General features: G+C 35.2%; 2 protein-coding genes across 2 annotated transcripts; both read left to right on the forward strand.

The window, feature by feature from the left end:
• Positions 1–12,212: 12,212 nt before the first annotated feature.
• On the forward strand, positions 12,213–13,418 carry LOC136041957 (craniofacial development protein 2-like). Its single transcript, XM_065726767.1, has one exon. It carries the CDS (start codon positions 12,213–12,215, stop codon positions 13,416–13,418), a length of 1,206 nt encoding a protein of 401 aa, XP_065582839.1.
• A 3,098-nt stretch (positions 13,419–16,516) lies between these two features.
• LOC136041968 (UDP-N-acetylglucosamine--peptide N-acetylglucosaminyltransferase 110 kDa subunit-like) lies at positions 16,517–39,756 on the forward strand. The gene is made up of 4 exons (XM_065726787.1): positions 16,517–17,453; positions 22,663–22,860; positions 24,919–25,146; positions 38,501–39,756. The coding sequence occupies exons 1-4, from the start codon at positions 17,412–17,414 to the stop codon at positions 38,627–38,629; spliced, it is 597 nt and encodes a 198-aa protein (XP_065582859.1). The 5' UTR covers positions 16,517–17,411; the 3' UTR covers positions 38,630–39,756.
• The last annotated feature ends 32,333 nt before the right edge of the window (positions 39,757–72,089 follow it).

Here is a 72,089-nt window from a genome sequence, read left to right on the forward strand (position 1 = left end):
ACCTTCTTCACACATAAATCAGCCGTATTTCCGGGCCCACATAAAAAAAAACTGAAGTTGGTCAAAAGGTCCATCTTGCCCACCCCATAGGATAAGACGGACCAGCCCTTTGGGCAAGACGGACCCAATTGCTCAAAAAGATTGATTGTCTCTAAACAATTTTATTTCGAATACTTAAAATACTAATAGTAAGTAAAAAAGTAAAAAGTTAGCAAATAACTATATTTAAACACTGTACGAGGCCAAATCTACGTGAAAAACGAACTGAGCCGACTGTCTCGTCGTTCCGCCCGAAGAGGTCGGTTTTGGCAGCTTCATGATGACCTCTTCTTTTCGCACGAAGCTCATCTCTTCAGTTGCCGTGAATTTGCTCGATGGAGCTAATCGCTTCCAAAACTGAACTTGGAAACCATCAGATTCACAATCACACACAACTCCAACATAATTTCTGAAGCTCTTCTTGGTTGGCACTTTCACAACCAAGAAATCCCCACTTTTTGGTTCGGTTCCATCAAGAAACTCCTCCTCCTCTGACCCATCCAAATGCAAGCTGTCATCACTTTCATCATCCAGCGCGATATGTTCATCGAAGCTGTCTTCTCCGTTCCCAGGCTGTTTGGAGAGGTTTCTCTTTTCAGGCCGTTTTCTTTGAGCTTTCTTTTCTGATTTTTTTCTTTTCAACTCAAATTCTTCTTCCAGTCTGTTTTTTTCAGGTGTGTTCGTCAGAATTTTGGACTTTGTTCTTTTCCTAGACGTTTTTCCGTCTCTTGCATAGAAACTCGCCTTAGGGTGAGGATGAACCGACTCTGGAGTCACTGGCATAGTCGCAGAAATCACTGAGCTACTGGTAGTTGGCAGCACGTCGTTATTCAAGCTCTCGTCGCCAGGGCTGGTTGATAGAACTGTAGACTGGCCTGTCATGGGAGACGTCTCTGGTGCTGGTCGGTCTGTCACAAAGGCGCTGAGAAAATCGTGATCTTGGAAAACGTTCCTATTGAAAGGGTATATTCCTGTTTTTTGGAACCCGTTTAGTACGTTTTCCATGACGAAAGCTCTTGGAAAAGCGATTCCAACGAATATTCCGATTTCATAAATGGTAATCCTCCTGTTTGGGTTCGAAATCATCCACAAGTTAGCTGCTTCATTGTAGTATCGCTTGAATGGCCCATAAACAGCAACATCAAGAGGCTGCAGCTTGTGACTGCAATGTGGTGGAAGCCTTAAGACGTCAATGCCGTTTTCTCTGCAAAGATTAACCACGCTCAATGAGACGTGCGAATCATGGTTATCCACAATCAGCAGAAGTCGATTTGTGGGCGAGCAACTGGTTTGGGAGATCAGATGGCGTATCATATCTGAGAAGATTTCGGCTGTCATCCATCCAGAGGGCTGGCATTTTCCTGTGCTTCCAGGGGGCGTGCCATTGAGAAAACTTTGAAGCCAGTTCACTCGTGGAAAGACAAAGAAAGGGGCTATCGACTGGCCAGCTGCGTTGATACACCCTACGACTGTTACCAGCGCCCCTCGCTCAGCCGAAGTAATGCGTCCAACTTGCTTTGATCCCTTTTCTGCAACCACCTTTGGTGTCTTGTGAACGGTGGTTACTCCAGTCTCGTCAAGATTATATATTCTATTCGGCGGATACTTGTGCTTTATAAGCAGCTCTTCTAAATTATTGGAGAATTCGCTGACATTCGTCCTGTTGAAGCTGGTGGCTCTGGCAAGGCTTGTCGCTTCGGAGGACCTTAGGGAAAGCCCAACACGACTCATAAAGCTATTCATCCAGTCTTTCCCTGCACACTTATTTTCAGTCCAGTTCTTCGGCATATTCTTCCCTTTGGCCTGGGCATATTCATATGCAAGCTGACCTGCTTCCTTTTTCGTAAGTCCATGATGCATGTGCTATGCCGTGATCATATAGTCCTTCAGAAGTATCTCTTCGTTTGCTGAAAACACACTTTTAAAGTTGAAGGTAGTTGCCAACTCCACTGATTGGGGATCTTCTGCTGCGTCGAGTTTTGCAACTGCTCTTCGAACTGTGCTTCGTGGCAAACCAACCTCTTTCGAAACTTTGCGAAGCGGCGAACCAGATTTAACTCGCATAGCAGCTGCTCTCAGTAAGTCCTGGTCGTGGAGACCGTGGGAGGTTTTTCTAGTATACTTTCCCATTCTTCAAAAGAGAGACAGCTTAATATATTTCTAATTGACATGCGGGAACAATAAATGCAACACAATATTCACAAAATACATAAAAAATAATAACTTCGAAAAAGATCCCAGATGATAGGGGGCAAGACGGACCGGTCCGTCTTACCCGCTGTCTCTGTGGTCCATCTTACCCTAAACCTACTTTTTCGGAATAGTTAAAAATTATAACATAAGATGGCGCTGCAATGAAAAAAATTAATGTCTCACACACTCTCCTAGACCTCCATATTTGTAAGAAAAATTACCACAGTATAAAACAGAACATTAGAAACACCAGAAAAGAAAAACATTTACCTCAATAGCCGGTTTCGAGAATGTGAAAACGAATAAAAATATTTTTCTCGAAGACAAGATTGGCTTCAACTCTCAGACTTCGCTCCGAAACTTGCCACTAGATGGCCGTTGTTTCTAGCTCTACAAGTGATAAAAAGGTGACGCTCAAGTCGAGCAATGACAAAAGGTCCGTCTTGCCCCCCGGTCCGTCTTACCCGACTCTCCCCTACTTGTATCGCACAAATATTATAAGGAAGATATCGAATTAAATAAACAAAAATGGAGATAGAAGATGGGAGTCAGCCTGAAAATGAAAACCATGATGACAGAGAAAAAAACTTGGTCCTCTTTGTGCTTTACCAGAGTCAATGAAAAATGAAGCTGTCAAAACTTTGAACTACCTGTCCAGTGACAATACCCTAAGGTTTTTGATTTTTAACAATCCATTCTAGGTATAGGCCAGAACTATCTGGAAAACATTTCCTTATTATTTTAAAAATAAATTGATGGTAAAGGTTACAAAAGGGACACCTTTGAAGAAAAACTTCAAAACTTCTTCAAACTGCCTTGAAATAGTTCTAACTGCACAGCAGGGTAATTGGACTAGGCTATAAATGATTCCATTGCTGACAGGGACAAAGTGAACAAACTACTCAGTTTTTTTATTCTCTTTGTGAATATGGTAATTGTTTCACTTACAAATACAAAAAGCCTAAATATTTACAAGATTTCATCCTAACTGTCATTAAGACAAGGTGAACACACCCTGATTACTTTTTCTAATGCACTTTTCAACTATGCTATCCAAATCACATGCATATGCAGCTTCCCTCCTGAAGGTTCTATATACAGCTTTAATTAAATATTTCTGGTAAAATTCTAGTTAATTGACTTCTTGCTATCTTAGAAAGTGTTTAGGTTAGGAAAATAAAACTTTCAGGGATGGGTCTACAGGCTGAAGTATGTCCCGGCAAGGTATTTTAAAGTACCCACCTCCACTCCTCCCTCTAGAGGGCCCTGAAATTTGCCTACATAACAGGTCTTTACCTATTGAAATTTTGACAAAACAACATTTTACCTTAATTTTCATTTACCAGTTGTGTTAAAATTCTAGTTAATTGACTTCTTGCTATCTCAGAAAGGGTTTAGGTTAGGAAAGCAAAATGTTCAAGGATGAATCTACAGACTAGGAAGGTATTTTGAAGCAACTACCTCCCCTCCTTCTACCTCTAGAGGGCCCCAACCTTTGATGACCTATAAAAATATGTGTGTTGTAAAATCAAAACATTGCAAAATAGATCATCTGCTTAATTAAAGTACAACAAAAGTGTTTTCAGCTTCATAACTTTGCTCAATTCCATTTTTCGAAAACTCTACTCAAATAACAACAATTGCATTTTCAGATCTAAGGGCAGAGAAAAAGCAACAGGGTTAAAATTCTAGTTTAGTGTCTTCTTGCCATCTTGGAAAGGGGTTAGGCTAGGAAAATGAAACTTTTGGGGATGGTTCTACAGGCTAAAGTATATCCTAGCAAGGTATTTTAAAGTACCCACCTCCATTCCTTCTCCCTTTAGAGGGCCCTGAAATTTGTCTACCTCACAGGTCTATTACCTATTGAAATTTTGACAAACCAACATTTTACCTAATTTTTCAGTTACCAGTTGCTTTTTCTCTGCCTTTAGTTCTGAAAATGCAATTCCTATTATTTGACTAGAATTCTGAGCCATATCAATGTTTTTTTTTTCAAAATTTAGGAAATGTAATTGCATATCTTTAAAACATTGTATATTGGGATTGAGCAAAGTTGTGAATCTGAAAACAATTTTTTGTATTTAATTAAAGTAGTATTTTTCCTTATCTCTTTTGTAAAATCTAGTATAAAATTAACCAAATGTGCCCTACACTCCTTATTGTTGCATATATAGCCCAACTATGTAGGTTTTTGTACAATGGCCTACTAAAGGAAAAAAAATTAACAACAAATTACTTACTTTATAACATCTGAAATACTTTAATTTGCACTTAAGAACAAAATAAGGTCCAATTTTGGATCTGTTTTGCTCTAGTGTTTAGATGTTAGATAAAGTTCACATTATGTTTTTATGAATCGCATTATCATTTTTGCTTTTCTTATTATTCTTACTCATAATTCATTTTTAATTAATAGGCTATTCAAAGTCCAGTAGATCTGAAATTCTTTTATTGTCAGATACAGTTCTAATTCTTTTACTACTATCACTAGCAACTCACTTCAACACCAAGCCGCTTGAGACCAAACCAACTATTCACACTTCGTTTCTTTTCAAAGCCTCCCTCTTTATAACTTGTCAAGAATTTTCAATTTTTGGTAAATATTGAGCAGTTCATATCATTAACCTGCACATAAAGTAGACATACAACATTTTTACTATTCAGTGGTAAACATACCACTTTTATACTATTTCTTATGTTCTATCTGAATATAATAATTGCTTTACTTGCAAATTCAATTTTAAGCCTTTTTTGACCCATGAAATTGATAGTTTCTTTGTATTTTTTTTTGGTAATATAACAAGGGTTAAAATATCAGTTTCAAACACAATATTTTGTTATAAGATCCATTTCGTCAAAGCTATATAATCTTTAAGCATTGATGTGTCACAAGTAAGATAAAAAAATCAACACAGTTCCTCTATTTTTTCATCTGCCATGTTTCTTTTGTGGGCTGATATTTTTCAATACATAGGTAAAACAGCAGCTTTTAAGAAGCCTAACAGAATAAAAAGAAAACAGGGTATTTTTTTATTGCTCATTCTTTTGATTTAGTTCAAAGCACCTTAATTACCTTAATTCGCACTTCAGGGTAAATTAGTGGCTAGAACTGTGATGCTCTATATTTGATCATGGCATTAGATCTTGTTGTTGTGTTAAAGGTCAAGCAACAAAACATCAGGACTGGAGAGTGCTGGAGAGATACAATTTAAGGCCACTCAGTAATGCTGATCACATGGTAGGTGTGGTTCAAGAACCATTCTCCAGCAATTTAGAGCTGGCACCACCACACAACAGCAACTTCAGATTGAGTGTGCAAGGTGGTTGGGAATGACAAGCCACATCATTCTCCAAGCTTTTTCTCTATTGTCTTCCAAGAGTGTTATGGTAGTGACGGCTTGGAGGGGTTTTCCCATGGAAATCTCCATATTTTGGCCTCCCATTCCTTGTCAAGCCTTTTTTATTTTCTCAGGTGAGGTTGCAGATATTGTCTCTTGGCTTAGTTGGCTCTAATTGTTTACCAGTCATTGGCTGAATAAATTTAGTTGGACCTTTTGGTATTAATGGTGGATCTGAACAGCTTTTTTGAAAGTCCTCATGTTTGTCTTTTGTGGGGAGAGAAGTTGAACAGCTTCTGGTTGGCTTGCTAGAGGTACCTGTAGATGAGTATCATTTAATAAGGCTTTAGCTAAAAGACAAGTATTTTACATATATTAATACTTATGGTGGCTCTCTTTTGGACACTGTCAATGAGCTGGATGTTGCTCTTGTAGAAAGGACCAGCAAGAAATGTTCCAAAATCTAGGATTGGCCTGACCAGAGCTTTATATAGTTTCAGAAAAATTGTGGAGGATTAAATGCTCATGGTTCTTTTCAGGAGTCCTAGATTTGCGTTTGCTTTCAAAACCACTTGGTCAGTGCGTTCATGGGATTTTAAACTGTCATCCAACTGGACTCCTAGGTCTCTGCCACTGCTAAAAGTAGGAAGCAAGACTATCAATGATGTTTTGCTGTCATATTTAGTGTACTGGTAATGCAGATTTCTATGACCAAAATGAAGTGTTATGCACTTTGAGATGTCAAATGACAGAAGCCATTTATCTGCCCATGATTGATTTTGGATAAGATTGGCTTGTAGGCTACTGTTGTCTGCAGTACCAAATAGCTTGGAGTTGTCAGCATAAAGAGTCAAGGGTTTTTTGTTTCAGCTACCAGGTCATTGATGTAGATGAGGAATAAGGTTGGTCCAAGGACAGCTCCTTGAGGGACATCACTCAGAACTTGGCAAGGTGTTGAATAGACCTTCTCTGTCTGTAGTAAAGAGACAAACCTTTGCATTCTGTCACCAAGGAAATCCATTAGCCAGTCAGCTAGCTCTTTGTTGATGCCCACAGCTGCAAGTTTTGAGTGCAAACAACTGTGAGGGACTTTGTTGAAGCCTTTAGCAATGTTAAGCAGAATTAGGTTGACAGGAAATCCTCTGCCAAGAACCTGAGTAATTAGCTTATAATTTTTTAGTAGGTTGGTTTCAAATGACTTCCTAGGAAGAAAACCATGGTGTTTCTCTACACCAACAATGTTGTTGGAAACAAGATGCTTCAGAAGTGCATTGTTGATAACTCTCTTTAACACCTTAGCAACAGCAATGTCAGGTTTATAGGTCTGTAGTTTTCTGCTTTAGATTTGTTCCCCTTTCTGAGTATGGGTGTAATACAAACAGTCTTCCATTGTGAGGGAACAACTCTGCTGTTGAGAGAAAACTGAAACAGATGGCACAAAGCAGGGAAACCTTGGAGGCTGTTTCCTTGAGCAATCTTGGGTGGATTCCATTGGGACTAGCTGGTTTGCTTGTATCAAGGTTTTTTAGCCTCTTTTCCACCATAGGTACTTTAATAACACCCATGCTCATGGGAGAAGGTATTTTGTATTTAGGAAGGGGTAGAGGCTCACTATCTGTTTCTACTGTGAAGATGGAAGTAAAGCGGTTGTTTAGTAAGGTTGTTAATTTCTGGCTGTCAGTCAATCACTTCTCTTCCATCATTAATAGTGAGGCGTTTAACACAGCGCCTTGCATGGTCTTTGCTGGACAATCAATTTCAAAACTTATTTGGGTTACTTTTGCACTCATTGGCAAGCCCAAGGTCGAAATTTTGGTACTGTTGTTTTGTTAAATTTTGTAGTCTGTTCTAATATTGGACATACCTTTCATAGTGACCAGGCTTGTCCCTTTTCTTCCAGTGGTGCAGTTTCTGATTTCTTTGTCTTTTAAGACAGCAATGTCTTTGGTATGGGAACCAGTATTTCTGTTTTTACTCTGAATCTTGGTGATAGCTGCCGGGAATTTCTGCACTGGTCATTGACATTGTCCTGACGTAGCTCATCCCAGTTGATGAGTCTTAGCTCCCTTTTAATTGTCTTGTTCTTTGTATAAACCTGTCTTTTGCATTTACTTTTCACTTGGCATCTATAGGTGGTTATTTCTATGGGAAGATGGTTGCTTTTTCTGACTGGTGGGAGATAGTTTACCTTGTGAATTGTATCATTTTGTTTACAAACATCAGATCAAATACTGTGGATTGTTGGGATGGGCAAAACCAAGTGGGTTGGTCAATTAGTTGGTAGGCACGAAGGTTGTGTAAAATCTCAATGAATGGTCTGGCCTTAATGGGGCTATTGGTTGTCGAGTAGTAAGGGTACCCATCCTCTCAGATCAGTTCAGACAAATTAAAGTCACCTTCAATAATAAAATCGTCTGTAAAGTTTTCAATAGCTGGATGGAACATTAATGAAAGTGTTCTCAGTCTCAATTGCTGAGAGTGAAAACAGGCTTCAATAGGCACAACCAACTCTGAGAGAGCAGTGGTGCTGGTCTTTACAGTAAAGTCAAACCATATAGATTCAGCAGGGGCTGAATTTGTCTCACTGCTCAGCCCATATACTGCATGTGTATTTTTGATCAGAGCCAAAACACTGCTTTTGCATCCTGTACAAGAAAGGTTAGGAAACACTTGGTAACCAGGCATATTAATATGATAATCTTCTAGCCTTGTTCTTGGATTCATAGGACACACTTCTGTTAATAAAACTAGGTCATAGTCCTTTTGGTACGACAGGCTCATAAGTTCCTGTAATTTGATTTTTAGTTGGTCACCATTAGATAGGAAAATAGAAAAGTCTTGACTTAAATATTGACTCCTCTTTGTACCTGGTACCAGCTGATCCTCTTCGATCAGATCAAAGGGGGTTGAATCAAACTGAGATTTTTTAGATATGTTACTAGGACTGGTGTTAGTGAAGGTCAAGGATGTATCCATTGCAGTTGGGGATAACTCGTCATCACTTGAGATCACACAAGAACTTTGCAGTGGTCTTGGACACTTTCACTTAGTCCTATACTATGCTCAGTGTAAGCAGACACTTTATTTTTAACACTATATACATGTCCCCCATTATGCAGGTTTAGTGCTGCAAGGGCACCAACTGGGATTGGGGTGCTTCCCTATGGCTTGGTTCTTTTTTGTCACAATATGAAAGCCATGAATGGCTAGATTCATCTCCCCTGCATCAGTTCTTGCTTTAAGCTCTTCTTCAAGTGTTTTCTGGCTGGCACAGTCTTCCCTTGATGCATTGTTTCTAAATTGTATTTCACCTTTCTTCTCAAAAGATTTCTGCAGAATTTGCTTTTTCAATGCAAAGGAACTAACTGTGAATATGACTGGTGGTGGGCGGCTACCTGATGGCTGCACCATGGATCCCTCTGTGGTGTGAGGCAGGAGTCTTTGTATATTGGTTATTGAGTCACATTTTATACCAAAATCTCTAATTTTTGTCTTTAGTTCAGCTGCAGAGAAGAAACTTTAATTTGCACAAATTGTTAAGCGTCATCAGTGCTACACCTACTTACAAGAGATGATTCAACCACATTAACTTTTTCATGGATGGTTGTTTGCTCAGTTCTCAGACTTTCCTATGAAATGGACTGGTTTATACTTTGTACTAGCGTGATTAGTACATTGTGCATATTAGGTTTGATTTCAGCAGCTGAAGCACCATGATGTGAAGCACTCTGGGGACTTGCTTTGCAAACTGGACACACCCACCTGAGACAGATTTTCTCCACTATTTTATTCACTAGGTCATATTCAGAGTCAGTTAGTTCTGGGCAAGCTGGACAAACCCAATTTGCACAGTCATCACAGTTTAGTGTTGATGAACTGTCAGCTAAGTTTGGACTGCACGTTACATAAGGCTTTGCTGTGGATGTTTCTGTTTTGGTGGCATTGTCTTTTCTATTCACACTAGAAGTATGTTTCCATTCACTGTTACTTATTCTATGGTCCAATTTAGACACTTTCAAATTCAGTGGGTAGTGCGACAAAAAGCACTGTCACTTAGTCTGTGATCCAGTTTAGAGATTTTCTAATTCAGTGGGTAGCACCACAAGCAGAAAAGAGCAACACAGGCCAGACTAGGCTGACAACTATACTGCGACTATTCCTATAAAAAAAGAGGCCAATGCTGGTTAACAATACTTTCAGGGAAAAATCTGATTTTTTTCCCTTTACTGTGACTATATGGGAATGTTATATTTGGTCACTCAGTCCTTGGAAATTATTAATTTATGCCTATAACTCATAAAAGTATGCATTAACATCCTCAACTGATGTCTATCAATAGTCTATCAGCAACAATAAAATCCAGAATTGTAGCATTAGTAATAATAACAATGGTGGTAACATGCACATAATGCCTTTTAATTAGTTCAATTTTTCTGCTCAGATGCCCTCAAAGTTTCAACTTAACACTACAAGCTGTTTCTAAGATTTTGCTTCTATTCCATTTTGAGGACCTTCATGCATATAGTGTTTTAATTTAGTTGAAGCTCCCCAAAACATTTTCCAAAGGTTTCACTGTAACATAATTAGTGTCATTAGTTGCTATTATTGTGGTAGTAAACACAGTGCTTTTTGTTTAGTACAGTTTTAACATATAGGCCGGCACCCCCCCCCCCCTCTATAAAATTCATACCCCCTTAGAAATTCTTAAATTCAGGATTAAATTTCTCATTTCATACCCCTATGGTAAATTTCAAATTAGAAAAAGATTTAAAGTTAAGTCTTATAGAATCTGGAATTTAGCAGTTATTCAATACTTTATGGGCTACTTGCCTTTAAACACAAGTCAAACAAAGAGTAGAAATGTTTCTCTTTGAATCAACCAATCAAAATCAAGTGTACTAATGATTCATATGAACCTTTAAACTCAAAGAGAAAATACTTCTTTTTTTGTCTCATGGGAGTGGAAACTGGTTGCTTCACAATTCGGAATATCAGTCGTATTGCGACATCTGCAGTAGAGGTCAACTACAAAGGTCGTCCCCCAAGTTCTTGTTTAGAAATCAAGTCTCGACTTATATTAGCGCGACACAGGCAGCTAGGAGTTCAGTTTTATATGAGTCATGTTCCAGTGTTCATGTGCACCCTTTCATGCTATAAATTATTAGAGTTGTTTTATCCAAGATTTTATGCTGTAAGTAAATAAAACTTATTATCTTTAATCATCTTTTGTCTATGTACTAGGGCATCAGGTACAGTTCCTCTAGTCTTCAGGTACGGTCCCAAGGGAATCTATACTATTTAGGGGACCTTGAACATCACTGAGATGATTCTGTCTCCCAGGTTTTCTCCGGATTATCTACAGAGCCTTTTTATTCTGTTAGCAATTAAGCTCCCAAGTACCACTAGCAACAATTCCCCCATAAGCAGACTTCCCAAAAAACTCATTAATTTAACCAACCCCCCCCCCGTAACATTTTGCGCGGTCAGAAAACGAAGACAGTAAAAGGAACTGGAAATACCTAACACAATGAATGCCTACTAACATAGACAATTGTGATTATTTACAAATTATTTTTTTGATGTTTAAGTGCATTGCAATATTATTTCCATTTTTGCATTTTTTTTTTTTATTTATAGGTATACCCTATACAAAAACAGTCAAAATCTTTAAGAATCAAAATGAAACTGTAATAAAATTAAAAACCATTAGATATTATTATATACCGCATACTTATAAAAAAGACTACAATATATATAGCCCAGGAACAAGATGAAATATTAAAAGTGCAACATAATTATTGCAACTTCGGTAGAAATTGCAAAATCTTTACCAGAATATGAAGGAGATACGGACGTTGATGAATTTAACATTCATTTGGGACAATTCGTAGAAATGACAAAAATTTACTTAAAAGTATTAAAAAGCATGCTACTCTTAAGACTAAAAGGACAGGCGCTAACGTTTTTAAAACAAATTGAAAATACGATAGGCACAGAAGTAACCTCAACAATTAACTGAACAGAATTATTGCAACAGGCCTTCCAGAAAAGATTTATCGACACAAGCTCATTGAATAAAGTGAAACATAGCCTAGTTACATTCGAACAGTCCCAAAACCTTTGAGAGTACTTACATAAAATTAGAATCGCAACTGTAGCGCGATACGGTCCAAGAGAAGGGAAATTACATGAAAAATAATACTTAATGCATTTAAACAGGGGCTAAACTTAAAATGCCCTTCCTAAAGCCCCTGCTGATTCTAGGTGGGAGTCAAAGGTCAAGCTAAGCCAGTATATCTCCATGGCGGTGATGGTAGTTACAGGCAATGAGGCTCGATCTTCCGTCCCTGGGCAGCAGAGGAAATCCGGCAGCGCACCTCAAAGCGGTGGAAGGGTGTAAACACCACTGAGCTCCACGCCGAGCGATTTGGTGGCCAACGCGCTCCGGGTGACCCGCAAGACTGAAGACCTTGCGGTCAACTCTATTCCCAAGAAACATTGATGGATCTGAGACCTAGAAGAAAAGTTGTAACAACTACGGCGTCCCCGGCAAGCGACGCGGCCCCCGTATTGGCGCTGGTGTCGAGAAGTAAACTAGCCAACCATACTACGGCGTTCCCGGCAGGCGACGCGACTTTGAATATGGCGGCGAAGTCGAAAAATCTTTTCAACGCCATAAATCTAGGAAAACCTACCACAGTCATTAAACAGGCAAAATCCAGGATAAATGTTGGATGCTGGAATGTAAGATCCGCTAAACAAGAAGCCACACAAGCTTTTCTTGTCCATGAGATGGAGAAGTACAACATAGACATACTCTGCATATCCGAGACCAGAATCTCCGGTTCTGGCTCTATAGTTATAACGGCTCCAGAAACACTACATCAGTTCCACTTTTTCTATTCCGGAATAGAAGATAATTCAGGACTCCATGGAGTTGGTTTCATCATGAACCAAAGAACCAGAAACGCTCTCCTAGAATGGGAACCAGTCTCCTGTAGACTTGCTAGAATCAGACTAAAAGGAAACCCTGCAAATGTGTCCATAATTTCTACCTATGCCCCCACCCGTGACGCTACTGAAACGACCAAGGATGATTTCTACGGTGAACTGCAGCAGTTGTCTTCTTCTATAGCCGCACGTGATTACTTGATTGTTGCTGGAGACTTCAACGCAAGAGTTGGTCCATCTGACCAGACCACAAGACAAATCCTGGGAAAATTTGGACAGGGTCACAGATGCGAGAATGGGCAGAGGTTGGTAAACTATGCCTTGATCAACCACCTTGTTATCACCAATACCATATTTCAACACAAACCTAGCCACCTCTTAACTTGGCATTCAAATGACGGTGTCACTAAGGCCCAAATTGACTTCATTCTCGTACGCCAGCGCTGGAGAAGCTCCGTGCAGGACTCTCGCTCTTACAATGGCGCGGACACAGGCTCACAGTCTGGATCTGACCACAGTCTCGTCGCAGCAAAAATTTTGCTACGTCTTGCAATTCGAAGAAAAAACAAGTCAAAGGTCGGCTTCGATATCGGTAAACTTCAAGACAAAGAAGTGCGGCAGGCCCTCAATTTGGAACTAACTAACCGGTTTGACGCCCTCAGCTCTGATGGAAACCTAACTCCCGATAAGAGATGGGAGACCTTTAAAACCGTGATGACAGAGACTGCCGATGAGATCCTAGGCCGAGCAAAAATCAAACGACAACACTGGATAACTGCTAGAACCCTGTCAATATTCGGTGAACGAAGACAAAAGATGGGAGGCCTTAAAGAAGAAACGAAGGAGTTACGCAGACAGGTAAAACGCTCTGTTCGGCAGGACCGCCGCCAAATGTAGGAAGATGCTGCCGAGTCATTAGAGAAAGCAGCACGCTTACATGATACCCGCAAGCTTTACCAGATCCTGAAGGAATCCGTTGGTAAGAAAGCTGCTGTCTCAGAAATAATCAAAAACAGATCAGGAAAAATCATTAGTTGTCAGAAGGAACGTTCAGCAAGATGGAAGGATCAGTTTCAGCTCCTCCTGAACCCATCCCCTTCATCTACTCATGATGCCTTCCCACCTTCCGTCTCTAAAGAGCCTTATGATATCGAGCTGGATACACCGACCAGAGCCGAAATACTAAAAGCGATCAAAACCCTAAAAAACCACAAAGCCCCAGGTGAAGACGGCCTCCCCCCGGAACTATACAAACAATGCCCTGAGGTCACTGCTGAACAGCTCCATGGCATTCTCGACGAAGTGTGGAGGACCAACACTTTTCCAAAAGACTGGAAGACATCAGTCATCCTCCCTTTCTATATGAAAGGAGACAAAACCGAATGCAAAAATTACCGCGGAATAAGTCTCATAGACATTGCCGTCAAAATATTCGGGATCATACTCTTGAACCGCTTTAAAGGGGCAAGGGAGGAAAGAACTCGAGGAAATCAAGCCGGCTTTCGACGAGGTAGAGGGTGTACTGATAATATCTTCGCCTTTCGCCTCATTATCCAGCAGTTTGAAAGATACAACCTACCCCTGATCTTGATGTTCCTGGACTTCATTGCTGCCTTCGAGTCTGTCACTCGCCAGAAACTTTGGAAGATCCTGGAGAATGACGGAATGCCGATGAAGTTTGTTGAACTGATGAAGGCATACTATGACGCTTCAGTGAGCCGAGTTAGAATCTATGGCGAAGAAACTGAAGAATTTCTGGTTGAGTTCGGAGTAAAACAAGGATGTGTCCTCTATCCGACTCTGTTCAATTATTGCATCGATTGGGTGCTTGAAAATGCTCTATCGTCTTATCCAGGAGCGCAGGTTGGACATAATCTCTCGCTGACTGACCTCGATTATGCGGATGATGTTGGCCTCCTGTCAGACCCTGTAGAAGCCAAAAACATGCTTGACAGCGTTGTGGCCTGGGCAGATCTGATCGGCTTGAAAGTCAGCACAGAGAAAACGAAATTCATGGCTATTAACCACGACACAGGACCATTCCCACTAACTATCAACCAAGTTCAGCTGGAAAAAGTCAACCGTTTCACATACCTAGGCTCCCAGCTTTGTACTGACGGATCTTCCGACGCTGATATCCAACAGAGAATACAGAAAGCGCAGACAGTCTTTGCCTCTCTTCGGAAACCCTTATGGAATCGCCGTGAAATCAGTGTCCAAACGAAAGTTCGAATTTACATGGCACAAGTCCGCACCGTTCTCCTTTACGGGTGCGAAACATGGTCGGCAAAACTACAACAAGAGAATACACTTAAGGTGTTTGAGCATACTTGTCTACGAAGAATTCTCAGAGTACAGCTACGTGACCGTATCTCCAACGTGAATATACGTCGAATGTGCAATATTCAGAGAGATGTTGTGCTCACTATTAAAGAACGCCATTTGAAATGGTTGAGCCATGTATTGCGGAAACCGCCAGAGTACCTGCCTCGCCAAATACTTCTAGTTGAGCCTATTAGCTACTGGAAGAAACGCCAAGGAGGACAGAGGAAGAACTGGTGGAACCTGGCCAAGTCAGACCTTGAACCAATAGGGGGTTTCAGAAAATTTGGTCACAGATGGTCAACACAGTGGCTCGCCTTTGCAGAGCAGCTGGCACAAGATCGATCAACATGTTCCAAGAAGGTCTCTAAGATCATCGATGCCGGGCGAGGTGGAAACGCCTGATTCCCGCCACAAGTACAAGTAAGTAAGTAAGTAAACTTAAAATTATATCGCCTACTAATAGCCAAAAATATTGATAACCTAGAACTAGCAGTTCAGGAAAAAGAAAGAGCCGTAGAAATTGATTCAATTGTCCTACAGCATCGAAAACTATCAATAAACGCCGTAGAAAAAAAGACCCCTATAAAATCAAGATATTCCTCTCCGGGATTTTTCATCAAGTAAAAATAGCAGGGGAGGATGTTTACAAAACTGCGTTTTCTACAACAGAAAGTGGCTCTTCTGAATATTTAAAAGTACGGTTTCGACTAAAAACTAGTTCAAGTGCATTGTGTAGACCCCTGCTTCATTTATTAAGAGGTCTAAATAACATAATTCATTTTGTTGACGACGTCATAGCAATGGACAAAGACACAGAAGACCATTTAGTAACCCTAGCAAAAGTATTTGAGAAATTCAGAGAAGGTAATTTAAAATGTAGACCAGAAAAAGTAAATCCTTTTCAAATAAAACTAAAGTTTTTAGGAGTAGTTTTAACACAAGTACAAATTTCGCCAGACCCTGAAAAGATAAAATCCGTTAAAAAATATACCCCCCCCAAACTATTAAACAATGACGAGGAATCTTAGATTTAATGAGTTATTTTCGAAAATTTATATGGAATGACGCACAGGTAGTGAAACCTCTAACGGACCTCACTAGAGGGAACCCACAAAAAATTACTTGGTCTAAAATAGCTCAGAATTCATTAGATCATTTAAAAAAGGCTTTAACCTCTTAACCTATTCTATCACTACCCGATTTCTAAACAGGACAATTCGTTGTTACAACGGATGCCTCAACCAAGGGAATTGGGGCGATTCTATCCCAAATAATAAATGGGGAAGAAAGAGTAATAGCGTACGCTTCTCGTACCCTCACACCCGGAGAAAGTAATTATTCTGCTACACAGCTTGAATTATTATCGATTATCCACCATTTGGACAAATTCAGACACTATTTGGTTGGCAGAAAACTTAAACTGCGTTCGGATCACAAAAGTCTGCAATGTTTGCAAACTTTCAAAAAGCCGACGGGAGTACTCGAAAGGTGGATACTAAAAATCCAGGATTTGGATTATGAATTTGAACATCTTAAGGGAAAACATAACGCCCCATGTGATTATCTTATTAGGTTTCCAGATATTACTCCCGCTGAAGATGAAAGCGAAGAAGTAAACACAATAAAAGCAAAATATGCTCCAAAGAATAAAAGTTTAAGAATAAAAACCAATAATTCGGTCGAGGAAGAATATAAAGACAGCCCGCTTTCCTCAAATAATATAAAAACATATCAAAAGAAAGACAATACTTCCGCTGCTCTAATAGAATATTTCTTATATAATAAAGAGCTACCTGACAAAATGAAATCTTTCAAAAAAGAAATTGATAATTATTATTATGATTTGGATGAAAGAATATTCTGTATAATAATGACCGATAATAATAACATAAATCAAACTTCCATTGTACCAGTTTAACCCCAAATTTTAGAAAAACCCGCTTTTGAATTTTTTTATTCTGATGTGTGAGGTCACTTGGGATTAGATTAGACTTTCCATGGATTAAAACAATACTTTTTCGTCACTTCTGCCTTAACAAAGTTGAAGAATTATGTCAATACTTGTGAAACATGTAATTTAAGAAAGAATCCCCAAATCTACCCTAATCCAACAATCGGAAGGACTCTTACAGCCAGGTTTCCATTTGATATAGTTTCTTTTGATTTATATGGTACTAGCGGAGGATTACCCACGTCTAACAAAGGACACACCTGCGTACTTTCAGTAATCGATCATTTTTCTGGTTTCACTTTGGCTAAACCTTTGAAAAACCAAAGTGCTTATACTACCTCAAAAGCCCTTGCTAAAATATTCCTTAATTTCGGTATTCCTAATACATTATTAAGTTACAATGGTCCTAATTTTGTATCAAAAGTGACCAAGGATTTAATGCCTTTTCTTCAAATAAATAAATTGGTAACGACACCCTATCACCCCCAGGCCAATGGAAAAATTGAGAACAGACACAAGCTATTCTCTAATATTTTAAGCATTTATACAATGGAAAATGGGAGGGATTGGCACGAAACCGTACCTTATTTAACAAATGTGGTGATCACAAGCAAATGTTTCCTCACATGAAAGAGCGCGTTGTTATTCAAGATCGGGTAAGTTTTTTCCTGATAATTCTTTCAGTTACCTAGTACACTTCACTGGACCCGTTCCAGTGCCAAGACAAGGGGAGTTTCCTGTCAATCATTTTAATCACCGAGCTTAAACACTATACTTGGCTCAATGTCACTTATGATCAGATAAGTTTCCCTTAATCCTTTAGGGCCATTTGGGTTTACTCGCCTGACCGGGTCCAATGATATTCGAGATCAGACTTTTTCCGTTAATTCTTTTTGTTGCTGGTTTCACTGCATTGGACTCGGTCCGATTTTGCGCATGATAGGGTAAAATTTTCCCCAGTAGTTCTTACGGTCACCAAGTTGTCAACACTGGACGGCAAACTTTTTTTCTTCCTAGATACTTTTCGCTATGTGAAATAAACCACCCATGTTGTCTATGATTCTCTTTTTATGGCACTTGGTATTAATCAAGTGACATATTGCGATCGCAAATTCTATCGCTCTGTCTGTCCCGGTTTTGCTAGTTTAGGTACTTCCAGATAAGCTAGGACGATGAAATTAAGCAGGCGTATTAGGGACCAGACCTAATTAAATTGGAAATATTCATTTCCCCAGTTCGACCATCTGGAGGGGAGTGGGGGACGGTTAATTTGAAAAAAATTAGAAAAAATGAGGTATTTTTAACTTGCGAATAGGTGATCGGTATCTTAATGATATTTGATATCTGGAAGGATATCGTGTCTCAGAGCTTTCGTTTTAATTTCCGACCAGATCTGGTGACATTGGGGGAGTTGGAGGGGGAAACCCAAAATCTTGGAAAACGCCTAGAGTGGAGGGATCGGGATGAAACTTGGTGAGAAAAATAAGCACAAGTCCTAGATACGTGATTGACATAATTGGAACGGATCCGCTCTCGCTTTGGTGGAGTTGGGGTGGGGTGGGGGGCTTTATTTAATTCGCAAAAATTACAAAAAATGAGGTATTTTTAACTTAAAAACGGGTGACCGGATCTTAATGAAACTTGATATTTAGAAGGAACTCATTTCTCAGAGCTCTTATTTAGGGGAGCTAGGGAGGGGGTCCAGTGCTTTGGCGAGTTTGGTGCTTCTGGACGTGCTAGGACGATGAAAATTTGCAAGCGTGTCAAGGACCTGCACAAATTGACTTGTTAAAGTCGTTTTCCCCGATTTGACCATCTGGGGGGCTGAAGGGAGAGTAAAAATGAGGTATTTTTAACTTACGAGTGGGTGATCGGATCTTAATGAATTTTGATATTTAGAAGGACCTCGTGTCTCAGAGCTCTTATTTTAAATCCTGACCGGCATTAAGCCTCTGATTTTCCTTTTAAATCAATCTGTTGATTCTTAGAATTTTGCTAAAGCTCGTGCCATATGAGCTCTTGGCTCTTCTGGCCTCGTCACAAGTGCCATATGAGCTCTTAATTCTTGTTTAAAGTGCAAAACTGCAGCGCTTCCCCCGGGGACTGTGGGGATTAAGTCGTTCTCAAAGACATAATTGATAGATATTTCGACAATGCTGAACAAAATAGTTATCTCAAAATTTTGATCTGAAAAAAATTAGCGTGGGAGGGGGCCTAGATGCCCTCCAGTTCTTTTTATCACTTAAAAAGAACACTATAGCTTTTAATTTCCTTTCGAATGAGCCCTCTCTCGAAATTCTAGGACCATTGGGTCGATACGAACACCCCTGAAAGAAAAAACCAAATGAACACGCATTCATGATCTTTCTTCTGGAAAAAAAATTACAAATTTCCACATTTGTGCAGGTAGGAGCTTGAAACCTCTACAGTAGGGTTTTCTGAACCGCTGAATCTGATAATGTGATATTCATTAAGATTCTATGACTTATGGGGAGTGTTTCCCTATTTTTTCGAAAATAAGACAAATTTTCTCAGACTTGTAACTTTTAATTGGTAGGACTAAACTTGATAAAACTTATATATTTAAATCAGCGTAAAATTCCGATCCTTTTTATGCATCTATTAGTATCAAAATACCGCTTTTTAGAGCTTCGATTACTATTGAGCCGGGCTGCATCTTACTTACAATTCGTTATCACGAACTGTTTGACAGATCCCTTGGGAAAGAATCGGTAAATAAGTTGAGGAAGTATCTATTCATAAGAAGGATAATCCATGGACCGACTTCCGCCAACCCAGGTTACGCTAAACAAGCACGTTCGGCACGCTTACATTCAAGCCCAGGTATGGTTCATTTCTCATCTTGTCATTAGTCCCGAAAAGAACCGCCACGATAACGAATAGGAAAAGACTAGCAATGAGATTTGGGTTCCCCGATGATCAATCCTGCCCCAAGCTGCTGTCGCCTGTCGTTAGCTTATACGATGCAGTTGCAAAAAGCAATACTCTTGACGCTGCAACTGCAAGTGGAGCTCACTTGAGTGCACCGAGTTATGTTCTTTCCAAGGGTCCTGCCAAGTGTAATGAATTTTTATTTATTATGTATTTTGATGTCACTTTTAAGGCTTAAGTCTAACTTAGAACTTCGGTTGTTCAGTATGTGAAATAATATCTCAGCGAAGTACCATATTATTTGATAATTATTGCCTTATTTTTTGTTCCATTTTCCAATAACAATGACAATCAAGACAAGTTAGCTAAAGTAGCAAACGGAAATGGCTTTTTTGGTTGTGCGTATCCAAAAAAGTGCCATGTAGGTCTCTATGTGTGTTCGAAATCCTTCATTCTCTTCGTGTCATTAAGCGTCGTGGGCACTACTGGACGCTTTAAATTTTGGGTTCGTATTGCATGTTCGATTTCATTTCGAATTATCGCTTGTTTTAAGAAACTAATGTTTTGTAAATTTTTCTATTTTGGCACAGCGGGCATCAAGAAATGCCAGGAATGGATCCTGGCTAACAGATTCAATTTCTTTTCAACACCACTCAACTCTTGGTATTTCAAACCGTGTATCTACCAAACCTGAACTTTCTGTAACAAGCAGATGAGGTTTGCGCTGTTAGCGCATTTTTCAGCGATTGCAAAAGTTCTACCTGAGCTATTGGGCTACCCTTACTTTGTACTGTATTACCACTTTTGCGGTTTTGAGCGTGCAAATTTCTTCTTTTAATGCGCAGACTTGCCGCTGCTGCTTATCATCTTCGGACTTCTAGTACTCTAAACTATGTTTTTGCCTGTTTTGGTATTACATGGGACATTTGCTCCTTTTTTGTGCCTTTTTTAGTGCTCTATCTTGCGCTTCAGAGCGATCCTTTATTTTTATCTGTCCACCATTGGAATCGCCTTATTTTAAAATGTGTATTCAGAGGTTTTGATGCTTAAGATTTCGCACGCTCGTAAAGGTGCTTTAGAACACCCGCCACCATTAGATTCCCCGTGCTTTATTCTGTGTTCCCACCAATTTTGGTGCTTTTTCCCAGAAGTGCACGATTCTTTTGCTTAACGGCTCCACTTTGTGAATAGGTATCTGGGAAATGTGTGTTATTGTCTGGAACGAAGTAGTGTTAGGGGCAGAATCAAGATAATAACTACAGCATTTGATTGACAAGACTAATAAGTATGTAAGCAGTGGCATTATTTGCAGAGGGTGTAGAGTGAGGTTGTTTTATGCCATTAGATGTTGAAGGGAGGTTGGTATTTCAATTTGAATACCCTTTTTGTATTTTCATTGAAGGAAACGTCAAATTGACCTTGCTGGCCCTTGGTTTTAATTAAACATAGTATGCCCTCCTAAATTTTCGTGAATTGACGCCGCTTTGTCTAAGAAAAAAAAAGTCTGAGCATGAAGAAATCAGTGTCAGCACTGTTCAGGAAAAGGGGAAGACTGATGACAGGAGATAGGGTTAGATTTTAGGTTATATGTCTGGAAGTGAAAGAAAATTTTACATATTAGGGCTTCACCTTGGCAGTAACGATAAGTGTAGTAAACAAATAGAGATAAACTCGGGAAAAGGAAAGCGAGACTTTTTGTTGTGACCCGCTTTGCGTGTGGAATTTGGGGCATAAAAATGCTTAAAGTTGGAAAGTGCTGAGGTGCAATATTTTAAAAGAATTGACTGGGTTTTTCAGTAATTTGATAAATCATGGGGACTTGGGACTAAAGCCGATAATTTTCGTCTTGTTATGGCAAATTCTTATTCTCTCACGAATAAGTGCAAATTATTCTTTCACGGCACAATTTTACTCGGAAAACTAGTACAGTTTACTTCAAATCGATGGTAACGCTGGTGCAATAACCAATTTTTGCAAAAGTGTCAATTACAAACTAAAGCTGTAACAGTGGTGATATATAAAACAGAAAAATGAAAGACGGATAAGACACCATGCAATGGTGTGCCATTGCATTGGTGATTTCTTCTTTCATTATTTATCATATTGGCTAGTTTTAAAATCACTATTCATACTAACTGGATATTATTAATGGTATCCGAATTGATGAATTTGTTCAAAGGCTTAGTCTCAATGCTTTCAAAGCCTAGCGCCCTAGACTCTGGGGCTTCAAAGGTAGTGTCATCCGTAGAGGCATATTTATTTGACCTTTTGTCTATTTTGTGGAAAACGGCTGTCTTTAAGTTATGATCCGTTCGATTCTGAGGAAATTTGGCACTGCGGGGAGTTAGTTGGTTGTCCCTCAACGACTTTGATCTTTATGAAGGGCACTAGAACTTTTTTAATTTTCTAATCGAATCAGTTCCCTCTCTATTTTTCACGACCACCTCTAGCATACGAAATGGCTGAGGAAAACGATACAAAATGAAGTGCATACATGGCAGGCACTTCGTGCTTTCCCAAGTCACCGCTAGCCTATTGACTTTGGTACAGAGGGCATATTTATTTGACCTATTGTCTATTCTGTAGAAAATGGCTGTTTTTAAGTTATGATCCGTTGCTGAGGGAAAATTCAGATTCTGAGGAAATTTGGCACTGGGGGGAGCTTGTTGGTTTTCCCTCAACGACTTTGATCTTTAAGAAGGGCACTAGAACTTTTTTAAGTTTTCAATCGAATTAGTTCCCTCTCTATTTTTCATAACCACCTCTAGCATACGAAATGGCTGAGAAAAACGATACAAAATGAAGTGCATACATGGCAGGCACTTCGTGCTTTCCCAAGTCACCGCTAGTCCATTGACTCTGGTATAGAGGTCACGAAAGGAACTTTTTTTTGCTATTATACGAATTTACTGAGATTTTCTCCGTAGAAGTTTAAAAACTCTTCCAAAAATTTTTCTCATCCATTAAATATAGGAGAAATTATCGTCAAATTTGCCAGCCATAGCTGATAATGTTGCTGTTATCAATGGCACAGATCTCTCACCGCTATATGAAAGGACTGACGTTCGTCGGGTGACTGAAACAATTAGTTCATCTACAACCACCACATTTGAAGCTCCGGTGGTTGGTTCCTTGACTGTTGCTCAGCTTCCAACAATGCAACCCATTGAGGTAAGTTTATCTGTGAATTGAGAGAGGAAGACCTTTATATTTCTTAATTTTTAATATTGTGAATTTGTCACATAAGAGGAGTGTCTGAAGTGTCTAAGGTTGTCTGAAGTGGCTGCTCTGAAATATTGAGGAAAACACATTAATAGTGATAAACATTTCTTCATGTTGCGGGGTGCTCAATAGAATTTTCCCCAGTTCACCTCTAAATTGGGTTTTCAAGTCATTATTTAAATCCTAACCCTTTTCTTTCTTTCTTTAAATGTGCCACTAAATATATATACTTGAATGTAATTTCATTCAGCATCACCCTCCAAAAAAGCCCTGCCTTATCCGTCTTTCCCTGAGGTTCTGGGCTATTTCCCCCTGTGGCTTTGTTTAAAACAATGAGTTTGACTGGTAGTATTTTGTATTATGAGTTATCATGTAAATCAACGCCAAAAATTTACAGTAGATATTACTTCTTTTTACTATTCTTATTCTAGTTATGTCCTATAGTTATTATTATAATTCTATCAGTATTTACCTTTAGTATTTTGTAGTTAGTATCTTTGGAACCCGCATTTTGTATTTTCACTGGTATTTATCACGATCTAAATAAGGCCGTGAGGATTCTCAATTGGCAGCGTCGCTTCAGACAATTCCGTTACTTAACTTCCGACTGTATTATGCAAAACCATCCAGTCTTTAGGAATTTTAACGTTTCAAAACTTGGTTCTAAATTTCTGTCTGCAGAAGATAAAAATCAATTTTCACTATGAACGTTCTATTCATCCAATTTGTTAGAAACAGTTTAAACTGTTGTGTAAAGGATGATGTGTGAAGTTAAATCTCAAGCGAATTCCATTTTGGTAGAAACAGTTTAAACTGTTGTATAGAGGATGATGTGTGAAGCTCAATCTCAAGCGAATTCCGATTGCTCTTTTCTTAGAAAAACGGAAAGTATTGAAGATATAGAACCTAAGAATAAAGTTAGTGTTAAACAGAGTTATGTGACCGAAAACAAAACGCAAGAACATCCAGAAAACAACAAAGCAGACAAAGACAAAAGACTAAGTCCCGTATGCAATTACAATCCCTTGCCACATACAGATATGTATGCAGAAAGTTATTCTGAAACGGGCTCAATTTCGACAAGAACCCATAAAGAGGCAAATCAAATGCAAGACAGAAGACACGCAAATACCCCCGACGTAAATACCCCCGACGTGTGAAGTATGATGTGTGAAGTTGAATCTCAAACGAATTCCGGTTGTTCTTTTTTTTTTATAGAAAAAAGGAGAACGGAAAAGCATTGAAGATAGATACCCTAAAAATCGTCAGATTGGTCCCTAGTGAGGTCCCTTTTTTTGACTAAAGAGATCGCTAAGTCCCTATTTTTTACCACTTGAACCTGCAGCAGTCCTGCAGAATGTAGCCCTAAACGAGGATTGTCTTAATTGGGGATGAAAAAAGAAGAAATGCAGACATCCCAAAAAGTAAAAGAGAATAAATCGACATAGAAAAGAAACAGTAAAAAACAAACACGAGTGCATAAGATTAAACAAACTATTGCTTTCGGATTCATCATCAGTTGATTTAACTGTAAAAATATACAATTAGGGCTATTTTAGATATGGCTTATATTACGTCAACCAGGATTTTTTTTGGGGGGATGGGGTTTACAAAAGGATATATTTGTGTGTGTGTGTGTGTGGGGGGGGGGTACAAAAACCTAAAAACGCATCAAAAATTTGTTTATATTCATTTTTGTTACGTTTTTACGAGTCGGACAAACATTTCGGGTGGGATTCGAACCCCCAGCCCCCTTTGATGTGGCCTTTGGTTTATCGGCATATATGCAAACAGGACTGGATGTGTGACTACATGCAAATAGGACTGAAATTTCATTGTATCCAAAATAAAGTTAATTTTCCATTTTGTTCTTTAGACTTATCCCTCATTATTTTGCATCCTTTGCTACTCCTCCCATAAATAGGAATGATCCCTAGACAAGAGTTTAGTGCTTTTAAATTTTTGTTCATTCTGCTATTTTATACATTTTCTTTGTTTAATTTTAAGACGATGATTGTTGCCGGTCAGATTCAGACTTCGGTGAACGGTGTGGTTGTTCAAAATGGATTAGCAACACCGCAAGCACATACTCGTGCTGCAACAGGGGAAGAAGTACCACAAAATATAGTTGTTACAACGAGGCAACAGTATGGATTACCAGATGCTTCTGTGGTGTATTGTAATTTCAACCAACTTTACAAAATTGACCCAGCTACTCTCAAGATGTGGGTTAATGTAAGTGCTGTCGCTCATACCTGACTTCTAAATTTTAATTCAATATACTTTTTCGCAAATCCAATGAAACTAGTTGAAATCCAATTTAAAGTATTCTCCCCAATTTTTCTTAGGTCGATATATATATCTGAAGACCCCTATTCTTTGTGATTTTATCTTTTGATTATTACGAAACTGTAAAATGTTTAGGGTATTTCCAAATTCGTCAACGTTGCCTTTTTCCAAACATGAAAACAAATGATCAAACCTAGTTAGTTCAATTTGACAACGCTCTCCGTAAAAATTTAGGTATTATAAAGACTTAACATGGTTAAAGTGAGGTATGTAAACCCTAAGAAATTACATTTTCTTTTTTTTTATATCCTACATTTTTTTTTTTTATGTTTATTATGTATAAAGACAATACGTGTAACTTGGGATATTTCTAAAGTGCAATAACGATTTTTTTTGTGCTTATGTAATGATTTTTTTTGAGGGTAAAGAAGAATTCAAATTCTAAAAAAGTTATCTGTCATCTAGCGTTACTTTTGAGTTTTAAAGTTTTCTTATGGCAAACCATGTATTATACTTTGGTCAGGACAGAAGTCTTGACCAAAGAGTGAAAGAAACTGTCGAAGGAGGGAGCGTTTGTACTTTTATATGGCTTTGAATCAGAGACTAGTTGCACCGCTGACAATGCAGCACTACGCGGCAAAACTAGGAAACTTTCGTACAACTTCATTTTAATCCAACTGAAATAATGTGCTCCTTAATAAAAATAAAGGCATACTTCGTTCGGGAATGATTTAAAATCGCTATGAAACAAAACGCAACTTTAACAGATGTGATGGACGTCTTCAATCAAATAAACCAACTTTACAAAAGTTGGGTCCCGTAATATCGAGCTAAGGTCAAATCCACTGTGCCAACACAGGTCTCGTCAAGTTTATTTGTTTAGTTTAGTTACATCCATTTTTATAGTTTGGTTACATCAATTTGTATAGTTTGTCATATCAATAATTTGTATAGTTTTATCAAAGTCTTATCATATCCATTTGTTTAGTCACATCCATTCATTATTCATTTCCATTTATATAGTTTTTTCACATCCGTTTGTATATTCTTATCATAGCCATTTTTAGAGTCTAGTCACATCCATTTGCAGCGTCGTCACATCCATTTGAATAGTTTTGTCACATGAATTTGTATAGTGTTGTCATAGTCTTATCATATCCATTTGTTCAACTGATTTGTATAGTTTTGTCAAATCCATTTGTATAGTTTTGTTACTTCCATTTGTATAGTTTTATCACATCCCTTTGTATATTCTTATCATAACCATTTTTAGAGTCTAGTTACATCCATTTGTAGCGTCGTCATATCCATATATATAGTTTTGTCAAATCCATTTGTATAATTCGCCCACATCCATTTATATAGTATTTTGCATCCATTTTAATACTTCAACTGATTTGTATAGTTTTGTCAAATTCATTTGTATAGTCTTATCAGAGTTTTCTCACATCCATTTGTATAGTTTTGTTACATCCATTTGTATTGTTTTTTCACGTCTATTTCTATAGCTTTGTGGCATCCATTTGTATAGTTTTGTCACATCCCGTTGTTTATTCTTATCATTACCATTGTTAGAGTCTAGTCACATCCATTTGTAGCGTTGTCACATCCATATATATGGTTTTGTCAAATCCATTTGTATAATTCGGTCACATCCATTTATATAGTATTTTGCATCCATTTTTATACTTCAACTGATTTGTATAGTTTTGTCAAATCCATTTGTATAGTCTTATCAGAGTTTTCTCATATCCATTTGTACAGTTTTGTCATAGCTATTTGTATAGCTTTGTCATATCCATTTGTATAGTTTTGTCACTTCCATTTGTATAGTTTTGTCACATCCCTTTGTATATTCTTATCATAACCATTTTTAGAGTCTAGTTACATCCATTTGTAGCGTCGTCCCATCCATTCGTATAGTTTTGTCAAATCCATTTGTATAATTTGGTCACATCCATTTATATAGTATTTTTCAATCCATTTTTATAGTTTTGTTGCCTCCATTTGTATAGGTTTGTCACATCCATTTGTATAGTTTTATCATAGTATTATCATATCCATTTGTATAGTTGCATCCATTTATAGTTTTTGGCACATTAATTTTTAGAATTTAGTCACATCCATTTTTAGTCTTGTCAAGTCCATTTGTATAGTTTTGCCAGCCATTTGGATGATGTGTCGTTTAGTTTTGTCACATCCATTTGTATAGTTTTGTCACATCCATTGGTATAGCTTTTTCATTCCATTAATAGCCTTGTCATATCCATTAGAATAGTTTTATCACTACCATTTGTACAGTTTTATCACGTCCATTTGTATGGTTTTGTCATTTGTACTTTTATAATTTAGTCACATCCATCTGTATAGTTTTGTAAAATCCATTTTTATAGTTGTGTCCCATCAATTTTTATGGTTTTTTTCACATCCATTTGTATAGCCTAGTCAAATCTATTTGGATAGTCTTGTCACATCCATTTGTACAGTTATGCTACATTTATTTGTTTGGCACATACAGTTGTATAGTTTTGTCACATTCATTTGTATGTTCTTTATAGTCTAATCTCATCCATTTGTTTAGTTTTACCACATCCATTTGTATGGTTTTGTCACATTAATTTGTGTAGTTTTGTCGCATCCATTTGTATGGTCACATCCATTTGTATAGTTTGGTTACGTCCATTTGTATAGTTTTGACACATCGATTTGTACAGTTTTGTCACATCAATTTGTATAGTTTAACCATATCAATGTCTTATCAAATACATTTGTTTAGTCTCGTCCATTTTTAGTCTTTTCACATCCATTTGTATAGTTTTTTCGTATCCATTTTTATAGTTTTATCCCATCCATTTGTATTGACTTGTCACATCCGTTTGTATAGTCTCGTCAAATCTATCTGGATAGTCTTATAACATTCATTTGATAGTTTTCTCACATCCATTTATACAGTTTTGTCACATCCAATAGTAAATTTTGTCATATTCATTTGTATGGTTTTGTCAAATCCATTTGAATAGTGTTGTCACATCCATTTGTTTAGCTTTGTCGCATCCATTTGTATAGATTTTTCACATCCATTTGTGATGACTTGTCACATCCATTTGTATAATCTTGTAATATGCATTTGTATAGTCTCGTCAAATCCATTTCCATAGTTTTGTCACATCCATTTGTATTGCTTTATCATATCCATTAATAGCCTTGTCACATCCATTTGAATAGCTTTGTCACATCCATTTGTATAGTTTTGTCACATCCATCTGTACAGTTTTATCACAACCATTTGTATGGTTTTGTCATATCAATTTTATAGTTTAATCACATGTATTTGTATAGTTTTGTCGAATCCATTTTTATAGTTGTGTCACATTTATTTGTGTTGTTTTATCACATCCGTTTGTAAAGTCTTATCATATCCATTTGTATAGTTTTGTCACATCAATTTGTACAGTTTTTTCACATTCTTTTGTATAGTTTTATCTCATCAATTTATATAGGTTTTTCAAATTCATTTGTATAGTCTTGTCACATCCATTAATATAGTTTTGCCACATCCATTTGTATGGTTTTGTCACATCCGTTTGTATTCGATTCATCCTTTTTGTCTGCAATTTAAGTTTTTTCTTTCTCTTCTTTTCTGTATTTTCTTCTCTCAAAATGTTTTTTATTTGTTCAATGGCTTTTGCTTTTACTTGAGAAAGTAGTACTTCCTATTTTTCCTCTCCCGATTCAAAATGATATGGATAAAAGTTGAATTTGTTGGCAAGTTCAAAATGGTATTTGTTGACGATGAATACTATAGAATAGTCTTTGAATTTATACTTTTTACTATCGAAAACAAATTTACGTTCCTTAAAAGCCGAAGCGCAGGTGTAATTTGATAAAATATTTTGTAGTAAATGGAAAGAATTTTGCAGACCGAATTCGAGCTATAATAGTTTTTGAATAGAATCTTTCTAATCCTGGTATATTACTCCTTAAATGGTAGTGACCTACTACTCCACCCGTTATATGAAAACAATCGTGCCTATCTTTATGGTTATTTTTCTTGAAACATTGAGCTTTGCAAAGAGGACAGTAATAAGAACAACAGTAATTCAACATTGTGTTTCTTGATGCTGATTGATTTTCAAATTCATTCAGTATATTTTTCATTATAGTCTCTTGATTTACAAGAGGCTCTTTAAAATTAGTACCTAAAAAATCATTTTCGAATTCTTTTAGCTGTAGTCGTGTAAAAGAAATTTTTATTTCTTCAGCTGAACAAGTCATTTCAGAATTATAAGGTATTTCTTTCGAATTGAAACTTTCCTTTAGGTGAGAAAGAGTCATAGCAAAAAAGCTTTTTCTCTTGGTGGAAACTTTTGAGAAAACACTGTAAAATGTACATTTTTAAATCGTGCATTTGTATAGTCTAATCACAACCATTTTTAGAGTTTACTCAAAGCCATTATCACATCCATTTGTATAAATTTGTTACATTCATTTGTATTGGCTTGTCATATCCATTTGCGTAGTTTTGTAACTTGGATTTGTAAAGTCTTGTCAAATTCATTTGTATTGTTTGGTCAGTTTAATTTTTTTAGTTTTGTCAAATCCATTTGTACAGTTTTGTCGCGTCCATTTGTATAATGTTGCCCCATCCATTTGTATAGTTTTGTCACATGAATTTATATAGTGTTGTTATAGTCTTATCATATCCATGTGTTCAATTGATTTGTATAGTTTTGTCAAATCAATTTGTAAAGTTTTATCAGAGTTTTCTCACATCCATTTGTATAGTTTTGTCACATCTATTTGTATAGCTTTTTATATCCATTTGTATAGTTTTGTCACATCCATTTGTAGAGTTTTGTCACATGAATTTGTGCAGTGTTTTCACAGTCTTATCATATCCATTTGTTAAACTGATTCTTATAGTTTGTCAGATCAATTTGTAGAGTTTCATCATAGTCTTCTCATATCCATTTGTATAGTTTTGTCATATCCATTTGTATATAGTATAGTCACTAAAAAAATCATAGTCTTATCATATCCATTTGTTTAGTCACATTCATTTGTATAGTCTTATCAGAACCATTTTCAGAATATTGTCAAAGCCATTATTTATTATTATCTAAGGATTAACGAGGCTTTTTCACTATTTGGTCCCTGTGTCGGTAGTCGGCCCTGCATAGGCCCTACAGTGCTTTCCTTCTGCGCGATTCGATCTCTGGGTCCCATATTACCAAGCTAATGTCAAATCCACTGCGCCAACACAGGTCTTGTCAAGTCAAATTTAATAGTTTTGTCATTTCCATTTGTGTAGTTTTGTCACATCCATTTGTATATTTGCATCGATTTCTATAGTTTGGTTACATCTATTTGTATAGTTTTGTCATATCCATTTGTATAGTTTTGTCACATCAATTTGTATAGCTTAATCATAGTCTTATCATATCCATTTATTTAGTCAAATCCATTTTTATTCTTTTCACATCCATTTGTGTAGTTGTTTCGTATCCATTTGTATAGTTATGTCAAATCCCTTTGTACAGTCTTGTCACATCCATTTGTGTAGTCTTGTCAAATCCATTTGTATAGTCTCGTCAAATCTATTTGGATAGTCTTATCAAATTAATTGATATGGTTTAGTCAAATTCATTTGTATAGTTTTGTCACATCTAAGTGCACAGTTTTGTCATATTCATTTGTATGGTTTTGTCAAATCCATTTGAATAGTTTTGTCCTATCCAATTGTATCTTTTTGTCATTTTAGTTTGTTGAGTTTTGTCAAATCCATTTTTATAGTTTTGTCGCATCCATTTGTATAGTTTTGTCACATGAATTTGTATAGTGAATTCATAGTCTTATCATATCCATTTGTTCAACTGATTTGTATAGTTTTGTCAAATCAATTTGTATAGTTTTATCAGAGTTTTCTCACATCCATTTGCTTAGTTTTGTCACATCTATTTGGGTAGCTTTGTCATATCCATTTGTATATTTTTGTCACTTCCATTTGCATAGTTTTGTCACATCCCTTTGGGAAAAGAAATTTTTATTTCTTTATTTGATCAAGCCAGTTCAGAATCATAAGGTATTTCATTCGCATTGAACGGTGAGAAAGATAGGAGTCATAGCAAAAAAGCTTTTTCTCTCGGTGGAAACTTTTGAGAAACCACTGTAAAATGTCCATTTTGAAATCCTGCATTTGTATAGTCTTATAACAACCATTTTTAGAGTTTAGTCAACGCCATTATTTATTATTATTTAAGAATTAACAACGCTTCTTCACTATTCGGTCCCTGCGTCGGCAGTTGGCCCTGCATAGGCCGTGCAGTGCATTCCTGCTGCGTGATTCGATCTCTGGGTCCCGTATTATCAAGCTAAGGTCCAATCCACTGCACCATCACAGGTCTTGTCAAGTCCATTTGAATAGTTTAGTCATTTCCATTCATGTAGTTTTGTCACATCCCTTTGTATAGTTACATCCATTCATCTAGTTTGGTTACATCCATTTGTCTACTTTGGTTACATCCATTTTTATAGTTTTGTCATATCCATTTATATAGTTTTGTCACATCAATTTGTATCGTTTATTCATATTCTTATTATATCCATTTTTTTAGTCAAATCTATTTTTAGTCATTTCACATCCATTTGTATAGATGTTATATTCATTTGTATTGGCTTGTCATATCCATTTGTATAGTGTTGTAACATGCTTTTGTAAAGTCTTGTCAAATCCATTTGTATAGTTTCATCAGTTTTCTCACATCTATTTGTATAGTTTTGTCACATCTATTTGTATAGCTTTGTCATATCCATTTGTATAGTTTTGTTACTTCCATTTGTATAGCTTTGTCACATCCCTTTGTATATTCTTATCATAACCATTTTTAGAGTCTAGTCACACCCATTTGTAGCGTCGTCATATCCATTTGTATAGTTTTGTCTTATAAATTGGTATAGTGTTATCACAGTCTTATCATAGCCATTTGTTAAACTGATTTGTATAGTTTTGTCAGATCAATCTGTAGAGTTTTATCATAGTCTTCTCACATCCATTTGTATAGTTTTGTCATATCTATTTGTGTAGCTTTGTCATATCCATTTGTATATAGTATTGTCACTATACAAATTATAGTCTTATCATATCCATTTGTTTAGTCACATTCATTTGTATAGTCTTATCACAACCATTTTTAGAGTTTAGTCAAAGCCATTATTTATTATTATTTATGAATTAACGAAGCTTCTTCACTATTTGATCCCTGCGTCAGGAGTCGGCCCTGCATAGGCCCTGCAGTGCATTCCAGAGGCGTGATTCAATCTCTGGGTCCCGTATTGCCAAGCTAAGGTCAAATTGGGTGCGCCAACACAGGTCTTTTCAAGTCCATTTTAATAATTTTGTCGTTTACATTTGTGTAGTTTTGTCAAATCCATTTGTATATTTACATGCATTTGTATAGTTTGGTTACATCCTTTTGTATAGTTTTGTCGTATCCATTTGAATAGTTTTGTCACATCAATTTGTATAGTTTAATCATAGTCTTATTATATCCATTTGTTTAGTCAAATACATGTTTAGTCTTTTCACATCCATTTGTATAGATATTTCGTATCCGTTTGTATAGTTTTGTCAAATCCATTTGTACAGTCTTGTCAAATCCATTTGTGTATTTTTGTCACATCCATTTATATAGTCTCGTCAAATCTATTTGAACAGTCTAATCAAATTAATTGATATGGTTTAGTCAAATTCATTTGTATAGTTTTGTCACATCCAAGTGCATAGTTTTGTCATATAAATTTGTATGGTTTTGTCAAATCCATTTGAATAGTTTTGTCAGATTCATTTGTATAAATTTGTTACATTCATTTGTATTTGCTTGTCTTATCCATTTGTATAGTGTTGTAACATGCATTTATAAAGTCTTGTCAATCTATTTGTATAGTTTTGTCACATCCATTTGTATTGTTTTGTCATTGCAATTTGTTTAGTTTTGTCAAATCCATTTGTATAATTTTGTCACATCCATTTGTATAGTTTTGTCACAAGAATTTGTATAGTGTTGTCATAGTCTAATCATATCCATTTTTTCAACTGATTTGTATAGTTTTGTCAAATCAATTTGCATAGTTTTATCAGAGTTTTCTCACATCCATTTGTATAGTTTTGTCACATCCCTTTGTATATTCTTATCATAACCATTTTTAGAGTCTAGTCACACCCATTTGTAGCGTCGTCATATTCATTTGTATAGTTTTGTCTTATGAATTGGTATAGCGTTATCACAGTCTTATCATAGCCATTTGTTAAACTGATTTGTATAGTTTTGTCAGATCAATCTGTAGAGTTTTATCATAGTCTTCTCACATCCATTTGTATAGTTTTGTCATATCTATTTGTGTAGCTTTGTCATATCCATTTGTATATAGTATTGTCACTATACAAATTTTAGTCTTATCATATCCATTTGTTTAGTCACATTCATTTGTATAGTCTTATCACAACCATTTTTAGAGTTTAGTCAAAGCCATTATTTATTATTATTTATGAATTAACGAAGCTTCTTCACTATTTGGTCCCTGCGTCAGGAGTCGGCCCTGCATAGGCCCTGCAGTGCATTCCAGAGGCGTGATTCAATCTCTGGGTCCCGTATTGCCAACCTAAGGTCAAATTGGGTGCCCCAACACAGGTCTTTTCAAGTCCATTTTAATAATTTTGTCATTTCCATTTGTGTAGTTTTGTCAAATCCATTTGTATATTTACATGTATTTGTATAGTTTGGTTACATCCCTTTGTATAGTTTTGTCATATCCATTTGAATAGTTTTGTCACATCAATTTTTATAGTTTAATCATAGTCTTATTATTTCCATTTGTTTAGTCAAATACATGTTTAGTCTTTTCACATCCATTTGTATAAATATTTCGTATCCGTTTGTATAGTTTTGCCAAATCCATTTGTACAGTCTTGTCAAATCCATTTTTTGTATTTTTGTCACATCCATTTGTAAAGTCTCGTCAAATCTATTTGGACAGTCTAATCAAATTAATTGATATGGTTTAGTCAAATTCATTTGTATAGTTTTGTCACATCCAAGTGCATAGTTTTGTCATATAAATTTGTATGGTTTTGTCAAATCCATTTGAATAGTTTTGTGAGATTCATTTGTATAAATTTGTTACATTCATTTGTATTTGCTTGTCTTATCCATTTGTATAGTGTTGTAAGATGCATTTATAAAGTCTTGTCAATCCATTTGTATAGTTTTGTCACATCCATTGGTATTGTTTTGTCATTGCAATTTGTTTAGTTTTGTCAAATCCATTTGTATAATTTTGTCACATCCATTTGTATAGTTTTGTCACATGAATTTGTATAGCGTTGTCATACTCTAATCATATCCATTTGTTCAACTGATTTGTGTAGTTTTTTCAAATCAATTTGCATAGTTTTATCGGAGTTCTCTCACATCCATTTGTATAGTTTTGTCACATCTATTTTTGTATAGCTTTGTCATATCTATTTGTATAGTTTTGTCACTACCATTGCATAGTTTTGTCAAATCGCTTTGTATATTCTTATCATAACCATTTTTAAAGTCTAGTCATATCCATTTGTAGCGTCGTCACATCCGTTCTATAGTTTAGTCACATGAATTCGTATAGTGTATTCATAGTCTTATCATATCCATTTGTTCATCTGATTTGTATAGTTGTGTCAAATCCATTTGTATAGCTTTGTCACTTCCATTTTTATAGTTTTATCACCCCTTTGTATATTCTTATCATAACCATTTTTAGAGTCTAGTTACACCCATTTGTAGCGTATTCACATCCATTTGTATAGTTTTGTCAAATCCATTTGTAAAATTTGGTCACATCCATTTATATAATTTTTTTTGCATCCATTTGTATAGTTTTTTTTTACCTCCATTTGTAAAGGTTGGTCACATCCATTTGTATAGTTTTATCATAGTCTTATCATATCCATTTGTATAGTTGCAACCATTCATAGTTTTTGGCACATTCATTTGTATAGTTTAGTCACATCCATTTTTAGTCTTGTCAAGTCCATTTGTATAGTTTTGCCAGCCATTTGGATGACGTGTCGTTTAATTTTGTCACATCCATTTGAATAGTTTTGTCAAATCCATTGGTATAGATTTTTCATATCCATTAATAGCCTTGTCACATCCATTTGAATAGTTTTATCACTTCTATTCGTACAGTTTTCCCACATCCAATTGTATGTTTTTTTCATATCTATTTTTATAGTTTAGTCACATCCATTTGTATAGCTTTGTAAAATCCATTTTTATAGTTATGTAAAATCAATTTGTATAGTTTTTTCACATCCATTTTTATAGCCATATCAAATCTATTTGGATAGTCTTGTCACATCCATTTGTACAGTTATGCCACATCCATTTGTTTAGTTTTGTCACATCCAGCTGTATAGTTTTGTCACATCCATTAGTATGTTTTGTATAGTCTTATCTCATCCATTTGTTTAGTTTTGCCACATCCATTTGTGCGGTTTAGTCTCATCCTTTTTTGTGGTTTTGTCACATTCATTTGTATGGTCACATCCATTTGTATAGTTTGGTTACGTCCATTTGTATAGTTTTGTCACATCCATTTGTACAGTTTGTCACATCAATTTGTATATTTCAATCATATAGTCTTCCATTTGTATAGTTTTTTCCCATCCATTTGTATAGACTTGTCACATCCGTTTGTATAGTCTCGTCAAATCTATCCGGATAGTCTTATCGCAATCATTTGTATGGTTTAGTCAAATCCATTTGTATAGTTTTCTCACATCTATTTGTAAAGTTATGTCACATCCAATAGTAAATTTTGTCATATTCATTTGTATGGTTTTGTTAATTCATTTGAATACTTTTTTCACATCCATTTGTTTAGCCTTGTCGCTTCCATTTGTATAGATTTCTCATATCCATTTGTGATGGCTTGTCAAAACCATTTGTATAGTCTTGTATAATGCATTTGTAAAGTCTCGTCAAATCTATTTGCATAGTTTTGTCACATCTATTTGTATTGCTTTGTCATTTCCATTTGTATAGTTTTCGTCAAATCCATTTGTATAGTTTTGTCACTTCTATTTGTATAGTTGCATCAAATCCATTTGTAAAATTTGTCATGTCCATTTGTATAGTTTTGCCACCCATTTGGATGATATGCCGTTTAGTTTTGTCACATCAATTTGTATAGTTTTGTCACATCCATTTGTATTGCTTTGTCATATCCATTAATAGCCATGTCACTTCCATTTGAATAGCTTTGTCACATCCATTTGTATATTTTTTTTCTCATCCATCTGTACAGTTTTGACTCATCCATTTGTAAAAGTTTGTAATATCTATTTTTTAGTTTAGTCACATGTATTTTTATAGTTTCGTCGAATCAATTTTTATAGTTTTGTCACATTTATTTGTGTTGTTTTATCACATCCGTGTGTAAAGTCTTATAACCATTTGCATAGTTTTATGACATCAATTTGTATATTTTTTTCACATTCTTTTGTATAGTCCTGTCACATCTATTTGGATAGTCTTATCATATTCGTTTGTAAAGTTTTGTCATATCCATTTGAATAGTTTTGCCACATCCATTTGAATGGTTTTGTCTCATCCGTTTTTCTTCAATTCATCCTTTTGTCTGCAATTTAAGTTTTTTCTTTCTCTTCTTAGCTCTCAAAATATTGTTTATTTGTTTAAAGGCTTTTGTTGTCATATGAGAAAGTACTATTTCTTATTTTTCTTCTCCTGGTTCAAAACGGTACGGATGAAGGTTGAATTTGTTGGCAAGTTCAAAATGGTATTTGTTGACCTGATATTTGTAATAACCAGATCTGCTTTTAGAAGGAGTGGCCCAGTTTTTGAATACTATAGAAAAGTCTTTGAATTTATACTTTTTACTATCGAAAACAAATTTACTTTCCTTAGGAGCCGAAGCGCAGGTGTAATTTGATAAAATTTTGGTAGTAAATGGAAGGAATTTCGCAGACCGAATTCGAGTTATAATAGTTTTTGAATGGAATCTTTTTAATCCTGGAATATTACTCCTTAAATAGTAGTGACCTACTACTCCACCCGTTATATGAAAACAATTGTGTCTATCTTTATGGTTATTTCTCTTAAAACATTGAGCTTTGCAAAGAGGATAGTAATAAGAGCAATAGTAATTCAAAATTATTCTTCTAGAAACTGATGGATTTTCAAATTCATTCAGTATATTTTTCATTATAGTCTCTAGATTTACGAGAGGTTCTTTAAAATAAGTACCTAAAAAATCATTTTTGAATTCTTTTAGCTGTAGGCGTGTAAAAGAAATATTCATTTCACCAGCTAAACAAGTCACTTCAGAATCATAAAGTATTTTTTTCGCATTGAAACTTTGGTTTAGGTGAGAAAGATAAGAGTCATAGCAAAAAAGCTTTTTCTCTTGGTGGAAACTTTTGAGAAAACACTGTAAAATGTCCATTTTGAAATCGTGAAATATGTATTTGTCTTTCTCTACAGCCTTTTTGATAAGACTGTTTATACAACTTTTATGTATTTTGATATTGCATCCAATGACATCCAATACTGCTTGAATGCCCCTTTCTTCTTCAATTTCCGCAAGGTGGATGTCATGGAGACTATTTTTGTATTCGGGTTTCTTTGATGCCTTTTTCCATGATTTTTTTTTATTCTAGCCAGTGATCTGGCAAGCACTTCTTTTTCGTACCAATAAACTAAGTTTTCTTTGATGCAATTTAGCAGACTTCTTCTTTTAGTTTTTTCTTTGATAATGTTGTTTCTTTCATTTTCTTTCTCTGCAAAATTTTTCTTCTCAGATTTATTTTCTTTTTTACAACATTTTCGTTGTCTGGAGTATTTTCTTTTTCTGGGTTGTTCTCCTTTTCTGTGTGCTTTTTCTGTATTTTCCCTTCCTTTTCTGAAACATATTCTTTCTCTGTACTGTTTTCTTTTTCTTTAGTATTATCTATTTTGTTTTTCTTTCCATCAGTCTTTGTAACCGTCTTTTCAATTTTCGGCCAGTCAAGTATTTTCTTTTTGATTTTAAGTTCTTGTTCCATGTTTCTTGTAGTTTTTTTTTTATAGAAGATCCAAAGATTGTTATAATCTTATAGAAGATTGAAAAGATTGTAAAATCTGCCTTATTCGCTTCTTTTGGATGACTCATCTTCTTTGAGTAAGAGTTGTCATGCTTATCATCTTCTTCTCTTAACCATTTACCCATTTCCGATTCTCTATACTTTTTAATGAGTTTCCAGGTTGCAATGCCAGTGCAGGAGACAGGAAACCCAATTGCTAGAGACTTTGGAAGTCCAAGTGGCCAGACTGCAACTCCAGCACAGGAAACTGGAATCCCAATGACTAAACATTTAATAACATTTTTATAAGTTTCTTTTGTGAACATTATAATTTGTTCTTGTAATATTTTGCAAATGATCCATTTGTCATTTGTTTTGAAACTTTTAATAAAATTTGCAGGTATTTTTCTGGTTATCCTTAAAATATTATAATTGCATATGAAAAGTTAGAAACATTTTGCAGTTTTTATAGTAGCTTCAGGCATCCTAAATATTTTAGCACTTTTCTGTTAGCAATTCAGATTTAAATTTACTGAAAATTTCTACATTTTCACGTCTTAAAAAGACTTTTTTTATGCTTACTTATCAGAGAAGAAATTTGGTAAGCTAAAAACATTTGATTTTCTTTATTAGCTTTTTTGAATTGTTATGATCCGTCGTTAAAATACATACAAATACTTTTGAAAATACCAGTCTTTTGTTGTTTATGGAATTAATATATTTTTACACTGTGGTCAACACGATACCACTACAGACGCCTATCCTACGAGAAGATAATATAAGAAAAATATCCTTTAAAATTGAATGAAACTAAGAGTTAAAAAATTATTTTAATATTTCCTCTTGAGATGCTCACAAGCTAAAATCCAAAAAATAAAATTTTTAACTATGGCTATCTAAAAATTTTGATAGTAGTATTTTCTGAAGAAAAAAGTGGGTAAATTGGTCTATTTGCCCTCTCGTTTATCTGGTCACTGAAGAATATCCATATTACGTCAACGAAGGCGTGTCGAGGAATCACCAAAGAAACGCGAAACCTGACTTGTGGATCAATAAGAAATTATCAATAGACGGTTGTATCCCAAGAGCAGCGCGTGTATTATCGCCCGGCCTTCCGGTACTGTCCATCTGATGATTATAGCTTGAGTTAAGATGCTTATATCGAGACTATGTCTGGTGCAAATGGACTATACAAATGGTTGAGAAAAAAAGTTGAAATGGATGTGACGAAACTATACAAATGGATACAAAAAACTATAAAAATGGATGTGAAAAGACCATAAATGGATGTTACTATACAAATAGATATGATAAAACTATACAAATGGATATGATAGGGCTATGATAAAACTATACAAATGGATGTGACAAAACTACACAAATGGATTTGACAGATCTAGTCTTGTCACAACCATTTGTATGGTTTTGTCAAATCCATTTGTATGCTTTTATCATAGTCTTATTATATCCATTTGTATAATTTTGTTATATCCATTTGAATAATCACATCTATTTATAGTCTTTTCACATCCATTTGTATACTATTTTCAAATCCGTTTCTATAGTTTTGTTACATCCATTTGGATTGTCTTGTCATATTCATTAGGATAGTCTTGTCACTTTCATTTGTATAGTAGGATCACATCCTTTTTATAGTTTTGTCATATTCATTTGAATAGTTTTTTTTTAATTGCCATTTGTTTAGTGCTGTTAAATTTATTTGTAAAGTTTTGTCACATTCATTTGTAGTTTTGTCACATCCATTTGTATAGTTTGTCATATCCCTTTGTATTGTTTTGTCAAATCCATTTGTATAGTTTTGTCACATCCAATTGTATAGTTTTGTCATATCCAATGGTATAGTTTTGTCAAATCCATTATTATAGTTTTGTCACATCCATTTAAATAGTTTTGTAATATCCATTTGGATAGTCTATACATATCAATTTGGATAGTCTTCTCACATCCATTTGTATAGTTTTATCACATCCATTTTGTATGGCTTTGACATCATTTTTTTAAGTTATTTTTTCTTTTGTCCTGGAGTTTTATTTATGGAGTATCCAAGATTTCTTCTTCAGATATTTTCGTCTTATTCGCTTGTTTTGGATGACTCATCTTCTTAGCACAAGAGTTGTCACGCTTATCATCTTCTTTTCTTAACCTTTTATCCATTTCCAATTCTCTATATTTTATAATCAGTTTGCAGCTTGCAATACCTGCACTGGAAACAGGAATCCCAATGGCTAAGAACTTTGGAATTCCAAGGTGCCAGGTTGCAATTCCAGCACAGGAAAATGGAATCCCAATGACTAAACATTTAATAACATTTTTATAAGTTTTCTGTGTGAATATTATAATTTATTTCTTGTGTTTGTTCTTTGCCCTTGTTGATTTGTTCTTGTAAATTAATTTTTTCTTGTAATATTTTGCAAACAAAATATGATATTATATATGATATTATATCTATATATATATATATATATATATATATATATATATATATATATAAATATATATATATATATATATATATATATATATATATATATATATATATATATATATATATATATATGTATATATATATATATATATATATATATATATATATATATATATATAAATATATATATATATATATATATATATATATATATATATATTATATATATATATATATATATATATATATATATATATATATATATATATATATATATATATGCACGTATATTACGCACGTAACGACTTACGTGTGTAAGTCGTTACACGCCATTGTAGTTGTGTCCCTGTGTCCCACCTGTGAATAGAGATATATATAAAAATATATGTTTTTAACTACGTAAAAAATGCGAATATACAACATTCTTCGCAGTTCCATTGTCTGTGCATATAAATAGATTGCCAGGTTTACTGACTCTTGAACAAGCAACATATAATTGTCCACGGGAAAAACAATCCGTATTCAGATCTATACCTCATTATTCTAATAATGTGTCCCTGTGTCCTGGTGGTCATTTATATTCCCTGTGTCCCGGTGGTCATTTGTGTCCCGGTGCCCCAGTTTGTAATTTCTCTTTGAGTTTCCCGGTCTTTATTTATGTTCCCTGTGTCCCGATGTTCCGGTCGTCATTTGTGTCCCGGTCTGTAATTTCTATTCGAACAATCCCAGTGTCCCGGTCGTCATTTATATATCCCTCCTGTGCCCCCGGCGTCCCCGTTTTAGTTGTGTCCCTGTCTCCCGGTTGTCATTTATATTCCCTGTGTCCCGGTCGTGATTTATGTCAGGGTGTCCCAGTCTGTAATTTCTCTTTGAGGTTCCCGGTCATCATTTATATTCCCTCTGTCTCGGTCGTCATTTGTGTCCCGGTCTGTAATTTCTCTTTGAGTGTTTTTTCTTTTTGGATTTTTTTTTTAGTTTTTCATCTTTTTTCTTTTTTCAGTTTTCTTTTTCTTCTTTATTTTTCAGCGTCACAATGAAGTACATATCGCCAAACCTTTGTTTTTTCACTTAAATCTGGTAGGCATATATGACCTTATCCAAGTCAAAATCCCAAACCCAATCTTCATCGCTTTTTCTTTTTCTTTCCAATTCTTTCTTTTTCGCTTTCTTTTCTTACTTTCTCTTTCAGTCGCAAGCCTGTTTTCTTGCTGTTCATGTGATTCCTCGGTACGCTATGCGAATATACAACATTCTTTGCTGTCCCATTGTCTGTGCATATAAATAGATTGTCAGGTGGCTCTTGAACATGCAACATATAATTGTGCATGGGAAAAACAATCCGTATTCAGATCTATACCTCATTATTCTAATGATTTGTCCCTGTGTCCCGGTCATCACTTATATTCCCTGTGTCCCGGTGTCCCAGTTTGTAATTTCTCTTTGAGTGTCCCGGTCGTCATTTATATTCCCTGTGTCCCGGCCGTCATTTGTGTCCCGGTCTATAAGTTCTATTCAAACAACCCCTGTGTCCCGGTCGTCATTTATATATCCCGCCAGTGCCCCCGTCGTCCCTGTTGTAGTTGTGTCCCTGTGTCCCGGTCGTCATTTATATTCCCGGTCGTGATTTGTGTCCGGGTGTCCCAGTCTGTAATTTTTCTTTGAGGTTCCCGGTCGTCATTTATATTCCCTCTGTTTATATTCCCAACACCTGGTTGGTGGGGCGCTTCGCGCCCTCCAAGCCCCCCCGCGCGTGTAAGTCATTACGCGCCATATTAGTTACGCGCCATTGTAGCTGTGTCCCTGTGTCCCACCTGTGAATATATATAAATATAAATTTTTAACTACGTAAAACACGTGAATATACAACATGCTTAGCTGTCCCATTGTCTGTGCATATAAATAGCATTTATATTCCCTGTGTCCCGGTCGTCATTTGTGTCCTGGTTTCCCAGTTTGTAATTTCTCTTTGAGTGCCCCGGTCGTCATTTATATTCCCTGTGTCCCAGTGTCCCGGTCGTCATTTGTGTCCGGTATCCCGGTCTGTAATTTCTATTCAAACAATCCCTGTGTCTCAGTCATCAATTATATATCCCGCCTGTACCCCCGGCGTCCCCGTTGTAGTTTTGTCCGTGCGTCCTTTGTCGTCATTTATATTCCCGGTCGTGATTTGTGTCCGGGTGTCTTTATCTTTGAGTGTTTTTTCTTTTTAGTTTTTTACATTTTTTTCAGTTTTTTTTCTTCTTTATTTTTCAGCGTCTCTGTGAAGTACATATCGCCGAACCTTTGTTTTTTAACTTAAATCTGGTAGTCATTGATGACCTTATTCAAGTCAAAATCCCAAACCCAATCATCATCGCTATCATTTTCAGTTTTGATATGCTGTGACTCTCGCTTTCCAGGTGGATTTTCATCTAACTGTGCGGTTTTGTGTTCTTTAGCCGCAAGCCTGTTTTCTTGCTGTTCTTGTGATTCCTCGGCACGCTTTATTTTCTTACTTACTCTATCAGCAGCAAGTTTTTTGGCATAGATTCTTTGAGCAGCTTCCTCGGCTGTTGCCATTGTAGGTTCTTCAGTCATTTTACAATTAAACATTTTTCCGTGAACGCATGTCTTAAATACCATTAATGACGTCACCGGCATAGCGAAATGACGACAGCTAACTTCATGACGTCAGTCGACACAGAAACATGACGTCACCTTACAGACAGACAACTTGTTATATATATATATATATATATATATATATATATATATATATATATATATATATATATATATATAAATAAGTTGTCTGTCTGTCAGGTGACGTCATGTTTCTGTGTCAACTGACGTCATGAAGTTAGTTGTCGTCATTTTTGCTATGACGGTGACGTCATTAATGGTATTTAAGACATGCGTTCACGGAAAAATGTTTAATTGTAAAATGACTGAAGAACCTACAATGGCAAAAGCCGAGGAAGCTGCTATATATATATATATATATATATATATATATATATAAGTTGTCTGTGGATGTGTCAGTCAGGTGACGTCATGTTTGTGTGTTGACTGACGTCATGAAGTTAGTTTTCGTCATTTTTGTTATGGCTGTGACGTCATTAAAGATATTTAAGACTCATGTTCGTAGTTCATTTAGTTCACTCGAGTTCATGTAGAAATCTATTAATATTTAACTTTAAAATGACTGATGAACTTACAATGGCAACAGCCGAGGAAGATGCTCAAAGAGTCTATGCCAAAAAAATTGCTGCTGATAGATAAAGTCAGAAAAGAAAGCGTGCCGAGGAATCAAAAGAACAGCAAGGAAACAGGCTTGAGGCTGAAAGAGAAAGAAAGAACAGAAAGCATGCCGAGGAACTACCAGAGCAACGCGAAAGCAGACTTGCTGCTAAAATAGAAAGTGAAAAAAGAAGCCTTGCCGAGGAACTACCAGAGCACCATGAAACCAGACTTGCTGCTAAAAGAGAAAGTGAAAAAAGAATGCGTGCCGAGGAATCAGAGCAACCTGAAAGTTATCGCCTGGCATTCAGGTACAGCCCAGTCGATGATTATAGCTTGAGTAGATGTGTTTAAATCGGGATTATATCTAAAATTTGTCCCTAATGCAAGGCCTTGAAATTCAATGGTGAAACGATGGGATTGTGTCGCGCCTCAGGAAAAGTTAAACTTCCTCTATTGGCTGCACCACCAGAGCCATTGAAGACTTTCCACTTTGAAAGAAAAGGGCAAATTTGTCATAGAGCAGGGTCCCTTCTACCATTCTCAGGCGAGAATCATAAATTTTTACAATTGTACTTCATCAGTGATAGAAATTCTGAATTGAATGCACGTTGCGAAATTTCTCCTAACGTTGAAAGGACAATCGTTTCCCAATTGCAACATCTTTTCCACGAAAATGATAATTTAGTGCGTCTGTTCAAAACAGCCATCGAAACGATGACTCTGGTCAAACATTTTCAGATTAATTGCTGGCAATTGGAAACGGAAAGCTCCCAGTAGACTCAATTTCAGGACGTATTCAACTACCTGCTGATTTCTGTAAATTAGTGACGTCAAAAAATGAATTGATTGAAAAAGTATTTCCGAATATTCTAGAAAATTATAAAAATAATAAATGGCTAAGTGGAAGAGCGATTCTTGCACCCAAAAATATAGACGTCCACGAAATCAACAATATTGTTTTGACCAGGATTCGAGACCAGGTAGTCCTTTACAAGTCATTCGACACTGTTTTGGAACCAAATGAAGCGGTTAATTATCCATCTGAATTTTTCAATTCCGTGGATCTTTCAGGATTTCCACCACACGTGCTACAACTAAAAATAGGAGTACCAATAATACTTTTAAGAAATATCAACCAACCAAAGCTTTGCAATGGCACGCGACTTGCCGTAAAAAAAAAAAAAACAATGGAAAACCTAATAGAGGCCACAATCTTGACAGGGTCTTTTGAGGATGAGGCTGTTCTTATTTCTCGCATTCCAATGATTCCAACGGATCTGCCTTTTCAATTTAAAAGATTGCAATTCCCAAATCGATTAGCATTTGCCTTCACCATTAACAAAGCTCAAGGTTAATCATTAGAAAAATGTGGTATAGATCTTAATACTGATTGTTTTCCCCATGGACAATTGTACGTTGCATGTTTGAGGGTCGGTAAACCTGGCAATCTATTTATATGCAGCGACAATTGGACAGCGAAGAATGTTGTATGTTCGCAAGTTTTACGCAGTTTATTTGTTTAAAACGAGTTCTCGTTTTAAAACGTTTAAAGCGTTTTATTTGTTTAAAACGTTTTAAACGAGTTTCTCGTTATTAAAACGAGTTGTGTGTATGCATGTTTTTTTGTTTGTAAAAAGAGCGTTTGCATATGACGTCATTATTAGTACATACGGCTTTGTATATGCACAGACAATGGGAAAGCCAAGAATGTTGTATATTCGCAATTTTTACGTTGTTTGAAACACATATATAAATCTATCTATATTCACAGGTGGGACACAGGGACACAACTACAATGGCGCGTAACGGTTTACACGCGCGGGGGGGGGGCTTGGGAAAGAAATTTTTTTTCAAAAAGCAAAAAAAGGTAAAAAACTAAAAAGAAAAAAAAGAAAAATAGCTGCAAAGCTGAAAAAAAGAAAAACTAAAAAAGAAACTTTATCTATCTATATATATAAAAATAAGTTGTCTGTGGCTTTGCATATGAAGTCATTATAAGTATATAAGGCTTTGTATATGACGTCATTATGAGATGACACTACAGACCGAGACACCGGGACACAAATGACAATCGGGACACAGGGAATATACAACTTCAACGGGGACGCCGGAGGACAAAAGAGGATATATACATGGCGACGGGGACACATCTATCTATATCCACAGGTTGGACACAGTTATTCTGATCTAAGCTTATCAAAAATTTCAAATTTTTTCGTGTCTTAAAAAGACATAATTTATGCAATTTAGTAACTATATTTTTCAAACAAAAGTTTCTACTAAGCTTCAAACTTTTAATTTGCTTCTCATATTTTTATCGGTCGATTTTAATGAAAAAATAGGTGGTGTTGGAGGCCTAGTTGTCCTCAGATTTTTGGTTAAATAAAAATGCAACTACATATTTTTTCTGGCTGTCCATCGAAACCAGAAAGCTCCGAGTTGACTCAATTTCAGGACGTATACAACTGCCTCCTGAATCATTCGAAAAATGATTTGGTTGAAAAGGTATATCTCAATATTCTAACCAATTATGAAAATCATAAACAGTGTTGATGTAGCGCACAGCGCCACAGCTACATGTGGCAAATGTCAGCTAGTAGAAAATAATGCTGAGATATGAAAATTTGCAGAAAAGGAAAATGTCGCAGAATATGGCAATGCTGCAGAAAAATAAAATACTGATGAAAAAGAAAAGGCTACAACAATCGAAAATAGAAATTTTAGATATCCATGTTCGTCATAGTTGAAAGTTTTTTATTGATTATAGCTTGTAAGTATCTCAAGAGGAAATTTTAATAAAAATTTTATTTAAATTCTAAGTTTCATCCAATTTTAAAGAATATTTTTCCTTTTTTATCTTCTCGTAGGTTAGGCGTGTGCTGTATGTATTATTGTGTTTACCGCAGTGTAGAGATATATTAAATTGAATGGACAGAAAAAACTGGTATTTACAAAAAATTTTGTATGTGTTTTAACGAGGGGTTAGAACTTTTATAAGCAAGGATAAATAATGCCTTTTTTAACGGAACTAGAAATTTTCAATAAGTTTAGATCAGAAACACTAATTTTATCACGCAAACTGCAAAAAACTTTACGATGCCTGAAGCTACTATAAAAACTGCAAAATTTTTTTTAACATATCATCAACAATTTAATTTTTAAAGGGAAACCAGAAAATTACATGGATATTCTTTAGTGACCAGATAAACGAGAGGGCAAATAGACCAATTTACCCACTTTTTTCTTCTGAAAATACTACCATCTAAATTTTAAGATAGCCATACTTAGAAGTTCTATTTTGTGAATTTTAGCTTTTGAGCATCTCAAGAGGAAATATTAAAATAATTTTTTTTTAACTCTTAGTTTCATTCAATTTTAAAGGGTATTTTTCTTATATTATCTTCTCGTAGGATAGGCGTCTGTAGTGGTATCGTGTTGACCACAGTGTAAAAATATATTAAATTCCATAAACAACAAAAAAACTGGTATTTGCAGAAGTATTTGTATGTATTTTAACGAGGGATCATAACAATTCAAAAAAGCTAAAAAAGAAAATCAAATGTTTGTAGCTTACCAAATTTCTTCTCTGATAAGTAAGCATAAAAAATGTCTTTTTAAGACGTGAAAATGTAGAAATTTTCAGTAAATTTAAATCACAATTGCTAACAGAAAAGTGCAAAAATATTTAGGATGCCTGAAGCTACTATAAAAACTGCAAAATATTTCTAACTTTTCATATGCAATTTTAATATTTTAAGAATAACCAGAAAAATACCTGCAAATTTTAATAGAAGTTTCAAAACAAATGACAAATGGATCATTTGCAAAATATTACAAGAACAAATTATAATGTTCACAAAAGAAACTTTTAAAAATGTTATTAAATGTTTAGTCATTGGGATTCCAGTTTCCTGTGCTGGAATTGCAGTCTGGCAATTTGGACTTCCAAAGTCTCTAGCAATTTGGTTTCCAGTCTCCTCTGCTGGCATTGCAACCTGGAAACTCATTAAAAAGTATAGAGAATCGGAAATGGGTAAATGGTTAAGAGAAGAAGATGATAAGCATGACAACTCTTACTCAAAGAAGATGAGTCATCCAAAAGAAGCGACTAAGGCAGATTTTACAATCTTTTCAATCTTCTACAAGATTCTAACAATCTTTGTATCTTCTATAAATAAAACTACAAGACACATGGAACAAGAACTTAAAATCAAAAAGAAAATACTTGACTGGCCGAAAATTGAAAAGACGGTTACAAAGACTGATGGAAAGAAAAACAAAAGAGATAATATTAAAAAAAAAGAAAACATTACAGAGAAAGAATATGTTTCAGAAAAGGAAGGGAAAATACAGAAAAATCACAGAGAAAAGGATAACAACCCAGAAAAGGAAGATACTCCACACAACGAAAATGTTGTGAAAAAAGAAAATAAATCTGAGAAGAAAAATTTTGCAGAAAAAGAAAATGAAAGAAACAACATTATCCAAGAAGAAATTAAAAGAAGAAGTCTGCTAAATTGCATCAAAGAAAACTTAGTTCATTGATACGAAAAAGAAGTGCTTGCCAGATCACTGGCTAGAATAAAAAAAAAATCATGGACAAAGGCATCAAAGAAACCCGAATACAAAAATTATGCAACCAAGTCTTTCTAAGAGATCAACACCCATAGCCCCATGGACTACAGCTGGAATACTAAAGTCAATAAAGAGAAAACAGAACCTTTGGAAAGAGTATAGGAACAGACCAAGTGATGCTAAATTAGAGACTTTTAAACAATACCGGAAGATGCTTAAAACTGATTCGAAAAGCTAAAATTACATATTTTTCCCGAAGGTTTGCGGATTGCGGCAAAAATATTCAGAAAACTTGGGATGTAATTAAGGAAGTTATGCAACCATCGGCAAGACCTAGAAAGCTCCCTAAATCACTTAGTGTTCAGAATCAGGTTTTCTTGGATGAAGACCAAGTACGACATCAGATGACTAAATTTTTTGCTGAGGTTGGGAAAACAACGGCGTTAGGTGTGGTTCCTTCTTCAAGTTCTAGAACTTGGAAGCAGTTCCTCGGTCCTTCCTGTGTAAAGTCAATGGTTCTTGAGTCAGTTACGGAGCAGGAACTGATAACAATAATTTCGTCATTGAAAAATTCTTCATCTGGATTCGACCAAATTCCGGCCAAATTAATCAAACAGATTCTTCCTTCAATTATTACACCACTGTGCCACTTGGTTAACCAGTCATTCAAGCTCGGAATATTCCCTCAGCGTCTCAAGTTGGCACGAGTGATAGCACTATTTAAAGGAGGTGACTGGGAGGACCCGGAGAACTATTGGCCTATATCTCTTCTGTCTGTCTTTTCTAAAATATTTGAAAAGGCTATGCTAAAGCGTTTGCTGAGTTTCCTAGACGCGAAGAAGTTTTTTCATCGACACCAATTTGGTTTTCGGGAGAAGTGTTCAACAGAACACGCATGTAATATGCTTCTTCATTTTGTACGACAGTCTTTAGACTTTGGCCTTATCCCTGCGGCAATATTCCTTGATGTGAAGAAAGCTTTTGACAGCCTCACACACGAGATACTTATTGGTAAGTTGTCGCATCAAGGTGTTCGTGGAGAAGCTCTGTCCTGGTTTTCTTCATTCCTAACTGGCCGATCCATTGCAGTCGAATCTTCTGATGAGCATATTCCAGTCGAATATGGAGTGCCACAAGGCTCAGTTCTTGGGTCATCCCTTTTTCTCATATATGTCAACGACCTCTATCGACTATTTAGCAACCCACGATCTGATTTCTGTTGTCATTTGTGCCAGAAAGGAGATGCTGTGGTTGAAGCCTTGGATACGCCTGGTCAACATGAAGAACTCTTTGCATTCGCCGACGACACCACCCTGGGGGCTGCAGCACCTGATGAATCATCTCTTATCCTCAAGCTACAATTGATGGCAGAAAATATATATCGTTGGTTTGATGCAAATTTGTTAGCTTTGAATGTAAAAAAATCGTTTCTTCTTATATTCTCCCGCATAGGTAAAAGCTGCCCTACAGTGACAGAGCTTAAAACATCTAAGGGATCCATATCCCGCCCAGCTGACCGGTTTATTCGATTCCTTGGGATACTTCTGGATGAAAATCTATCTTTCAAACGGCATACTGAGTCAATGAGATTAAAGGTTTCTTGAGGCCTTGGAATTATTCGAAAGCTGAAGCGAGTCTTTCCTTTCTCCATCCTTCGTCTATTATATTTCTCTTTTATTTACCCTTATTTATGCTACTGCTCGTCAGTGTGGATGTCAACATTTCCATCTGTACTTACACCTTTACATAATCTCCAACTGAAAGCAGCAAAAGTTCTTCAGTCTACTACCCATATTTCTATTGAACTTCCGAAGATTAAAGATATTCATACATTACACCTCTCTTTCATTGCGTTTCAGTATTTCCGTGGGAACCTTCAATCAAGTTTTTCTGGGCTTTTTGAAATTGTTCGAAATGTCAGTCCTTATGAAACTAGAAACAAGGATGATGTGCTAGTGCCATCCACCCCCTGCAGTGCGCTCGGACTTTGGTCTGATAGTTGCTGTCGGACGTGCCTGGAATTCCATTCCTGTTGGGATTCGACGGTCCTGTACCATAGGATCCTTCAAGAAACGGTTGAAGAATTTTTTAATAAAAAAAAAATAAATTAAATTATAATATTGATCAGTTATTTATATTGTTTAGTTATCAAGATTTAATTTATTTATTTAATTATTTAGATTGAATTTATTTATTTAGATTTGGGTGGTGTGAGTGTTGGATCCTCCATGTATATATATTTTTTTATTTTTTGTAAGTAAGTGGTGCGGAGGCCGGTTGTACTCGGGTGAGGATCGGTGAGTAGACTCTAAATATATTTTAAGTGTGAATGTAATTAATAGTTATTTATGTATTTAAAAACTTGCAAATATACAACATTCTTTGCTGTCCCATCGTCTGTGCATATAAATAGATTGTCAGGTTTACCGACTCTTGAACATGCAACGCATAATGGTCCATGGGAAAACAATCCGTATTCAGATCTATACCTCATGATTCTATTGATTGCCCTTGAGCTTTGTTGATGGTGATTGCTAATCGACCATTTCCTTTGTTGCCGTCGTCATTTATATATCCCCCTGTGCCCCCCGGCGTCCCCGTTGTAGTTGTGTCCCTGTGTCCGGGTCGTCATTTATATTCCCTGTGTCCCCGTCGTCATGGCAACACCCGAGGAAGCTGCTCAAAACGAATGTATTCACGCCGAAGTAGCTGAGTTGGTAAAGCGTTATGTTTCAGGTTCTAGGTCCGAGAGGCTCCAGGTTTGAACCTTGGCTTTAGCATTAATACAAAGGAAGAAAAAAACTAAAAAAGGTAAAAACTACAAAAAAACTAAAAAGAAAATATATATATATATTTATATATATCATCTTTTCCACAAAAATAATAATTTAGTGCTTCTGCTTAAAAACAGCAATCGAATTGATGCCTCCTGATACGCAACTATCAACAAAGTGGCAATCGTTGTGGTCGGTGATCAGTTTTTACCTCGAGATAATATTTTTTATAGGCGAAACAATCAGTTGACAAGAATTGCTTAAACTCATCGATGCTACGATGCCCTACAATATCCTGACGAATATAAATGACGCCCGGGACACTCAAATAGAAATCACAGACTGGGACACCGGGACACAAATGACGACGGGGACACAGGGAATATAAATGAATACATATATATATATATATATATATATATATATATATATATATATATATATATATATATATATATATATATATATATATATATATATATATATATATATATATATATATATATATATATATATATATATATATATATATATATATATATATATATATATATATATATATATATATATATATTCACAGGTGGGACATAGGGACACAACTACAATGGTGCGTAACTAATATGGCGCGTAACGACTTACGTGTTAGGGGGGCTTGGGGGGGCGCGAAGCACCCCCAATAACTAGGTGTTGGGGTGGCGCGAAGCGCCACCCCAACAGCTAGTATATATATATATATATATATATATATATATATATATATATATATATATATATATATATATATATACTAGCTGTTGGGGTGGCGCTTCGCGCCAACCCAACACCTAGTTAGTGGGGCGCTTCGCGCCCCCCAAGCCCCCCCGCACGCGTAAGTCGTTACGCGCCATATTAGTTACGCGCCATTGTAGTTGTGTCCCTGTGTCCCACCTGTGAATATAGATAGATTTATATATCAAGTTCAAGTTCAAGTTCCTTTTAACTTGAAGCGCCACCCCAACAGCTAGTATATATATATATATATATATATATATATATATATATATATATATATATATATATATATATATATATATATATATATATATATATATATATATATATATATACTAGCTGTTGGGGTGGCGCTTCGCGCCAACCCAACACCTAGTTGGTGGGGCGCTTCGCGCCCCCCAAGCCCCCCCGCACGCGTAAGTCGTTACGCGCCATATTAGTTACGCGCCATTGTAGTTGTGTCCCTGTGTCCCACCTGTGAATATAGATAGATTTATATATCAAGTTCAAGTTCAAGTTCCTTTTATTACCAATATCCATCCATTTATAAACAAAAAATATCCCAAAGGGCTCAATGGCCCGTTATTTGGGGAAAAAAACAACAAAACAAAACATAAATAACTATTAATTACATTCACACTTAAAATATATTTAGAGTCTACTCACCGATCCTCACCCGAGTACAACCGGCCTCCGCACCACCTACTTACAAAAAATAAAAAAATATATATACATGGAGGATCCAACACTCACACCACCCAAATCTAAATAAATAAATTCAATCTAAATAATTAAATAAATAAATTAAATCTTGATAACTAAACAATATAAATAACTGATCAATATTATAATTTAATTTATTTTTTTTTTATTAAAAAATTCTTCAACCGTTTCTTGAAGGATCCTATGGTACAGGACCGTCGAATCCCAACAGGAATGGAATTCCAGGCACGTCCGACAGCAACTATCAGACCAAAGTCCGAGCGCACTGCAGGGGGTGGATGGCACTAGCACATCATCCTTGTTTCTAGTTTCATAAGGACTGACATTTCGAACAATTTCAAAAAGCCCAGAAAAACTTGATTGAAGGTTCCCACGGAAATACTGAAACGCAATGAAAGAGAGGTGTAATGTATGAATATCTTTAATCTTCGGAAGTTCAATAGAAATATGGGTAGTAGACTGAAGAACTTTTGCTGCTTTCAGTTGGAGATTATGTAAAGGTGTAAGTACAGATGGAAATGTTGACATCCACACTGACGAGCAGTAGCATAAATAAGGGTAAATAAAAGAGAAATATAATAGACGAAGGATGGAGAAAGGAAAGACTCGCTTCAGCTTTCGAATAATTCCAAGGCCTCAAGAAACCTTTAATCTCATTGACTCAGTATGCCGTTTGAAAGATAGATTTTCATCCAGAAGTATCCCAAGGAATCGAATAAACCGGTCAGCTGGGCGGGATATGGATCCCTTAGATGTTTTAAGCTCTGTCACTGTAGGGCAGCTTTTACCTATGCGGGAGAATATAAGAAGAAACGATTTTTTTACATTCAAAGCTAACAAATTTGCATCAAACCAACGATATATATTTTCTGCCATCAATTGTAGCTTGAGGATAAGAGATGATTCATCAGGTGCTGCAGCCCCCAGGGTGGTGTCGTCGGCGAATGCAAAGAGTTCTTCATGTTGACCAGGCGTATCCAAGGCTTCAACCACAGCATCTCCTTTCTGGCACAAATGACAACAGAAATCAGATCGTGGGTTGCTAAATAGTCGATAGAGGTCGTTGACATATATGAGAAAAAGGGATGACCCAAGAACTGAGCCTTGTGGCACTCCATATTCGACTGGAATATGCTCATCAGAAGATTCGACTGCAATGGATCGGCCAGTTAGGAATGAAGAAAACCAGGACAGAGCTTCTCCACGAACACCTTGATGCGACAACTTACCAATAAGTATCTCGTGTGTGAGGCTGTCAAAAGCTTTCTTCACATCAAGGAATATTGCCGCAGGGATAAGGCCAAAGTCTAAAGACTGTCGTACAAAATGAAGAAGCATATTACATGCGTGTTCTGTTGAACACTTCTCCCGAAAACCAAATTGGTGTCGATGAAAAAACTTCTTCGCGTCTAGGAAACTCAGCAAACGCTTTAGCATAGCCTTTTCAAATATTTTAGAAAAGACAGACAGAAGAGATATAGGCCAATAGTTCTCCGGGTCCTCCCAGTCACCTCCTTTAAATAGTGCTATCACTCGTGCCAACTTGAGACGCTGAGGGAATATTCCGAGCTTGAATGACTGGTTAACCAAGTGGCACAGTGGTGTAATAATTGAAGGAAGAATCTGTTTGATTAATTTGGCCGGAATTTGGTCGAATCCAGATGAAGAATTTTTCAATGACGAAATTATTGTTATCAGTTCCTGCTCCGTAACTGACTCAAGAACCATTGACTTTACACAGGAAGGACCGAGGAACTGCTTCCAAGTTCTAGAACTTGAAGAAGGAACCACACCTAACGCCGTTGTTTTCCCAACCTCAGCAAAAAATTTAGTCATCTGATGTCGTACTTGGTCTTCATCCAAGAAAACCTGATTCTGAACACTAAGTGATTTAGGGAGCTTTCTAGGTCTTGCCGATGGTTGCATAACTTCCTTAATTACATCCCAAGTTTTCTGAATATTTTTGCCGCAATCCGCAAACCTTCGGGAAAAATATGTAATTTTAGCTTTTCGAATCAGAGTTTTAAGCATCTTCCGGTATTGTTTAAAAGTCTCTAATTTAGCATCACTTGGTCTGTTCCTATACTCTTTCCAAAGGTTCTGTTTTCTCTTTATTGACTTTAGTATTCCAGCTGTAGTCCATGGGGCTATGGGTGTTGATCTCTTAGAAAGACTTGGTTGGGGTGTTCGGCAATGGTGGATAAATTTCTTCTTTACTGTTTCATAAAAAAAATCAAAAGCCTTATTATAATTTTCTAAGCTCACCCTCTCAGGTATTGTAAACTCCCATGACGTAGTGAATAAATCATCTTTGAGCTTTTCGATGTTTGCTGGTGTATATCGGAATCTTGGTTTATTATCAGGGACTATTTGGCGGGCAGACCGGGGGAGTGGAAGTAAAACTCCTACCGGAAAATGATCCGATGTGTTTGATAGTAGCACTTCATTTTTTACAGAATGTATAGATGAGAACACATTGTCAATTAAGGTTGCAGATTGGTTTGAAATTCGTGTAGGGATATTTATACAGGGAGTTAACCCAGACGAGATTACTAGTGCCAGTATATCACAAGCCTGACTCGATGACATATCCATCATGTTAGCGTTAAAATCACCAATTAAAATTATTTCTGACTTTTCAGACAATACTTTCCCAAGAACAATCCCTAATATTTCCATAAATTGTTTCATTGATCCGCTTGGAGATCTGTATATTTCGCCAATTATTATCTTTTCATTGGAGCTAGTAGCCAATTCTATGAACAGAGATTCAAATACCCGTTCAATGTTTATAGACAGATCATCTCTTCTTACAACTGCCAGATTACTCAATACATAAAATCCTAGCCCCCCCTTTTTTGCTATCGTTCTATTTAGAAATATTGAATTATATCCGGGTATATCCATAAGTAGCTGGTTCTTTTCATTTAAAAAAGTTTCACATAAACCAATAATTCCAGGGCGAGAATTCTTACATATAAGCTGTATATCATCCAGGGAAGAATTCAGCCCTTGAGCATTCAAATGCACAACCTGGAGGACATCCTCCCACCGAGCCCCAACATCCCATAGCCCAAACTCCTCCACAAAATTACTATCAATAATGTTATCTAAATTTTCATCAAAATTCATATTCGGTGTTCTTCCTATCGGGTTATTCAAAATTTCATTAAAATTTACTCTACGACTTTCATATTCATCTAATTTCCTTTTCGTGAGATTAGCGTCAGTCCTCGATGAAAACTCAATTTCATACATTACTACTTACCAATATAGGTGATGAATAGAGACCACGCTGTAGTCGAGTGAACACGGGTGACGTAGACATCCTAATGACAGCAAATTCATAAGGCGAAGGCACGAACTTGAATTTTCGCTCTGGAACGGAAAAATATTTACAAGTAAAAAAGTAAAGAAAAGAGTAAATAACATGGAAAGAGAGAAATATAAGAAAATAAATATATAAAAAAAAACATAGATACGCACATTGCAAAAGAAAGCAAAAAAGGAGTAAATAATATAGTAAATAAAGAAAAGGAAAAATAGGACAATTACTAAAAAAAACACACACAGATACGGACGTTGCAAAAAAAGAGCAGCAAAATTGCATCCCCTAACTTTACTGAGGCGAAAATACTCGATACTTCACGTCACGTGTCAGAAGCACCATCAATAATAACTGCAGATAAAACCAAGGCGAGGGGGTCATGGCATGCATCACTGAACTTAACCCAGTTTGAGCTAGAAGTTTTTTTTTTGTTTCTAGCCATAGTTTAGTACCCTGTTGCATGACTTTAGTTTAAGATACTTTCTCAGCGGTTACTTTGGAATTTCGAAGCTTGTAAGCCGTACTCAAAAGTTCTTTCCGACGCTTTGCAAGTTCAGATGGTAGGTCATTACTGATGCTCTTTCCTGTGCCTTTTAGGCTACCAACACAAGCCATGATCCTATCTTTATGCCTAAGATTCAGAACAGAGACAAGAATAGGGTCCGAAACGGGGCGAGAGTTCGAGCGGGAAGGGCGCTTGGTCTTGTTTCTAATTCTGTACATTGCTGTGAATTTTATATCCTTCGAGTTTTGTACTGGCATTCCTGATAAAAAGTCGTGGACTGTCTCTTCAATATTCTCACTATCCTTATTAGGAATTCCGTGAATCAGCAGATTTTTGCGTTTTACGTACAATTCTGTACTCAAACACTGTTCTTTAACCGCTATAATTGCATTTTTCAAATCAGAATTCTCTTGTTTCAAAGCTGAATTCTCTATACGAATATTTTCGATTATTTGCTTTAAGTCATCCATACGCTCGTCGAAATGCTTTTTTGTGACTGACATCGTTAATTAAGCAGTGAAAATTGGCCTCCGTAAATGAAATTAGCAAAATGACATTTCAAAGGGACTTACAGGCATGGGCCCCTTTCTGCATAAAAATCTAAGGGGCCCCGTAACAAACAGCGCAAAAATTGTGAAAAATCCAGATGCGGTTATTAAACTCTCACAGTCACAAGCTAGATCTTGCCTTGATGAATCCTAGATCGCTACTGATTCAGTATACTTGATGATATGTGTTTCAAACTACGTAAAAATTGCGAATATACAACATTTTTGGCTTTCCCACTACTGGGAGCTTTCCGTTTCCAATTGCCAGCAATTGATCTGAAAATGTTTGACCAGAGTCATCGTTTTGCAATCGGACACGCATATTTGTAGTTAATTTTAATATTTTTACGTGTGCCCATAAATTAGAATTTTTCAGGCAAGCATTCATTTCGTCTGCAGGAGTTAAACTAAGTAATAATTGCGAATATACAACATTCTTGGCTTTCCCATTGTCTGTGAATATACAAAGCCCTATGTACTAATAGTGACGTCATATGCAAACGCTCTTTTAAACCAAAACGTGTCCCAGTCTGTAATTTTTCTTTGAGGTTCCTGGTCGTCATTTATATTCCCTCTGTGTCGGTCGTCATTTGTGTCCCGGTCTGTAATTTATCTTTGAGTGTTTTTTCTTTTTAGTTTTTTTTAGTTTTTTACATTTTTTCAGTTTTTTTTTCTTCTTTATTTTTCAGCGTCACTATGAAGTACATATCGCCGAACCTTTGTTTTTTAACTTAAATCTGGTAGGCATTGATGATCTTATCCAAGTCAAAATCCCAAACCCAATCATCATCGCTATCATTTTCAGTTTTGATATGTTTTGACTCTCGCTTTCCAGGTGGATTTTCATCTAACTGCGCGGTTTTGCGTTCTTTAGCCGCAAGCCTGTTTTCTTGCTGTTCTTGTGATTCCTCGGCACGTTTTCTTTTCTTACTTTCTCTATCAGCTGCAAGCCTGTTTTCTTGCTGTTCTTGTGATTCCTCGGCACGCTTTCTTTTCTTACTTTCTCTATCAGCAGCAAGTTTTTTGGCATAGACTCTTTGAGCAGCTTCCTCGGCTGTTGCCATTGTAGGTTCTTCAGTCATTTTACAGTTAAACATTTTTCCGTGAACGCATGTCTTAAATACCATCAATGACGTCACCGTCATAGCAAAAATGACGACAAATAATTTCATGACGTCAGCCGACACAGAAACATGACGTCACCTGATCCACAGACAGACAGACAGACAACTTATTTTTATATAGATAGATATATATATATATATATATATATATATATATATATATATATATATATATATATATATATATATATTTGTGTGTGTGTGTGTTTAACTACGTAAAATTTGCAAATATACAACATTCATCGCTGTCCCATTGTCTGTGTACACAAAGCCTTATATACTTATAATGACGTCATATCTAAACCCTCTTTTTACAAACTAACAAACATGAATACATACAGCTTATTTATATAGATAGATACATAGATGGATAGATATAAATGTACCTTAGACCTTATACCTTAGTTCCTCCAGAGCCATCGGTGGCGCATAGGGCGTCGACAAAACCTCTTCATTCGTCTCACATTGGTGCTGCAGCGATGACGTCTTCCCATTCAGGTATTAGCGAGGTGCCGGCCGTCCTGAGATCTCGGTCATGTGTTTGTCTCAATGTATTTTTGGGGCAGCCTCTCTTTCTTCTACCGTCTGGCATCCATTCATAGGTTGTTCGAGGAAGGCGGCTCTCTTCCATCCGAAGAACGTGTCCCAGGTATGTCCACCGCCTTCTTTTCAGCAACTCAATGACTGGAGGTTGACCTGTTTTTCTGCGTATTTCTGCATTTGTAATTTTTTGTTGCCAACTTGTATTCAACATTCTTCTGAGGCTCATATTTTCAAATACAAGGATCCTTTTTTCAAGCTGGGTGCTTATTTTCCAACATTCACTTGCGTAAAGGAGAATTGAGAGTACATTGCTATTGAAGAGTCGAAGTTTCAGTCGCATGGAATATTTATTACTTCTCTAAATAGGCTTCAATCTATTGAAGGCACCTGTAGCTTGTCCAATTCTACGTTTAATCTCGGTCGAGATCTCTCCATCACAATCAATCCAGCTACCCAGGTACTTGAACTCCTGGACTTGTTCTAGATCTTTGTTTTTGCAATGGAGAACAAGTGGTGAGGTTGTGAGGGCCATGCTCTTCGATTTGTCAATGTTTATCTTTAGCCAGACATTCTTTGCATTCTCGGTAATAGTGTCAAGCAGCTGCTGCAACCGTTCTTTAGACTCTTCTAGAAGGACAACGTCGTCCGCGAAGTCCAGATCAAACAGCTGTTTGTTGCTTACTTTCACCCCGTAGCCCGATGCGAATCTCAGTGCATAATCCATTATAACTATAAAGAGCATGGGGGAAAGTACACATCCTTGACGAACACCAGACATGATCTTGAAAAACCTGGTTGTACCGTTTTCGGTCTTTACGCAACATTCCGATTCTTCATAAAGCGCTATAATCATATCTACTATTTTCTCGGGAATTCCGTAGTATTTCAAAACTCTCCACAAGCAATCTCTGTCAACTGAGTCAAATGCCTTTTCAAAGTCAATGAATAGGAGGTAGAGCTTCTTGTTCCATTCTTTTGATTCTTCGACAAGCGTTCTCAGTACAAATATTAGATGAGAACAGAATCTCCCAGTTCTGAAACCATGCTTCTCTTCTCGTAGAGTTGCGTCCAGTGCTTTCCGCATACGCTGCAAAATGATGAAGGCTAATAGTTTGGATGAAACAGGGAGAAGATTGATGCCTCTCCAGTTATGGCAGTTCATCAAGTCTCCCTTTCTGAAGAGTTTGACTATAATGCCTCTGCTCCAATCTCTTGGGACTTTCACTAAGGTCCATATTTTGGTGAAGAGAGAAAGCCAAATGGATATGCAGGTACTAATTGAGTACTTCAGCATTTCTGCTGAAATGCCATCAATACCCGGGGCTCGTCCATTTTTTAACTTCTTTGCTGCATGCATGATCTCCTCAGCACTCGGAGGATCTGTATTGATGTCTAGATACATAAAAAGGGATATCAGGTACGTTAGCTTGGTCGCAAGTTCTCGGTCTGTTCAGAAGTTTTTCGAAATGGGAAGCCCATCTCTCGTCAATTTTTTCTGGATCAGATATAATTGATCCATTTTCGTCCTTGACAAGGGTGATTCGGCTGCTTTGTTTTCCTACCATCTCATTTGTCAATCGGTAGATAGTCTTGGAATCACCCTTCCTATCAGCTTCTTCAGCTAAAGCTGCTTTCTTTTCAAGGAACTGTCTCTTGTCCTTTCTTGCACTCTTTTTTACCTCTTTATCTTTTTATTTGTATAATTGTTTTGTTGCCAGCTCTGAACACCTTGTAGTATCTATGAGCATGGCTTGCTTAAGTGTCTTTCGTTCGTCAATCAGTTTCCATGTTATGTCAGAGATCCACCTTTCCTTTGGTTTCTTTCGGAAACCTAGCTTTTCTGCAGCAATCGTCGTGTATGCACTTTTTATTTTCTCCCATTTCTCTTCGACACTTTCTGAGTCATTTGCCCCAACAGGCAAGGCATCAAATTTGTTCCATACCGAGATACAGAAATCTCTGCGGATTTTTTGATCCTGTAGCTTGTCCGTGTCGTACAGTTTCTTCAGATCTTGCTGTGTCTTTTTTTGGGCACGTAGTTTGATCTGTAAGTGGGCGATCATGAGCATGTGATCCGACTGGGCGTCTGCTCCTCTATACCCATGCACGTCTAACAGGTTTGTACGCCACCTTCTGGCGATCAGGAAATGGTCGATCTGGTTTCACGTTGAACCACGAACCAGAAAAATGTACACAGTAAATTATTTTCATAAAACTTGCGAATATACAACATTCTTGCACTGTACCACTATATGTGAATATAGTAAAATATATAAAATTTTTAGCCTTGCTAGAAATTTCGGCCATTGACTTTACCTGGGGACGTTTTATCACTTTTACAAAATAGTTCTGTGTGTAGAAGGATTTAATTCATCTTTCCACTACGCGGCCTGCCACACTCCCTCCAGATATGGAACCATAATTTGGACTTTTCACAGGAATCGACGAGATCTGGATTAACCAGCAAGCAGGATTTTTCATTTCCGACTTGAAACCTCCAGACAAGGACACTTGTATACTCAGCAACACGTAAGGTATGGACAATTTTAGCAGAATTTATCATATTTATAATTTGCAGATATTGAGCTAAGCTATAGAATTTATCTATGCCTATTGTCCATCATAGTTCCATATTCCATATAGCTTCTGATTCTTTTCTATTTTCTTCCTCCATTTTGTCGTACAGTCTAATTTTCATATACCGCATAAAGTCGGACTTGCATTTTATTTCCTTAATCCACGTCATTCGGATTATTTTGGATTGGACAGGGAAGTCTTTTTTTAAATATTCCCAAATACCAACTAAATCATCAGCCCGTCCCCGACTAATGATTTTTGCTTTTTCTGGATTTTTTCTTAATTTTTTTATATACTCTTTTTTGTCTTTTTCGGAAAAATCCTCCCATATTATTTCACTTTTGGATTTAAGGGTTTTGCTTTCTAAAAGTGAACATGACCCATCATTTTTTATTGCAGCTTCTGCTTTTGCTACAGTAGTCCCAACTTTACCAGATATTTTTGATTTACTCTTTGAATCACCGATTCTCATGCCTGCTTTTGGTTCTTTAAAAGTATAATGAATTCTTGTGCCACCGTAAGTGTGATGGCCCACAGAAAAGTGAGATCCGAAGTCATACATGAAATGTAAGGCCTCACTTGAAGTTTTCAATTTTTGGACACGATCTTTAGCTTTATTGGTCAGCTCCATTTGATCTATTTTCAAAAAGAAATCACCCAGAGGCAAAATATGTATGCTAAGTTCATGCATTTCGCCTTCACTACTCTTCGTTAGTAAAGAATCATAGGAACTGATATTGTAACTGGGACTGATTCCTTCTGAATCAACACCCATAATTTCAATGCCAACATTCAGGCAGAAATTCAGCATTAATACTCTGCTAATCCCCTGTTCCAAATCAAATTTTGTCTCATACGATTTGTTAAGAATAAATTCCTGCATATCCGGAGGATTTAAAAACTAAATCCCCGGTTAGATTGAAAAGAAAATGGCTAGCGGATGCCATATCCTTTTCATCTACTTTGAACCCCAATCGAATTCCTCGTCTACACAAGCCATTTGACATCATAGAGACAACTTCTCTGTTATCAGATTCACCATGACTTTTTGGTTTTTCCTTGCTCATTTTTTCTATGTTGATTATAATATAAAACATTGCTATCTAACGTATTATCGTATAGAACAACTTAATGGGCATGTAAACTTTAGCATAGGATAAACTTCTGACAAGCAAGTTTAATCATTGGGAACCTTAAGCTAAATTTTGGCATTTTTGATGCAATATTTGTGGACTTTCTGTTTTTTTATTATTTTCTCTTAAAAACAGGTAAGGAGAAATTTCGAAAATCAAAATACCAAGATATCATACCATATGCGGTACGGTATGACACATCACAGAGTCATATAGATCGTAATGTGAAATATATATATCTACAAATGCAGTTTTGTCAAAATGAAATTCTGTCAAACAGTTCGGGGTAAAGTTCTCTAAGTAAGGTAAAACATAACACTTTACTAGGAAAACTAGCGCTTTATTGAAAACACAAAAAGCAAGTATAAATGACAAGAATGTTGATTTATTATTTAAAAGCGAGTACGTAATCTGAGAACAACAAACTAAGCTATATACCTTTTCATCGTCTTACACCAGCAAAGACATTAGCATAAAAATAAATACTTTTTTAACAATCCTAAAGTCGAAATCCTAAAGGAATCAGTCCCAGTTACAATGTCAGTTCCTATGATTCCTTGCAATGGAGGGATTCGAACCTGAGTCCATTTGCATTTAGCTCAAGGTCTGATCCACACTACCATCACAAGGTACTTATGATTATGTACAATCTTGCTTATGATACTTCAAGTTATAATTATAGGGTTTGAATTAACAAGTAACCACTAGAAAATTTACGAATAAGCTATAGTTCTCTCGAATTTCTTTTCTAAAGACTAGATCTTTTGAATAAACTCGCTTGCAAAATAATAATACATTAAAAGAAAAAAAAGAAAGAAAAACTAAAAAAGAAAAAAAAACTAAAAAGAAAAAATTAAAAGAAGAAAAAACTTAAAAAAAACAAAAAAGGTAAAAAACTAAAAAAAAACTAAAAAGAAAAAAACGAAAAAACTAAAAAAACTAAGAAAAGAAAAAAGTAAAAAAAGGAAAAAAATTTAAAAAGAAAAATGACTAAAAACAGAAAAAACTAAAAAATAAAAAAAAGGAAAACTAATAAAGGAGTAAAAACTAAAAAATAAAGAAGAAAAAGAAAACTAAAAAAAGAAGAAAAAACTAAAAAAGGTAAATAACTAAAAAAAACTAAAAAGAAAAAAACTGAATAAAAAAGAAAAAGAAACCTTAAAAAAAGGAGAAAAACTAAAAAAAAAGTAAAAAGTAAAAAAAATAAAAAGAAAAAACTAAGAAAACTAAAAAATCTAAAAAACAAAAGCTAAAAAAACTAAAAAACCTTAAAAAAGGAGAAAAACTAATAATATATATATATACTAAACTAAAACTAATAATATATATCTATCTATATAAAAATAAGTTGTCTGTGGATGGATGGATGGATGGATGTGTGGATGGATGTGTCAGGTGACGTCACCTGAAAAAACTGGATTAGGTGACGTCAAAACTGAAAAAACTAAAAAAAGGCAAAAACTACAAAAAAAACTAAAAACTAATAAAAAAAATAAAAAAGCTAAAAAACTAAAAAAACTATAAAGGTAAAAACCAATAAAAAACTAAAAAAAAAACTGAAAAAACTAAAAAAAAAGGCAAAAACTACAAAAAAAAACTAAAAACTAATAAAAAAAGTAAAAAAGCTAAAAAACTAAAAAAACTAAAAAAACTAAAAAAAGGTAAAAAACTAAAAAAAATAAAAAATAAAAAAAAACTAAAAAAAAGGAAAAAACTGAAAAATAAGCTAAAATAAAGGTAAAAACCAATAAAAAACTAAAAAAAAAAAGGAAAAAACTAATAAATGACGACACTCAAAGAGAAAGCGACCAGGACAAAAAACTAAAAAAAAAGGCAAAAACTACAAAAAAACTAAAAACTAATAAAAAAAATAAAAAAGCTAAAAAACTAAAAAAAACTAAAAAAAGGTAAAAAACTAAAAAAACTAAAAACTAAAAAAAAACTAAAAAAGGTAAAAACTAAAAGAACTAAAAAAGAAAAAAATAATATATATATCTTCTATATATATAAAATAAGTTGTCTGTCTGTGGATGTGTGGATGGATGTGTGGATGGATGTGTCAGGTGACGTCACCTGAAAAAACTGGATTAGGTGACGTCAAAACTGAAAAAACTAAAAAAAGGCAAAAACTACAAAAAAAAACTAAAAACTAATAAAAAAAATAAAAAAGCTAAAAAACTAAAAAAACTATAAAGGTAAAAACCAATAAAAAACTAAAAAAAAAACTGAAAAAACTAAAAAAAGGCAAAAACTACAAAAAAAAACTAAAAACTAATAAAAAAAGTAAAAAAGCTAAAAAACTAAAAAAACTAAAAAAACTAAAAAAAGGTAAAAAACTAAAAAAAATAAAAAATAAAAAAAAACTAAAAAAAAGGAAAAAACTGAAAAATAAGCTAAAATAAAGGTAAAAACCAATAAAAAACTAAAAAAAAAAAGGAAAAAACTAATAAATGACGACACTCAAAGAGAAAGCGACCAGGACAAAAAACTAAAAAAAAAGGCAAAAACTACAAAAAAACTAAAAACTAATAAAAAAAATAAAAAAGCTAAAAAACTAAAAAAACTAAAAAAAGGTAAAAAACTAAAAAAACTAAAAACTAAAAAAAAACTAAAAAAGGTAAAAACTAAAAGAACTAAAAAAGAAAAAAATAAATGACGACACTCAAAGAGAAAGCGACCAGGACAAAAGGAATGTTCGATTAGCAATCAACAAAGCACCGGGACACAGGGAGTATAAATGACGACCAGGACACAAGTAAAAAAAAAAATTAACAAAACTAAAAAGAAGGTAAAAACTACAAAAAAACTAAAAAGAAAAAAAAACTAAAAACTAATAAAAAAACTAAAAAATCTAAAAATCTAAATAAACTAAAAAAGAAAAAAAAAGGAAAAAAATAAAGGAGAAAAACAAAACTAAAAAACGAATGTATATACAGACCGGTACACCGGGATACAAATGACGACCGGGACACAGGGAATATAAATAACGACCGGGACACAGGGACACAACTACAACGGGGACACCGGGGGAAACAGGGGGATATAAATGACGACCGGGACAAAAAAACTAAAAAGAAATAAAAACTAAAAACTAATAAAAAAAACTAAAAAATCTAAAAATCTAAATAAGCTAAAAAAGAAAAAAAAAGGAAAAAAATAAAGGAGAAAAACAAAACTAAAAAACGAATGTATATACAGACCGGGACACCGGGATACAAATGATGACCGGGACCCGGGACACAGGGAATATAAATGACGACCGGGACACAGGGACACAACTACAACGGGGACACCGGGGGAAACAGGGGGATAACCTGACAATCTATTTATATGCAAAGACAATGGGACAGCAAAGAATGTTGTATATTCGCAAGTTTTACGTAGTTAAAACCATATATATATATATATATCTATATTCACAGGTGGGACATAGGGACACAACTACAATGGCGCGTAACTATTATGGCGCGTAACGACTTACGCGCGCGGGGGGGCTTGGGGGGGGCGCGAAGCGCCCCCACCAACTAGGTGTTGGGGTGGCGCGAAGCGCCACCCCAACAGCTAGTATATATATATATCTATATATATAAAAATAAGTTGTCTGTGGATCTGTGGATCGTGGATCAGGTGACGTCACCTGAAAAAACTGGATCAGGTGACGTCAAAACTGAAAAAACTAAAAAAAGGCAAAAACTACAAAAAAAACTAAAAACTAATAAAAAAAATAAAAAAGCTAAAAAACTAAAAAAACTAAAAAAAGGCAAAAACTACAAAAAAACTAAAAACTAATAAAAAAGCTAAAAAACTAAAAAAACTAAAAAAAGGCAAAAACTACAAAAAAAACTAAAAACTAATAAAAAAAATAAAAAAGCTAAAAAACTAAAAAAACTAAAAAAAGGTAAAAAACTAAAAAAACTAAAAACTAAAAAAAACTAAAAAAAGGAAAAAACTGAAAAATAAGCTAAAATAAAGGTAAAAACCAATAAAAAACTAAAAAAAAACTGAAAAAACTAAAAAAAGGCAAAAACTACAAAAAAACTAAAAACTAATAAAAAAAGTAAAAAAGCTAAAAAACTAAAAAAACTAAAAAAACTAAAAAAAGGTAAAAAACTAAAAAAAATAAAAAATAAAAAAAAACTAAAAAAAAGGAAAAAACTGAAAAATAAGCTAAAATAAAGGTAAAAACCAATAAAAAACTAAAAAGAAAAAAAGGAAAAAACTAAAAAAAATTTTCATCTAAAAAACTAAAAAAAAACTAAAAAAGGTAAAAACTAAAAGAACTAAAAAAGACTAGTTCTCTAAAGAACTAAAAAACTAAAAAGAAGGTAAAAACTACAAAAAAACTAAAAAGAAAAAAACTAAAAAAAGGCAAAAACTACAAAAAAAACTAAAAACTAATAAAAAAGCTAAAAAACTAAAAAAACTAAAAAAAGGCAAAAACTACAAAAAAAACTAAAAACTAATAAAAAAAATAAAAAAGCTAAAAAACTAAAAAAACTAAAAAAAACTAAAAAAAGGTAAAAAACTAAAAAAACTAAAAACTAAAAAAAACTAAAAAAAAGGGAAAACTGAAAAATAAGCTAAAATAAAGGTAAAAACCAATAAAAAACTAAAAAAAAAACTGAAAAAACTAAAAAAAGGCAAAAACTACAAAAAAACTAAAAACTAATAAAAAAAGTAAAAAAGCTAAAAAACTAAAAAAAATAAAAAAACTAAAAAACGGTAAAAAACTAAAAAAAAAAAAAAAAAAAAAACTAAAAAAAAGGAAAAAACTGAAAAATAAGCTAAAATAAAGGTAAAAACCAATAAAAAACTAAAAAGAAAAAAAAGGAAAAAACTAAAAAAAATTTTCATCTAAAAAACTAAAAAAAACTAAAAAAGGTAAAAACTAAAAGAACTAAAAAAGAAAAAAATAAATGACGACACTCAAAGAGAAAGCGACCAGGACAAAAGGAATGTTCGATTAGCAATCAACAAAGCACCGGGACACAGGGAGTATAAATGACGACCAGGACATAAGTAAAAAAAAAAACTAACAAAACTAAAAAGAAGGTAAAAACTACAAAAAAACTAAAAACTAATAAAAAAACTAAAAAATCTAAAAATCTAAATAAACTAAAAAAGAAAAAAAAGGAAAAAAATAAAGGAGAAAAACAAAACTAAAAAACGAATGTATATACAGACCGGGACACCGGGATACAAATGACGACCGGGACACAGGGAATATAAATGACGACCGGGACACAGGGACACAACTACAACGGGGACACCGGGGGAAACAGGGGGATATAAATGACGACCGGGACAGGGAATGGTCGATTAGCAATCACCATCAACAAAGCTCAAGGGCAATCATTAGAATCATGAGGTATAGATCTGAATACAGATTGTTTTCCCATGGACCATTATATGTTGCATGTTCAAGAGTCGGTAAACCTGACAATCTATTTATATGCAAAGACAATGGGACAGCAAAGAATGTTGTATATTCGCAAGTTTTACGTAGTTAAAACCATATATATATATATATATATATATATATATATATATATATATATATATATCTATCTATATTCACAGGTGGGACATAGGGACACAACTACAATGGCGCGTAACTATTATGGCACGTAACGACTTACGCGCGCGGGGGGGCTTGGGGGGGGGCGCGAAGCGCCACCACCTACTAGGTGTTGGGGTGGCGCGAAGCGCCACCCCAACAGCTAGTATATATATATATATCTATATATATAAAAATAAGTTGTCTGTGGATGGATGTGTGGATGGATGTGTGGATGGATGTGTCAGGTGACGTCACCTGAAAAAACTGGATTAGGTGACGTCAAAACTGAAAAAACTAAAAAAAGGCAAAAACTACAAAAAAAAACTAAAAACTAATAAAAAAAATAAAAAAGCTAAAAAACTAAAAAAACATAAAGGTAAAAACCAATAAAAAACTAAAAAAAAAACTGAAAAAACTAAAAAAAGGCAAAAACTACAAAAAAAAAACTAAAAACTAATAAAAAAAGTAAAAAAGCTAAAAAACTAAAAAAACTAAAAAAACTAAAAAAAGGTAAAAAACTAAAAAAAATAAAAAATAAAAAAAAAACTAAAAAAAAGGAAAAAACTGAAAAATAAGCTAAAATAAAGGTAAAAAACCAATAAAAAACTAAAAAAAAAAAGGAAAAAACTAATAAATGACGACACTCAAAGAGAAAGCGACCAGGACAAAAAACTAAAAAAAAAGGCAAAAACTACAAAAAAACTAAAAACTAATAAAAAAAATAAAAAAGCTAAAAAACTAAAAAAACTAAAAAAAGGTAAAAAACTAAAAAAACTAAAAACTAAAAAAAAACTAAAAAAGGTAAAAACTAAAAGAACTAAAAAAAGAAAAAAATAAATGACGACACTCAAAGAGAAAGCGACCAGGACAAAAGGAATGTTCGATTAGCAATCAACAAAGCACCGGGACACAGGGAGTATAAATGACGACCAGGACACAAGTAAAAAAAAAAATTAACAAAACTAAAAAGAAGGTAAAAACTACAAAAAAACTAAAAAGAAAAAAAAAACTAAAAACTAATAAAAAAACTAAAAAATCTAAAAATCTAAATAAACTAAAAAAGAAAAAAAAGGAAAAAAATAAAGGAGAAAAACAAAACTAAAAAACGAATGTATATACAGACCGGTACACCGGGATACAAATGACGACCGGGACACAGGGAATATAAATAACGACCGGGACACAGGGGACACAACTACAACGGGGACACCGGGGGAAACAGGGGGGATATAAATGACGACCGGGACAAAAAAACTAAAAGAAATAAAAACTAAAAACTAATAAAAAAAACTAAAAATCTAAAAATCTAAATAAGCTAAAAAAGAAAAAAAAAGGAAAAAATAAAGGAGAAAAACAAAACTAAAAAACGAATGTATATACAGACCGGGACACCGGGATACAAATGATGACCGGGACCCGGGACACAGGGAATATAAATGACGACCGGGACACAGGGACACAACTACAACGGGGACACCGGGGAAACAGGGGGATAACCTGACAATCTATTTATATGCAAAGACAATGGGACAGCAAAGAATGTTGTATATTCGCAAGTTTTACGTAGTTAAAACCATATATATATATATAATCTATATTCACAGGTGGGACATAGGGACACAACTACAATGGCGCGTAACTATTATGGCGCGTAACGACTTACGCGCGCGGGGGGGGCTTGGGGGGGGCGCGAAGCGCCCCCACCAACTAGGTGTTGGGGTGGCGCGAAGCGCCACCCCAACAGCTAGTATATATATATATATATATATATATATATATATATATATATATATGTTTTTACTACGTAAAACTTGCAAATATACAACATTCTTTGCTGTCCCATCGTCTGTGCATATAAATAGATTGTCAGGTTTACCGACTCTTGAACATGCAACGCATAATGGTCCATGGGAAAACAATCCGTATTCAGATCTATACCTCATGATTCTATTGATTGCCCTTGAGCTTTGTTGATGGTGATTGCTAATCGACCATTTCCTTTGTTGCCGTCGTCATTTATATATCCCCCTGTGCCCCCCGGCGTCCCCCGTTGTAGTTGTGTCCCTGTGTCCGGGTCGTCATTTATATTCCCTGTGTCCCCGTCGTCATGGCAACACCCGAGGAAGCTGCTCAAAACGAATGTATTCACGCCGAAGTAGCTGAGTTGGTAAAGCGTTATGTTTCAGGTTCTAGGTCCGAGAGGCTCCAGGTTTGAACCTTGGCTTTAGCATTAATACAAAGGAAGAAAAAAACTAAAAAAGGTAAAAACTACAAAAAAACTAAAAGAAAATATATATATATATATTTATATATATCATCTTTTCCACAAAAATAATAATTTAGTGCTTCTGCTTAAAAACAGCAATCGAATTGATGCCTCCTGATACGCAACTATCAACAAAGTGGCAATCGTTGTGGTCGGTGATCAGTTTTTACCTCGATATAATATTTTTTTATTAGGCGAAACAATCAGTTGACAAGAATTGTTTAAACTCATCGATGCTACGATGCCCTACAATATCCTGGACGAATATAAATGACGCCCGGGACACTCAAATAGAAATCACAAATAGAAATATATATATATATATATATATATATATATATATATATATATATATATATATATATATATATAATATATATATATATATATATATATATATATATATATATATATATATATATATATATATATATATATATATATATATATATATATATATATATATATATATATATATATATATATATATATATATATATATATATATATATATATATATATATATATATATATATATATATATATGTATATATATATATATATATATATATATATATATATATATATATATATATATATATATATTATTCACAGGTGGGACATAGGGACACAACTACAATGGTGCGTAACTAATATGGCGCGTAACGACTTACGCGTTAGGGGGCTTGGGGGGGCGCGAAGCACCCCCAATAACTAGGTGTTGGGGTGGCGCGAAGCGCCACCCCCAACAGCTAGTATATATATATATATATATATATATATATATATATACTAGCTGTTGGGGTGGCGCTTCGCGCCAACCCAACACCTAGTTGGTGGGGCGCTTCGCGCCCCCCAAGCCCCCCGCACGCGTAAGTCGTTACGCGCCATATTAGTTACGCGCCATTGTAGTTGTGTCCCTGTGTCCCACCTGTGAATATAGATAGATTTATATATCAAGTTCAAGTTCAAGTTCCTTTTAACTTGAAGCGCCACCCCAACAGCTAGTATATATATATATATATATATATATATTATATATATATATATATATATATATATATATATATATATATATATATATATATTATATATATATATATATATATATATATATATATATATATATATATATTATATATATATACTAGCTGTTGGGGTGGCGCTTCGCGCCACCCAACACCTAGTTGGTGGGGCGCTTCGCGCCCCCCAAGCCCCCCCGCACGCGTAAGTCGTTACGCGCCATATTAGTTACGCGCCATTGTAGTTGTGTCCCTTTGTCCCACCTGTGATATAGATAGATTTATATTTCAAGTTCAAGTTCCTTTTATTACCAATATCCATCCATTTATAAACAAAAAATATCCCAAAGGGCTCAATGGCCCGTTATTTGGGAAAAAAAACAACAAAACAAAACATAAATAACTATTAATTACATTCACACTTAAAATATATTTAGAGTCTAACTCACCGATCCTCACCCGAGTACAACCGGCCTCCGCACCACCTACTTACAAAAAATAAAAAAATATATATACATGGAGGATCCAACACTCACACCACCCAAATCTGAATAAATAAATTCAATCTAAATAATAAATAAATAAATTAAATCTTGATAACTAAACAATATAAATAACTGATCAATATTATAATTTAATTTATTTTTTTTTT

Source organism: Artemia franciscana, unplaced genomic scaffold, assembly GCF_032884065.1.
Source record: "Artemia franciscana unplaced genomic scaffold, ASM3288406v1 PGA_scaffold_52, whole genome shotgun sequence".
NCBI classification, from domain to species: Eukaryota; Metazoa; Arthropoda; class Branchiopoda; order Anostraca; family Artemiidae; genus Artemia; species Artemia franciscana.

Bases quoted from the DNA above. Each gene is read 5' to 3' on its own strand.
- LOC136041957 (XM_065726767.1), top strand. From the start codon at position 12,213: ATGGCGGCGAAGTCGAAAAATCTTTTCAACGCCATAAATCTAGGAAAA.
- LOC136041968 (XM_065726787.1), top strand. From the start codon at position 17,412: ATGTTTCCTCACATGAAAGAGCGCGTTGTTATTCAAGATCGG. The intron at 22,861-24,918 runs GTAAGTTTATCT...TTTAATTTTAAG, and splicing joins CAACAATGCAACCCATTGAG to ACGATGATTGTTGCCGGTCA. The intron at 25,147-38,500 runs GTAAGTGCTGTC...ATGAGTTTCCAG, and splicing joins CTCTCAAGATGTGGGTTAAT to GTTGCAATGCCAGTGCAGGA.